Source organism: Haemaphysalis longicornis, unplaced genomic scaffold, assembly GCF_048455015.1.
Source record: "Haemaphysalis longicornis isolate Haplotype H1 unplaced genomic scaffold, Haemaphysalis longicornis Haplotype H1 scaffold_43, whole genome shotgun sequence".
In the NCBI taxonomy this organism is placed as follows: domain Eukaryota; kingdom Metazoa; phylum Arthropoda; class Arachnida; order Ixodida; family Ixodidae; genus Haemaphysalis; species Haemaphysalis longicornis.
The window spans coordinates 1,956,874-2,028,514 of NW_027526371.1; the positions used below are offsets into that span (position 1 = coordinate 1,956,874).

At 48.2% G+C, this 71,641-nt stretch overlaps 3 protein-coding genes and 1 pseudogene across 4 annotated transcripts in view; all 4 read right to left on the reverse strand.

Moving 5' to 3' along the window:
- The window catches only part of LOC144137657 (uncharacterized), a 21,449-nt gene extending 9,598 nt beyond the window's left edge, over window positions 1–11,851 (reverse strand). The window contains exon 1 of the mRNA XM_077669590.1: window positions 11,687–11,851. Coding sequence (XP_077525716.1) covers window positions 11,687–11,783 — 97 coding nt within the window. The 5' untranslated portion in view covers window positions 11,784–11,851. The remainder of the gene's footprint in view (window positions 1–11,686) is intronic.
- An 11,811-nt stretch (window positions 11,852–23,662) lies between these two features.
- Window positions 23,663–28,215, reverse strand: LOC144137658 (uncharacterized; annotated as a pseudogene). The gene is made up of 2 exons (XR_013315703.1): window positions 27,944–28,215; window positions 23,663–24,262 (listed from the first exon to the last, which is right to left on the reverse strand). The product of XR_013315703.1 is annotated as an uncharacterized LOC144137658 (transcript).
- Window positions 28,216–46,155: 17,940 nt separating this feature from the next.
- LOC144137659 (uncharacterized) lies at window positions 46,156–47,882 on the reverse strand. The gene is made up of 5 exons (XM_077669592.1): window positions 47,764–47,882; window positions 47,203–47,308; window positions 46,722–46,837; window positions 46,303–46,630; window positions 46,156–46,247 (listed from the first exon to the last, which is right to left on the reverse strand). Exons 2-4 carry the CDS (start codon window positions 47,306–47,308, stop codon window positions 46,406–46,408), a joined length of 447 nt encoding a protein of 148 aa, XP_077525718.1. The 5' UTR covers window positions 47,764–47,882; the 3' UTR covers window positions 46,156–46,247; window positions 46,303–46,405.
- Window positions 47,883–71,405: 23,523 nt separating this feature from the next.
- The window catches only part of LOC144137660 (S-phase kinase-associated protein 1-like), a 9,243-nt gene continuing 9,007 nt past the window's right edge, over window positions 71,406–71,641 (reverse strand). Inside the window, exon 3 of the mRNA XM_077669593.1 lies at window positions 71,406–71,641. This exon is cut by the window's right edge and continues 660 nt beyond it. The gene's annotated coding sequence lies outside the window, so the exon portion shown is untranslated.

Below are 71,641 nucleotides of genomic sequence, written 5' to 3' on the forward strand. Positions count from 1 at the left end.
CTGTCGTGTGCTGATCCCAGAGTATAATTATGCATCGTCTATCGTGCTTTTGTTGAATATTCCCGAAATTAACACAGACCGGCTTGTAAATGGTGGTGATCAATATCTGAGGTATATTGACAAACGCAACTGGCGTGCTGTCAGGTATGAGTGCTCAGCTGATTATGTAAGCGCACAAAAGCGATTTAAATCGTAGTGTATAGCCGTAGAATAAACATCTGAGGAACCTGTGGTTACGGAGAAACTGCGAGTAAATTCAGGTCAGTGTAACTACAATCGGCTCCATCATACGCCGGTTCCGCGACGCTGGCCTGTGACACACACCTGGAGCTTATACAGACCAAATATACCACACTAAGATCGCGTCAGAAACATTTACACTCTCGTAAACCCACCCCATTTGCGAACAGAGTGACTGCTTCACATAAACATGGGTTTCGAACGCCCGCAAACGGTAAATATCAGTCGTGAACGGGCCGCAAAAGCAGCGGCGGCACTTGGGAGCGGGACGCGGACTCCCGCGGCTGCTTTCGAAACGGGCCGCTAGGGGGATTTCAGTGGCGCCCCTACAGGCCGCGCTCGAGGCGTATATTAGCGACGCCAGTCGAGCCCGCTTCGTGGCCGAGCGGTCTGGGTTGCTAGGTGTGCCACCGCAAGTATTTTGCAAGTCGCGAGTTCGAATCCCCGCGGGTACGTGCTTTTTTTTTTTTTTTGTAAGTTAACTTTTTCGTTTTTAGCCGATGTTTTCTATATTGAGTTCACCTTTTTTTGGGCCGCAACGTTCATGGCTCCACGAACTAGTTCACAAAACGCGCGCAGGCTGGCACTGGCGCGCTAGCGAGTTCTCGTTGGCGTGCTGTTGCCATAAGCACCGACTGCTTGCAGGCAGTGGGCACAGGCCAGAATGAACAGACCCTTGGCCTGGTGCGAACACGCTTTTTACGACACAGGCATGAGGGAGGCAAGCTCCAAATATGGGGGAAAAGCGCATGACATTTGGGCCTCTGCGGGTACGCGGAGGGCGTTCATGCACTGCGTAGGTTTCGGCTGGTGAATGCTACGGTTCCAATCCGTCCTAGGAGGCTTATCTTTATGCATTTTTACAGCTGACAACATGGCAGAAGCGCGGTACGATGATTACTGAGTTATTGAGAATGCCCATCCAACAACTCCAACGGTTGTGTTTTACAGAACCGAAACCGAAACCGAAACTTGTTTGGTTGCTCACATTGGGCATCGTCCAATCACGGTGCGCGCTCCTCCTAACGTCACAGATTTAGTTGGTGCGGCCGCCGCAAACCGCGCATGGTAGTTTTTTTTTTTTTTTGACGCTTTGCTAAAATATTTACCGATTTGTCAACCGAATAAACGATGAAAAGTGTGCTAATTTGAGCCAGTCTACGCAGTGCAAGCAAAAACGGGAGCTTGACAAATTCACTTCAGTGTCCCTTTAAGCCTCAGCGCACATGTGATCATGCTGGAGGCGCAGTAGAAAGATGTCCAGGCGCATTACGTCTACTCTGGTATAAATTAACAATAAGAGAGAGAGAGAGCGATCTTTAATGAAGTCTGGCGATGTTAGCTGGGCATAACCCGTACCACATAATCCAACGGCATAGACAGAACAGTATGCCCCTTCTTTCCGGTGAAAGGTGTGGTTTAATGTACCACATAGTCCAACGGCATAGACAGAACATGCCCCTTCTTTCCGGTGAAATGTGTGGAAATATAAAAGAGGGGAAAAAGTATAAAAAGAAGGATGGAGCAAAACCGTTTTGTTCGCAGTTTGCTTTGTGCCTAATGCACAATGCACAATTATAATGCACAACAAAGATAATGCACAATTCTTCACATTGCCGTCATTGGGATGCGGTAAACAGAGAGAAATATCTAGAGAAAGGTTAACTGCGGATGATTGTGCAAGTTATCTTGTATGTTTTTCACTGATCCCTGTTATCGGCTAACTCCCCCGTTTTATGCGTACGTTGGACTAGAAACGCCGCTTCCCTCCTTCTCACTTCGGCACATTCTATCTCTTCGGCCCTTGTTCGCCTCCGGCGCTTCGTATTTGGATATAAAATGGGTTATTTTGCCCTAAAAAAATGTGGTTGATCCTTATTTCATAGGAATCGATGGGGTATGCGTGGTCTGCGGAAAAGAAACAGAAGCTATGTGGCACATAGTGTTAGAATGCGAGGGTATCCATCCAAATCTACATGAGGGAAATATTCGGCTTCCAGAAGCCCTAGGATTTAAGGATAGCACAGAGGAAAATAACTTCAAGGCTGTAGAGGGGACGAAAAGAAGATTAGAATGCTGGTGGACGAAAAGCAGAGAGGGGAATATTGCCAGGACAGTTACCACCTGTAACAGGAAAAAAAAAAGTATTTTGTGCCTAATAAGCCTTTTGTGCCTGCCGTAAGCAGCGCTAGAATTAAACCAAGAGTACAAAACTTTGGTATATTAGTCCTTTTTGGTAAGATGACATGTAATCACCCCGCTACAAAGGGGAAACCAAAAGCAATCATCATCATCACCCGGTCCCCATGGCGTGTACGCCAGACGCTTGCGTTGCGACGAGCGCAGCTTGTGTAACGCGACGGCGGCGTTCCACAAGCTGAGCGGCGTTCCTCATAGGCGGAGGACGGATAAACACAGCAGCTTCCGCTGCTATACGCTGCCCTATCTAGGCGCCAACTGTCGGCGCTCATTCGCGTCATGACGCCCTACTTCGCTTCACCTCTCCTAAACGGCAGCGCCATATGAATAGACAACTTACAGGGAAGGACATAAGGCGCGTTCGTACAGCTGCCCAGGCATGACTTCATGGCTCAGTTGGTAGAGCGTTTCCCACCTCCCGTTGCGGCCCGACTGATCGTGGGCTCGAATCCTAGCGCCGCCGTGCCAATAAAATTTTATATACTCACAACCAAATCTAAACGTCTAAATCCGGTTTTATGAAAATTTATACATAAATGATATTTACAGTGTTCCTTTACAAAGATATTCATGGATGCTTGATTTTTGCGAAATGAAATGCTACATTCACTGCAGACAAAAAGCTGGCTGGCACCGCATCTTTTCAAAGTGCTACGAGTTGTGCCGCGCCTCCGCCAGATGGCGCCACGGGTCCCGCGACCGAGAGAAGACGCAGTGAAACATCCCCCACGCGAGGGGCACGATCAAATGCAGAGCATTTCCGGGGGCGCACGACGTTAAGTAGTTTGCGTTACGTTAATCTTGTTGCACTTGTGGCAACTGCTGACGAGAGAGCGCTCGTCAGCAGTAATTTGAATGAGTCAACGATATAAGGCGCGTTCCTAGCGTCCCATTCTATGTCGGCTTTGTGGCGCAGTGGGTAGAGCACCATGTACATGGCGTTCCGCCCGCAGGGTCGAGGGATCGAAACCGGGCGCCGGATGGTATTTTCTTTTATATAGTGTAGGGGAGGGGTGCGGACAACGACGGTGCGGACTACGACGGGACAACGCGGGTGACATCGTGAGTTACTGAAATGCTCTGCATTTAAAAGTTTTTCTGGTGATGTCATTTCCGTGACGGATATGACGTCGGTGAGGTTTGTGTGCCACGACATAAAACACTTTCGTGTTAAAATGTCTTCCCATCAATGCACCAGTATGATGGAGTCGAATTTAAGGAGGTCGATGTAAGCTTGGTCTTTGCAACCTGGCTTTTCCACATTGGGGTTGCACAGTGGAGCCTACTCCCAGTATCTCTGAACGCTTCCCCGTTGCGACGGCGAAGTTTGAGCGGGAGTTTGCGGCTAACACATAACCTACGAGCAGCTTCGCCGGTCATCCATCTTCACAGAGTGGAACTGCGCTGAATTTATATTTATTTTCCGAGGGAGATAATCGAAGCTCCGGCGCATTGTTGAGAGGGTATATGGGCTGATGAGGGTCGATACGAGCGCAGGTCTGCGCATTCCGGTGATGGTAGATCTCACGCGTCAAGTACCTTCTGCGGTGCCTCTTCTTCCGCTGACTCCAACGTGTGTGCATACACCTATTGCGGCTGGACTGGACACCCTGGCTCAGTATACGGCACGTATCCGAATGCCTTACGCCTTGTCTATGGCACATACCCTGATGGCCTGATAGTTATGGTGATCATCAGCCTGGTGGCGTCCACTGCACGACGAAGGCTTCCCCCAAAGATTTCCACCGACGTCTGTCGAGTGCTAGTTGAGTCAACTCTTTCCCCTCTACCTTTCGCAGTTAATCCCCCAATCGAGTCCTTGGCCGACCCCTACTGCGTTTACCCCTCGAATAACAATATCTGCCATATCCCTGGAAACACGCAGTAAGGTATAAACAGGAGCGCCGACTTGGCTATTCCAGACGGGCCCTTAATGCCCCAGAATCGCGGAGCACAGTGTAGATGGCGCTGCCAATGGGCACTACTAGTTAAGGTGATCCATTTTCAAGAAGCCCTTGGCTTTAAGGTTAATGGAGAAATGAATTGGAAAGCAGTAGAGGTAATTAACAGAAGGTTAGAATGTTGGTGGGAAAAAAGCAGAGAAGAAACTGGGAAGACATCCGAACTAAGAAGTCAGACTAGCACAAAAATACCGTAAAGGGCTTTTTTCATGGCGAGGTGACTGTAGAGGGGCGTCACGACTAAGGTCGCTGTGCAATGCCGCCCAGCTAGAAAAAAGGAGTCACCAAGCATCATCATCATCATTACCCAGCGTTCCCAGCGCGCCAAAGCCTGCCCATATCGCCGGGCGCGACGGCGAGACGCATTCCAGCTGAATTCGTCGTCTTCTTCGGCGAAGGTTTGTTTCGGCCATGTTTTGGCGCAGCTTCGCGTCCGTTGCGGGCCTACTACGCACGGCTTGATGAGCTTGTTCGACAGCACCTCCGGTACCTGGCACAATGAAGTTGTCGTACGCCAAAGAGACCCCAAGGATTGGTTTTCAGGGAGGTAAAAGAAAAAAGTAGAGACCACACACAGACATCTGGGCGCTAGACTAGAGAAACGCTACCTTTTCCGCACTGTGTGCGGCGTAAGGGTCCACGTTCCGTAAATTGGTGAATGCAAATTCGGTTGCGTTCTACATGTATTACAAAAGCCGACAGATGCCAACTAGTTCTAACAAATAGCGATTTTAAAAGTGCCCTCTACTTTTTCATCAATTCGGACTAGTTGTGAGTGTTTCCGAAACAACCACGGCAGGCGCACGCGGGGGACGCTTCGAGAAATCTTTCCGTATCGTGGCTCCACATAGTACCAATATGTTCCACGCTTTTGGACACATCACTTGCCCCCCCCCCCCCCCCCCCCCTCTCTTTCTCTCTTTACCACCTGGACACTTGCGACCCCTCAACAGGTTGTCCAGGTGTTAATTACGGCACGCAAATACGACATGCAAGGGGCAGACTTCCGTCGAGGCCAGCATTACTAAGAGAGCTACAGGTGTGGGTCTCAGCAAATGTTAGATTAAATTTAAATTTAAATTGAATTTCAATTAAATTTTATTTTAAAATACGCAAGCGCTCCTTTTGACGAAATATGGACCATTATCCGGCTTGGCTGTTTATTCTAGAACAACTGTTTATTTTCACAAACCAGGTCATCAGAACATGTTGCTCAGCAACGCATCTGGCGTTATCCACTGGCAGCGTTGACAAAATTACACGACCCCACAGTGACAGTGAACACCGGGCCGTAAGTTACGATGCGGGTTAAAACAAAGATAGCGTAAAAAATTCTTCGGTCGCCTAATCACGCTGATAGCGCCTTTCCATATTCATTGCAAGGCGGTAGTCGTAAATTTCTTGTGTGGAAACGTATGCATCGTTGCCGCACGTCTATGGAGACTGCGGATGACCCTCGTAGACGTTGTTTTTGGGCAGATGGGGCATAAATCAGTGAGCACGCGTCAAGATAGCAGGCGAGCAAAAAAAAAGGCCAACCTTTGCGCTGCATCGCTTCATCGATAGAGTGCATGTTGTGGTGTGCGATATTAATCTGACTTATTTCTTGTTTGGTATTTCCGAAGTCGTCGTCGTACGACTGCATGTTAGATCTGCTGGGTTAGATCGATATTTTTCATCCCGTCTTGATCATTTCTGACTAAGCGCTTCCTGGTAGAGAATAAGCGATCGTCACATATGTGGCGGTGTGCGATTACCCCACCATTCATTGCGGCCGCGCAATGTGATTTAGATTCGGCGCGCGCCTCGTGATATCGCGCACAGTTTGACGTGTTAGAAGACAGATGTCGCCGCGAAAGAAAAAAAAAAAAAAAAAACCGCTGGGGAGAGCGAGCAAGGGGGAGCAACCTACAAAGGCACAACGACGAGAGGGGGGCGAAAGAGGAAGAGAGCAAAAGGAAAGCTGGGCGCCCGGCGGCGCGAGGACATTATCGGCACCCGCAAATGTTATTTTCTGTGCCGCAGTCGGCGAACCTATTCTTTATCCTATTCCGTGCCTGGAAAACACCTACAATTGTGGTGTGTGCTCAATGTTCTGGCTACAATTTATTTATTTATTTATTTATTTATTTATTTATTTATTTATTTATTTATTTATTTATTTATTTATACATGTACTTACAACGCCAGCTGTTTTTACAGTAGGGGAAAATGGAGAGAGAGAGAGAGAGAAAGCACTTTATTGAGCTTTCCGCGGTTAGAATGCTGTTGTGGCTGCCGGTTTGTTCCGGGAAGCGACGTCGGCGGCTCTGGTGACCAGGGAGATTTGGATCTCTTGGTCTGAGCTCTCCAGTGCCTCCTCCCACTGCTCATTGGAGGAAATGAGGGGGAAAGGGTCTTTGATGCATCCCCATATGATATGGGGAAGGGTCGCGAGGGCTCCGCATACTTTGCAATTTGGTGAGGGGTAAAGGGAAGGGTAGAGCAGAGTAGAACCGTGGGCCTGAAAATTAATATGCAGAAAACTAAAGTAATGATCAATAACCTCGGGACAGCACAGCAGTTTGAGATAGGTGGCGGGGCAGTGGAAGTGGTAAGCGAATATATCTACTTAGGCCAAGTTGTGACCCCAGATCCAAACCATGAGGCAGAGATAATTAGAAGGATCAAAATGGCGTGGGGTGCATCCGGCAAGCATTCTCAGATAATGAATGGCAGCTTACCATTGTCCCTGACGAAGAAAGTGTATGACAGCTGCATCTTGCCTCTACTCACCTACGGGGCAGAAACTTGGAGGCTCACTAAAAGGGTTCAACTTAAATTGAGGACGACTCAGCGAACAATGGAACGGAAGATGATAGCTGTAACGTTAAGGGACAAGAGAGCGGAGTGGGTCAGGGAGCAAACTGGTGTTAAAGACATATTAGTAGAAATTAAGAAGAAGAAATGGACGTGGGCAGGGCATGTAATGCGAAGGCAAGATAACCGCTGGTCATTAAGGGTAACAGAGTGGATCCCTAGAGAAGGCAAGCGTTGCAGGGGGCGGCAGAAAGTTAGATGGGCAGATGAGATCAAGAAGTTTGCGGGGATAAATTGGTCACAGTTGGCACAGGACCGAGGTAATTGGAGAATAATGGGAGAGGCCTTTGCCCTTCAGTGGGCGTAGATAGGCTGGTGGTGATGATGATGATGAAAGGGAAGGGTGGATGAGGTTGAGCTTAGCTGGGTTCGGAAAGGTGTTTGTTTGGAGGAGTCTCCACGTGTGCTCTCTTGCGGGTGTGAGCAGCACGTCGGCTGAGGGGTGTTTTCTGCGGGAGGGGCGGTAGTGCATGGTTATTTCTTGATATGAGACCATTCTGTCTCTGGCGGATCTGGCACCATGGTAGGGTAATGCGCTCGCCCCAGCTTGGGTAGTAAGCCCTCGAGCCATACTGTGGGCGGCCTTGTTACACTCCAGGCCAGCGAGCGCCGAAACCCATACGATTTCTTCTGGGGATGGCGGTGGGTGCTGTTGGATAATTTTGGTTGCCTGCGGCGATAATAGGCCTGCGCCAAAATTTTGAATGGTCGTCTTAGAATCGGAGATTATGGTTGTAGGGGTTGGCCTTTGTGCGAGAGCTAGGGCTACAGCCGCCTCTTCCGCAGTTGCAGGGTTGTACGTGAAAAGAGCTGAGCACAAGGACGCGGGTTCGATTCCCGGCCGTGGCGGCCGCTTTTCTGATGAAGGCGAAAAGCAAAAACGGGCGTGTGTACGAGATTTCGGCGCACGTTAGAGATCCCCAGATGGTCAAAATTAATCCGGAGCCCTCCACTACGGCGCGCCTCATCGTCTGCGTTGCGTCGGCGCGTTAAACCCTGTATCAATCGATCAATCAAATCAATCAATGGACGTGAAAAAAGTTAGGGAGTTAAGGGGGGGGGGGGGGGGGGGAGGTCGTTGATTACTGCTATTGCGAATGCAGCACGACGCCTATCTTTTGCCGCGTCCATATAGATTGTTTCCACTTTGGTGGGAAATCGTTGCTGTAGAGCCTTCGGCCGATGCTCTCTACGTCTGGCGTGGTATAAGCCAGAAAACGGGAAAAATGGAGGAGGCTCACACTAACGCGTAAGACTTGAAGGTAGCGAAGCTGTACGCCACCTTTACGACCATCACGAAGGTTTTAGCCCCCGATTGCAGCCGATTTGCTTCTTCCTCGCTGCCGCAATAACGTATACTCCACCATTGCTTCTATAAGTGTGAGCGTCCTTCATTTTTGTGGAACGGATAATCATCGGACATCACCTTGGAGGGGCGTACGCTATGGCGTGTCTTTCTCGTTCCAAGCAAGAGTTTCCACGATTACGGCAAATGCTGGAGTTTTGTAGCGTGAGGTACACTGGACGCAGTTGAGCAGTTTCGCGTGGCTCCTGGAGAGCCGTGCTGCGCATGCGCGAGGAGCAGTGACGTCTCACGGCGCACAGCTGGCGCGCCGGAGCCGCCGCCGCCGTCGCGACTGGACTGGACTGGACGCATGCGCTGCACTGCACTGCACTGGACTGGACTGGACTGGACTGGACTGGACTGGACTGGATTGGATTGGATTGGATTGGATTGGACTGGGTTGGATGGGATTGGATTGGACTAGACTACATTGGATTGGATTAAATTGAATTGGATTGGATTGGAAATCGTTTTAGTAGCAGTAAGCATGATAATCAGCTAATCCTAGGCAACCAGGAAACCTAAGAATAACGAGCTGAACCTTAGCTCACGCTACGCATATCCTGGCATAGCCGACCTAAGCCACGGCTAATTTTTTTTCTCCGAGCAAGTGCTGCCACGATTACGCAAAGCGCTGGAGTATTTTTTTTTCAATCTTGGCCAATCTACCTAATGGGTATGCTTGTCTTGACAAACGTGCGCCGGGGACGCTGGGCGGGAGTCGTGAGGCACGCACACACGAGTGCTCGGCATTTTCTTAGTTTTGTTAACTGCCGGGCAGTCACTGCGAGGCCCGCGCGCGCTCGGCAATTGCTTGGAATTTTTAACTGCGGACACAAAAATTACGATTTACCAACCATGGCTTCGCTTTAAAAACAGAAAAAAAAAGAATCAACGCCAATCCACTCTGCAAAGGTGGATGACCAGCGGAGTTGTTTGTGGGTTATTTCTTGGCCACAAACTCGTGTTCAAACCGCGTCGTCGCACCGGGGAATCGTTTAGCGAAATGATTAGTAAGCGTCGGTGTGCAACCTCCAGTGAGGAAAGCTACAAGGACCAAGCTTGCACCAATTTTCTTAAAGTCGGCTTCACTTCTAAACCTATATGCATTGCTGAGAAGACCTATCTCTAGAGGCAATATCATCATCATCACAATCATCAGCCTGTCTACGCCCACTGCAGGGCAAAGGCCTCTCCCATGGATCTCCAATTACCCCGAACCTGTGCTAGCTGCAACCAATTTATCTCCGCAAGTATCTTGATTTCATCCGCCCATACAACCTCCTGCCGCCCCCTGCCACGCTCGCCTTCTCTGGAGATCCATACACCCACGGTTATCTTGCTAAGGGCCTTGTAGCGGTTAAGGACACAAGGTAACCGATATTCAGCTCTAACCGAGGAAGCAGAGTTTACGACACAGGAAGCCAGCGACAATCTTACACGCATTATCACGGAGTGTGCAGTAACAGTCGGAGGTAAGATCGCTAGACAGGATACTGGTAAACTGTCCCAGGAGAGGAAAGATTTAACTAGAAAACGGCAAATCATGACAATGTCCACCTCAGCTGACAGAATAGAGCTAGCGGAGTTTTCGAAGTTAATCAATAAGCGTAAGATAGCTGACATACGGAAGTATAATACGGAGAGGATCGAATATGCTGTAAAAAACGGAGGCAGCCTGAAAGCAGTGAAAAGGTGTCTAGACATGGGGGAAAATCAGATGTATGCCCTTAAAGATAAGTAAGGCAATGACATCACAAATAGGGATAAAATAGTTGTAGTAGCTGAGGAGTTCTAATAGGGGCTGTTATATGTTTCTCAATAAAACTGAATTACATAAATACAATGAGGTCGACACGAGAGTAGGGGGTTAAATATAACGAAAAAAAAACTGTATTAATTTCACTCTTACAGAAACACCACGTCTTCTTTGGTCGAAGTCACATGCAGAGCCCCACCCAAAACTTCTCTTCACGGGTGAGGGCGAAGCTCTCCCTCTCGGTCTGGGTCCAACCCCGCCGGCGCTCCGTGGTTCGTCTCGGGTTTCGGCTTTTAGGGGAGCTTGGCCGTCTGTTCTTGTTCTTTTTCGTTGCCGTTGGTCTTGAGGTGATTTCTTACAGGGGCAATATACGCGATCCCATATCGAAATATGCAGCGACGGAGGCTAACAGGTAACCGAGGGAGAGGGTGTGCCGAGGTGAGAAGGAGTGAGTGTGCTTCACTGTGCAACACGCAATGTGGGAAAGCCGGCTTAGAAAAACTAATCTTACAGCAGTCTTCTTAAAGACGGCTTCACTTCTGAACACAGATGCATTGCTTGCATGGCATTTGCATGAAGAACATTTGCATGACGAACTCATTTTGCCTACATTGTACGTTTCTTCTCGCCTTGATCATGCTCACAAAGTCAGTATAGCATCAAGCCGAACGACCGCTTTTTTTCAGTCGTTTATTCCCCGTACGTCATTGGAATGGAATCGCCTTCCCTCTCCTACAGCAACCATTTTAAATCACACGCTTTTCAAAAATGCCATAGTCAACATTGTGTAATTCATTCTTTGTTGTGTGCAGTTATGCTTGCTTGCTGCGTTTTTTTTTTGTTGTTTTGCCTAATTTTGTATAAGATGTTTCTTTGATATGTATTTCCTTCGCTGCTTTTTTTTCGTTATACTTATGAATGTAACCACTCCCCTCTATAATGCCATTGGCACTGAAGGTATTACTAATAAATAAATAATAAATAAACAAATTTGTACAGCAGCGATGCACGCCATATACCGAAATATGAGGCGCTGTAGGGGAACAGGTGGCCGAAAGGAAAGGGACTGACTAAGTGAAGAGGAGGGGAGCGGCTTGTCTTGTCCTACAGACACAAAAACGGGGGAGTTAGCCTGCAAGAGCTCCGCTGTAACAAATGAAAATTCTGCAAAGTAAGGTAATGCGCAACCCGGTGCAAGTCATCGCCTTGATATTTGCAACTGGTTACCACGCGGTTTGTTTTTACCACATTTTCCTCGCAGAATCAAATGATTCACGGCGCACTTCATAAAGCCAACATCGTACGAGGTCACTTTTCCCTCACCTTCTGTCGGAGAACATGGCACGAGGGTAGGCATAAGCGTCCAAGCTGAGCTCAGAGTGGCCAGCGAGAAAATAACAACCACGTAGTACGTCGACATCGCTAGTGGCGCAATGCGTCGTACACCTTGCCTATCACGGTTTCCTATGTGGCATAAGCGCGACAGCCTGCATGCTCATAATAGTGTCACTGGGTCTGTCGTTCTATTTCGCTTCGCTTCCGGAGTGTGCAAAGGAAACACATGCTCTCGTTGTTTTTTTTCTGTTGTTTATGATTTCGGCCAGCGAAAGTGTACCCGAACACCACGGCCGAACGTTTGGGTAAAACCTGTGTACTAAATGCAGCAGTAATTTTGTAATTCTGTGTTTCTATTATTTATTTATTATTATTTATTTAGTAATACTGCTAACCCCAATGAAAGGGGTTGTAGCAGAGTGGTTAATACAAAGATACATTTGTACACATTTGGATGACAAAACATCAAAACAACATCACAGTACTTCCGTGCAAACAATACAGCGATTTCTCGAGCTCGGCCTCGAGATTGAACTAAAGTGCATAGCGTAATGTGACCAGATTGTCCAAGCCAACGCACCACCCTAAGAAGAAGACTCGCTTTAATAAACAGGAAAATGACGGAAATGTGAAAGCGGGTATCGGCATTGCAGTGGTTGTTTTGGGGCAGCAATATGTGGCGTCTAAAATTATGAAATCTAATCTACGGGACTTAATAAAAGGCCTATAGTAAATTAAGCTGGCATATGCCTGTGCAAGTATATGTTAAAACTACATGAAAGAGTACACAGCTTTTTCCCCCCTTCGAATCAAAACACCATTCGTCGCTGGAGAAACAAGCAAGAAAAAATATGGGTCCCAGCTTTGTGTAAAAAATCTCGGGCCATTAACGTGAAACCTGGGTAGGGGCGAAGCATGCAGTGTATCGGTATCAATGTATATAAAAATTGTAAGTCTCTCTTTTGCCACACGGCGCGCGGTGATTGGGCGCCGGAGAAGCGCTAGTGAGAGGAGAAATCGCGGGCTTGCTGAGGCGGTGGCGCCCTCTCTTGCGTTCAGGCAGATTTAAGCAACTTGCTTGCCCCATTTGCCACAGTTTGGGGTCGTGGCAGGGGTCAAAGCGAGCGCAGTGCAGAGCCCGCGCCACGCCCTGGGGGCTCGTCCTCTGTGATCAAGGAAGCCCTGGTATACCAGGTAAGTATCTTGCTTCGACCGACCACCCGACCCGATCAGGCCTAGTGTAGAGAGCCCGTGGGTATTTGAGTGTAACACAAATTATAACACGTCTACAAACAGCTTGTGCTTGACGATTGCTGAAACGGACAGGGAGCATTCAATAGATCCTTAAATCATGTTAGCTTATTTTGAACCGATTTTATCCATTATGCACTTTTCTTTTAGTACGCACTGCATGCGGTTAGCGCGAGGCGTTGCAAAACGAGTGTCCTGGTGTTTTATTAGTACCGTGATTATGATAGGCTGACGACGACGACAGGAGACGCCGGTAGTCACAGCCCCTAAAACAGAAAGCCTTTCGCGGTTCTCCCTCAAAATTTTAGGGGCATCTGGTAAAAGTTTCTAACAGCTACACGGCGCGACTAATTTGACAGCATGTAGACGGTAACTTTGCTGCTGAAATTTATATTCATTTTACCCACCAAGTACACTGTTTTCTTTTTAAAGGGACCCTGCAACACTCTTTGAGCAGTGCTAGTAAACCTGCGCGACGTTTAGATTACACTACCAGGAATGCCTGAGCCAAATATTACGCGGGCTTGTGGAGCGGTGAGCCCGCAAATCGCTGTAAAAGTCGTGAGAAAACCAAACCGCGCTCTCTTCAGTTTTCCTCATTATGCACCCCTGGCATGGCCTAAACGACGTCATTGAAGCCATTGCTGTCCTATTGGCTGCGCTGGTCAACTTCTCGGCTTATTTCTCGCATTTCCCGTGACGATCCGCCGTCGTCGGCGCTGTGCACCAACCTCTTCTATGCCTGAACCTGTACGCACAGTTTTGGCGTTTTTTTTTTCGCGTTTTGAGTGCGCGCAGAGTTTGAGTGATGAACTCAATACCCCCCTTTCAACGAGACCACTCGACAACAAACGTTTATTGCTTTAAAAACACCCTACCAGCCTGAGCGCGGGCTTCCGAGCAGGCAGCCATGCCTGCTGTTTTGTGGCACCAGACCGGAATTGGACCCCTCCACGTTGCGGAGAAAAGGGGAAAACTCCCGGGACTGTGATATATCGAAGGCCGCCGAAGAGAACGCCGAGAACGCCACGAGCCGCCCCCGGGAGGGCGCGCACAGCTTGCGTCGCGTTGTCCGCGGTTTAGTTGAAAGGGAGCGATTATGCGCGATTTCTCATTGCGCGTTTCGGTGATAGTAAACGAATTTTTATCATTCTTACGGGAGGAGATTGCTGGGACAATAGACTTTACTTCAAAATATATTCCTAGTAGTCGATGGTAAGTGCAGGGTCCCTTTAATTACAAGGACAGGAATATATTTGAAGTTCCCCGCACGGGGCGCCTTGAGTAATCTTGGTAACGGTATTGGCGACACTGCGGACCCCGAGCTTCCAAACATAAGTTGTAACCCACCGTGACGATGTGTTTAGAGGTGGAGGGTAAAAAACCACCAACGGTGACGGTCGGAGTCATGGTCAAGCTCCGGCCGATGGGCTCCCAGCCTGTTTACCAGGGAGCTCCAGGACATCTTCAGCAAGCAGGATAAGACTGCGGAAGAAAGTACCCGCATTCCCTGCTTGATACTATAGCATATGGTATTTTATCCCCCCCCCCCCCAACGTAATCACTCCCCCTGAAAAGGGGCCGCACCGAAGTATCTTTTCTCCTATGCCTACCTTAAGCTTTCCTAAACCGGAATCCGGATAATTACTCTCGATTTCTTGTCATGGAATCCCTCAATCCAGCCCACCCTCTTGCATCGCAGTCAGTCTTCTTGATCGCAAAATATCCTGAAGCAACAATTGGAGCATCGGATAACGCTTTTATAAAAATACAGGACTAGTGAAGTCCTTGTAGAGGTAAATGACAAGCAACAGGCCACAAAGCTTCTAGCACAAGCTCGAATGGTTGATTCGGAGGTTCACACCCCACCGGAGCCTCAACAGCCCGCAGTATGTGATCTCTGAGCCAGATCGGCTGAACGAAACGGATGCGGATCTCTTTGAGGGCTTGAAGGGTCAGGGCGTCACGGCCGTGAGGCGCATCACCATCCCCAGAGACGACAAGGAAATCTTAAGCACATCATCTTGACCTTTGACCGCTCAGCACTTCCACAACAAATAAATGCAGGCTTTATTCGGTGCTCCATCCGTCCCTACATCCCGAACCCACGCCGCTGTTTTAAGTGCCAGAGGTTCGCGCAAGGTATAAACTGTTGACGTGGCCGAACAATCTGTGCAAAATGCGCGGCACAAGATCACCCCACTGACAATTGTCCATCCGACACGCTCACTTGTGTGAACTGCCGGGGGCCACACGCGGCATACTCCCGCACTTGTGAAAATTTGGAAAAAAAGATAATTAACATCAAGGTCACTGAGAACGTCACCTTTCCAGAGGCGCTAAAGAGGTTCACCTCTTTTCCTCTGGGGAAGTGCGCCGACGCAGCTCACCGGGGGGCGGAGCGGCGGCGACCCAGGTCATCGCAGCTAATCTGATCCCGCCCCTGCCTCCCGCTGGGTTGCCTACGGCAGCCCAAGCCGTCGCCTCACCGCTTGCTAAGTCAGCAGTGGTTGTGGAGGCAACAATCTCTGCGGCACCTCTCCCTGCTTCTCCGGCCTCCAATACTCTGGAGGCTGCCGAGGAGATGGACATGGGGGGCCCCGCATCGGCTCCCACCCCCGCCGCGCCGCCAGTGCCACCTGTGGCGCCCTTGACGCCCTGAGCAACGGCGCGCCGCCGGCAGCTGATCGCGGAGGCCGTGGAGCAGGCTTACCGGTTCCAGAGTCCTTCAATGCTTTACTGGTCACGAAACTTCGGCGCTCGCTTCATATAGGGACCGCGCGCGCCACTACAGGCGCCACCGCCGCACGAAGGTCATCCAGCCGCCGCGCGTGCGGCGTATTGGCCAGCTCTTGGCGTGCAAACGCTCACTGCTTTTGGTGTCTGCGCGCTGATTAAGTGTTTTTTTTTTCGTAGTAGTTAGCGATGAATAGTCCAGTTATTGTGTTTATCACCTTCTTTCAATGGGGTTTTATTTTTCGAAGTAAGTTACCGTAGACTTCGGCCGCGAACGGCAACGGCTTCTGTGTGCTCTGGCACAAGCGCTGCGCCGTCGTGTTTACGGATTTTAAATCTATATTGCTTCTTTTCTTAAAGCAAAGTTGCAAATACCACATATACGGTAGCTGTGTAGTCACGGACTGCTGCGGTCCTATCGATAATACAATAAAAAACTGAAAGAAACCAAGTACGCGTCGTTCAGACTACGCTTAATGAATCCGTTGATTGCTATGAAATGCACAGAACGCTAAAAGAGATAGCCCAATAGTATTGTCATTTCGATGAGCGGGTACATACTTGAGAACACCTAAAAACGCTGCAGAAACGCGAAGGATCAAAACACGAAGAGATAAACAGGGTGTTTCAGCGAACACTTTCAAAAATTCTTAAAAATAGGCTCTTCGAGAAAAAAGAAACCCTCTTCAGAAGGAGACTGCTAGCTGCGGCGGACGCCAGGTAGTATGAAGGGCGTGCACATTAGTTAGGCGGGGAATTAAACTCTACTAATTAACTTCTTAATTAGCGGAGTTTGGTGGCTATTGTAAATGGTGATTTTGTAGCCCCGGAGAATACGTTTTCACATCATATTTTAAAACAACGAAAAAGTCGGTGTTTAAAGCCCTGTAGCACGAGGAAACCTGCCGTTGTTTTTCGCTCAAAAACGAAACTCGGCGTTCGAGGAGCGCTGGAAGTCTTGAGCGAACGCAACGTCCGCTGGTGACGTGTTTCAATGAATGTGGCGGCCAATTCGAAATGTAAGTGCAATTTTCCCTAGCAAGGAAGCCTCAGCATGCGGCCACAGCCGCGAAAGCCTTCCCCACACAACAAACAAACCTTTCCTTTGTCTGATGCGCTTTCTAACACGCAGCGATTCTGAACGAACAGCAGATAAACCTGAGGGAAAAAAAAATGAACGGATGGTGACGTTTCACCTTTTGCACGACTGGTAGCCACTTCAGATGTGGACAAGACAATAAAAAAAGAAAAACAAAACTGTCGCCAACGCCCACTAGGGCTCCTGAAACGGGCGACCGCGCAGTGGGCGATATGGCTAGCTTTTTTCTTACGCCTACCAACGAAAGAAAAGATAACGCTAGCCGTGGTATAAGGTGATCGTTGATCATTGAAAAAATACAGGAGGCGATGGCGTTGATATAAGCTGATTCCCTAGCGTGGGGAATCACCAGGGCCTTCTTGAATTTGGCGACACAGTCACTGCAACACGTCATCAGCGGATGTTGCGTTTTCACTACACTTCTGGCGCACCCTGTGCGCTGCGTTTCGGTTTCATGCGGGAAAAATACTTGATTTTTGCGGGCTGCAGGGCTCTACAGAGTGTCTTTTTCGTTGCTTTAAAAACTGTCGGTTATCGTCGTCTCCGTAGCTACAAACTCGCCATTGGCAATAACCGCCAAACTCCGCTAATTAAAAAGTTCATTAGACAATTTTAGTTAATTAACTATGTAATTCGCATGTTTCTCATAACTTCTGACGTCCGCCGAAACAGACAGCTTGTTTTTTAAGAGAATTCCTATTTTTCTTGAAAAGCCTACCTTCAGGAATTTTTGAAAGTGTTCACTGAAACACCCTGTATATGTATGTTGCACCATGTGTCCTTCCGCTTGCACGCTTTGCAATCCTTGCAAAAACAGAAAGCGAAAAAAGAACAATGAAACTGATTTTATCACACGCAACAAAAAATTTCAATGTTACGAAGGGAGACAAAAGAGCGTGGTCCAGCGTACAAAACTTTATTTTTTCGCGCTGCGATGTGCAGCACACGGAGGAAACAAATATTGCCACGTAGCCAAGAACGACGCAAAGTTTTTCTGAACGCTGCGAGCTAGCGATCTCCTGCACTACAAAAGACTAGAATGAAACACAAACGTAGAAGAAGTCCGCGGTGTGACGTGAACAGATGAACGTCGATAAAGTGAGTTGCGCGGCGTTTGCTATGCATGCATTACTCTTGGAACGTTATTAATTTCAGATCCATGGAAATGGGATCGAGTACATTGTCGAAGAAACAAAAAATCAAGTTAGCAACAAGGTGGCACTCTTTCCATATCAAACAATATTGCCCGACGGGACGTACGACAAAAAGAGCAAACGGGCGCTCCGGGTGAAACGCCAGATAAGAAACCGGAATAGGCCACGAGCGGTTACAAAACAAACAAAACGAACCCTAAGGGATAATTCGCGGAAATATGAAAAGTAAAAGCACAAGGACGTCCCAAAGCTTTTTTGACACGCGAGCCTGAGCGCAAGGCAATACAAGTTTGCAAACAGGTAATGAAGCACCGCTACAACCTGACTGATATGACAAAAATACGGCTTTAAGTAAGCCTTGTACAATTCTAGGTCCACGATGCTCTCAAAAGGGTACATTGCTTTTTCCATTCTCACACACAGTGCATTTCCACACACTGCCGCACACTTATAATCGAAGCTGAAATCTCCCGTTGCTTGCCTTGGAATGGCGCCCCTCCATTTCTCACACAGCTGCCCGTCGCTCGGTCAACAGAACAAGGAAACATTTTCTGTGGTATCGTTGTACAAGGAACGACATCCCGGGACGCAACACATGTTCGGCATCGTCGTTGCACTACTTAAGTCGCATCACAAGAGCGCGATATGCACGTTACATTTTTTCCCCGCACGAAACAAACACAACTCGCCGCTGCTCCGCCGTTCGAGCCAGCGCAACGCCGCCCGAGGAGTGACCTCAGTGAGAGGGTGGCGCCACCACGCGGCGCCCAAACGCAGCATATGAAGCTCTCCCATTGAGTTACGGAGCAGTTTCGTGACCAGTAAAACATTGAAGGACTCTGCCGGTTCTCAAACCCGCCCATAGAGGGTGCAGTGGTTCAGTAGGAGGGAGAGAAACCTCCTTTGCGGAACCTCTGTGTTCCGGGTTCTCTCTTTTCCAGTATCCCTTTGCACATTGTTAGTGCCTTTTTAACGTAAGAAACTATGCATTTACAGCGCACCCCTGATATCTTATATACGCAGTTTCTGATCGCTGGCATGCTATCACAAAAAAGATAGGCCTCAAGCCGACACGTCGTAACCAAGGTTATGGTTTCCTTGATAACTTCGATACAAAAAGGGAACCCTTCAGGTCGCGGAGTCAGCGCTCTTGATTTCGTTACCAGGGCTTTATCTGTACACTATTATCAACGCCAGCCATACATTACCGTCAGTGGTAGTCACAATGACACGCATCATCATCACTATACTTTTTTTTTTTATTTACGCAAGTACGCCCTTTGGCATAAACTAGATGTAGTCCAGCAGTCCCGTCTCCACAATGAAGTCGAGGAGGGGCCGGTATTGGGGACCGTGCGTCCAGCGGCGAAGGTCAGGTGGTCGTCCTGGGTGGTACCCAAGGGCCCTCATGTGACGAACTCGTGCTGCCTGGAGGCCCGAGCATGAACCAAGGAGGTGGTCCAGGGTCGCTTCAGTGGCAGGGGTTTTACAGAAAGGGCATGTTTCTGGGGGAACTTGCGTCCTCCATGAGGCCTTTATCGCCGGGGTCAAAGCTGCGCCCACGCGGATTCTCCGAAGCGCCACCTCCTCGCGGCGGGTTAAACCGCCAGGAAGGTCCGACCCACGCGGGGGAAGAAGGGCACGCGTGGAGCGCCGGAGAGACTCCTTGTGAATGATGAGGGTGTCACTCTGCGACAACTGGAGCAGGGGTAGCGGCCCAGTTACCCTCTGGGGATGGCAGGCCGCGTCAGCGTCAGTGTGGGCAGGTGTTGAACGTCTATTCCACAGAACTCGCACGGGACACGGAAAAGAGTTCACAATGCGATGCACATCGCAGGTCAAGTCGAGCGACTTGGCGACGCGTCGGAGTTCCCGGACTGCCTGTGTGGAGTCTGTGTACAGGTGAAGGCACGACGGCGGGTTTATGCGTAATCGAGGCTCTAATGAGGATAACCCATCCCGGATGGCCAGAAGTTCTGCCATGATTGAGGGAAGAGGTGCCTCGGTGAGGTATGAGCAGGTCTGCTGCAGTTCTGGATGAGTGGGGCACACAAGGCTGGTGTGTAGGAGATTTGGGGCCATGCCTGCGTCGACGTACACTTGCATTGCCTCGGCTGCGCCATCCGACTCCGAGGGAAAAGGGTTGGGCTGCAGGGACTGATTATGAAAACGGCGTATCCGGGTCAGTTGCCGGTTGTCTGTGGATTGGCTTCGGCTCCAAGGGGGAAGGTCAGGTGATTTTCGTAATATAACAGGTGACTTGGAATCGAAGTAGTGGGCCAATGCCGCAGCAACGGGAATTGTTTGAATTTTCAGGTGACGTGCCCTCCTCCGCTGTTCAACAAGCTCGTCGAGGGTGTTCAGCTGGGCCTCCGCTTGTAGCGTCGGAATTGGGGTCATACGAGGCAGGCCTGTGATAACTCGCATAGCCTCTCGGTTTACACTTTCCAGTAGGTCCCAGTCCCTTCGTGTGAGATGCTGAAACTGAGCTTGGTATATCAGCCGGGGTTGCAAGACAGATCGAACTAGGATACGTGCCATGCGACTACAGGCACCGCCGGTCTTTTGTGAGATCCGTCGGAAGAGATGAAGCGTCTTGGAGGCTTTGCCGCGCACGCAGCGGATCCATGGAGCAGCGGACCCAGAGGCGTCTATTTCTACGCCAAGCACTCGCATTGACGATGCGGGATTGAAGGCACGGCCGTTTAAGGCCAAGGAGAGGGGCGTCTGGGAAAGACGACGTCGGCCCCACCTATTTGTGATCGACATGAAGGTCGTCTTTGCAGCCGAAAGTGTCAATCCAATCTTGGCACACCAATGCGCCGTTTTGTCTAGGGCCGCCTGGAGGCCTGCTTGCTGTCTGTTCAAATCTGCATGTACTGACCAGACTGTAATGTCGTCGGCGTAGATTAGAAAGAAAATGTCCGGAATGGTAGCTAACTGCCACGCGAGGGGAAGGAGTGCCACATTAAACAACACTGGTGCCAACACAGAGCCCTGGGGTACTCCCCGCTCTGAGGTGAAATGCCCTACACTTTCCTTGCCGATTCGTATAGAAAAGGTACGACTGTCGAGGAAAGACCGCACCAAGTTGCAGACCATGACTGGAACTTTCAGCTGACGTAAGATGGTAAGGATCGCTGAGTGACTGACATGGTCATAAGCCTTTAGGACGTCCATGGTTAGGAGCGTTCGTATGCTGCGAGCTCTGCCACCCAAAAGTACCATGTTCGAAAGATGTTCCAGGCCATCTTCTGTACCGAGGTGTTGGCGGAAGCCTATCTGAGCTGGATGATACCACAGGTAGCGCTCAAGCCACCAGGACAGGCGAGTAGCGAGCATACGCTCCAGCAGCTTGCAGATAGTGCATGTCAATGCAATCGGCCTAAGGTTACTCATGCGGTCCACTGGCTTGCCTGGTTTTGGTATCGGAACCACTTCCGCATGTTTCCAGGAAGCTGGGAGCTCCCCTGAGGCCCAGATGGCGTTGAGTGAGTCAAGCATCCACTGAAGAGCTGGGCCATCAGCGTTCTTGAACACTTCATAGGTGATACCATCTGGTCCCGGAGCTGTGCGCAACTTGGCCTGGTCGATGGCGGCCACAAATTCCGCCATTGTAAAGGGCCCTTGTATGCCATCAATGTCCACCTGAGTTGGGCACGCACCTGCTTCAGGAGGGAGGTAAAGTTGGCCGATGAATTGTGGTGGAGCCTGGTCGAACGCCGGGAAGAATGCTTTGGCTAACTCTGGGGCAAATTGTTTTGGCGTTTTCCCAGAGGCAAGGCACGCACTAGTGGCAGGGTCCGGTGGTCGTGCACCAGCTTCCATGCTGCGGAATGTCCGCCAGATGGAAGATGTCGTTGAGGACGGTCCAATGGACGCACACCAATCTAACCACCTTTGTCTAGAAAGGCGCTTCTCGTGGCGGCGGGCAGCGGCTGTGGCACGATTTAAAGAAGCTCGCAATTCTGGAGATCCTGGATACCGGTTCACAGCCCGTTCAGCACGACGACGAGCTGCCCATAATCGAAGGAGATGCAGGTCAGGAACTGGCCTAGACTCGTCCACCCAAGCTGTCCGCGTTGCGTCCTTAAGGGCGGCGCATAAAATCACTATACCATCATCGCTTTTTAAGAAGATGGATGTGTTGCTGGGAATTAAAAATTGAACCAGAACCGAACCAGTATTTTCTTTCAGTTGGACACCATGTTTTAAACATGCTCAGTGTATTCGATCCGGCAACTTGTGTATCAACTGCGAAGCCGTTTAGCAAATGGCTATTTTTCTTGCCCGCAGTTTAAAATAGCAAGAAAATGCCGAGCGCACGTGATCGCGTGACACACGGCGGCCGCCCCGCAGTCTAAAAAAAAATAAAGAAAGAAAATGCCGCGCGCTCGTGTGTGCGTGCCTCGCAGCGACCGCCCAGCGTCCCTGCTGCACGTTCGTCAAGCCAAGAACACCCACTTAGAGAGATTGGTTAAAATTGGAAAAAAGCAAAAAAAAAAAAAAAAGCTCCAGCGTTTACCTTTATCGTATCAACACTTGCTGAGGACGAGAAAGTCAGGCCATAGCGTACGCCCCTCCAAGGTGATGTCCAATGATTATCATTCCCCCCCAAAATGAAGGAAGCTCACACTTGCAGCACAAATGATGGAGTAAAGGTAGTTGCAGCTTCGAAGAAGCGAATCGGCTGCAATGGTGGAATGAAACCGTCATGCTGGTCGTGAAGGTTGCCTACAGCTTCGCTACCCTCAATTCTTACGCGTAAGTGTCAGGTTCCGTCATTTCTTTAAAGCGGAGAAAAACTCAAAAACCCACATACACGGAACCTGGACTTTGGAGGCCCTAACTGCACAGTACAGCTAATGGAGCTCTATTTAGGTAAAAAGCTCATAAATGTGGAATTACCTCACTGATGTGATAGCGTGCATTACAAAAATACTAAGTTACCCCAAGTTAACGAAAGTAAGAAAGTAGGGGAACGCCTCTTTAATTCAAGCACCAAGCCCTGCCACAAAAACAAGTACAGTCGAATCTTGTTATAACGATGTAGTACCAGGACAGCCATTTAGTTCTTTAAATTCGATATTCGTTGTAACAATAGAGCTAAAAATCGGTTTAAACCAATCGGTATTCTCGCTCCCGAAGAAATTCTTGATACAAAAACTCATTATTTTAACATTCGAACCCACTATAACCAAGGCTACTCTTATCTTTCTCCCTGTGGCGTTTCAAGCTCACTGAACCAGAACATATGAAAGCGGAAATTGAAAGCGGAATAACAAGGGTCATTCAACGAAACAGACTTGCGTTCCTATTTTTTCCAGGAGGGATGTGATCTTTGTCCGGTGGCTATTCACGGCACTGAGCAGGATGAGGCTTTCCCTAGTGTCCACGAACAAAGGTAGGGCCTTTTCTGCTTCTTCACTTTCGGACGCCAGGGGTTTTTCCAAGTACCTTCTCAGCCTACTGGTAAATTATTTCTTCGTTATATCCGATAGTGACCGCGGCTCTAAGTTTCACTTTCGTTATAAAAGAATAAGTGTCATTGAAAAGAGGCGTGACCAACCAAAGTTCGTATTTAGTTCGCTATAGCCGACAATTCGCTATATCAGTGTTCCTTATAACGAGGTTCCACTGTAGCTGGGTGGCTGGATCTTTAGTTTCTCCGAAGACCTTTCAAAAGTAAGATCCATATTTCAAGCAGTCGCGGCTGTCCCGTGGTGGAGCGGGAAATTTAATTGCTGCAAAATCCACACTCGGCTGCGTGCAAGAATCGCAGACTGCAATTTTTGGCATAGAGCATTGCTTGGGGCGAAAGTCTTCATTCCGAGTCCCATTCTTCCTGGACGACTTTCCCCTGCGCGCGACCGCAGCAACACTCAATCTGGAACATCTCCCAGACCTCGGCAGGTGTCTTGTTGGGCATCATTTTGGCCACGGTCTTAACGGCGGCGTCCTTCAGGCTCTTGATGTTCAGGTAGTGAGACGCAGAAACGAGCTCGAACAGCATAGCCGGGTTTACCTCCAGAAACTCTTGATCCCACGGGTCGACATACGTGTCGTACGTTTTCGGCTTCTTCGGCGTCCAAATCCCTGCCGGTGGCTCTTCGACTATCGTCGGGTCATTCTTGTGGTAGGTGGACCAAATGATGACCTTTTCCAGCACTTCTGCGTTTACGTTTGGCAATGGCACGACGTCACCTTCGTTGATTCCCAGGACGTTCAGCATTCTCTTAAGGGTCAGTGATACCATCGCCACGTCGACATCGACCTCGAATACTTTTCCGTCGCAACTCTGGAGTTTTATCTTCGGGCCGTTTTCTGCGAGTAGACAAAAAGGGCACACAAGACGTTTGCTTTCAGGAGTCATTTAATATTCGCATGCTACTAGATTTTCCCGTACCAGGAGAAGTTTGCGTTGATAGCAAAAACAACCATTACTTTGTCATCTGAGATAAAGATTATGTAGTAATAGGAATAGAAGTTTTATTTTTCCTTTTTACTAGCCTAGCATTTTAACAATACGCTCCGCTAGACTAATCTTGCGGGAAAGAATTTATTTCTCATAGATAATTCAGTACAGTTGCGGAAGGAGGAATTGCTCTACCTAAAGCAAGCTACGACTTTGAGCCTTGGCGTCTATGAATAATCTGTTGCAAACAAAACACTGTGACGACGCGAACTCGACATAAACTCCTATTCAACGACAGAATTCTATAACTGAATCGCGAAATTAGTTTGTAATTTTCCATAGAATGATATTCTTACAGCCCGCTTAAATACTGTGGCATGCAAGATATAAGTGCGTAATTTTAAAGCGAAGCTTTTTACCTCGATCTACCCCACAAGGGTTCTTTCGTGACCGTTGGTTTCAACAGAAAACTCTTGCAAAAAAATAAAAGAAGTTACTGACACTACCAGTAATCGAACCTGGAATGATATAGAGAAACAGAGCGAGAGCCTGTTGTCTTACCAATTGAGCTACGAGCCCACGCGAAGAAGGCGTAGACAGACGGTGCACTCACCGAGCACATCTGCGGGTTTACCCCCTGCTTTCTCGCTGAATGCCATGTGACAGCGTCACGCGACCTCTCGTGCCGCTGTAGCGACATGATAGGTTGAGTCAGTGAAAATTAAAGGGCGGAAAAATAACGGAGTAAGAATTAAAGGAAGAATATATTAAACGAAAAATAAAGGTGGGAGGAAAAATTAAAGAAAATTTAATGGATTAGCCTACTGCCAGTCGTCTACAAGGTACTTTCGAAGGTAATATCTAACCGAATTTGTGCAACCTTAAATTTCGGTCAAGCTAATGAACAATCAGGGTTTCGTAAAGGCTATTCAACAATATACTATTATCACACGATCAATCAAGTCATAGAGAAATGCGCAGAGTATACTCCCCCCCCCCATATACAGCTTTCACAGATTATAAAAAAGCATTTGAGTCGATCAGGGCTTTAGCAGTCGTGCAGACATTGCGGATTCAGGGTGTAGACGAGAATTACGTAGGAATAATAAAGAGTATCTGCAATGGGTCCACAGTTACCATAGTCCTTCATTAAGAGAGCAGTAAAATACCTGTAAAGAAGGGCGTCAGACAAGGAGACACAATCTCTTCAATGTTATTCACAGCATGGTTACAAGAGGTATTCAGAGCATTGGATTGGGAACAGGTGGGCGTAACGGTTAATGAAGAATACCTCAGTAACCTCAAATTTGCTGATGATGTTGCCTTGCTAAGTAACTCGGGGGACGAATTGCAAAGTATGATTACCGCACTGGACAACCGGAGTAGGATCGTGGGTCTGAAAATTAAAATGCAGAAAAATAAAGTAATGCTCAATAGCTTTGGGACAGCACAGCAGTTAGGGATAGGGGGCGAGGTAGTGGAAGTGGTAAGCGAATATATCTACTCAAGTTGTGACCCCGGATCCCAATCATGAGGCAGAGATAATTAGAAGGATCAGAATGGGGTGGAGTGCATACGGCTGACATTCTCAGATAATGAATAGCAGCCTACCATTGTCCCTGAAGAAGAAAGTGTACGACAGCTGCATCTTACCGGTATTCACCTACGGGGCAGAAACTTGTAGGTTCACTAAGAGGTTTCAACTTAAACTGAGGACGACTCAGCGAGAAATGGAGCGGAAGATGATAGGTGTAACATAAGGGACAAGAAGAGAGCGGAGTGGGTCAGGGAACAAACGCGTGTTAAGTACATATTAGTGGAAATTAAGAATAAGAAATGGGGGCAGATGGGATCAAGAAGTCTTCGGGGATGAATTGTTCGCAGTTAGCACAAGGCCGGGATAACTGGATATCTCAGGGAGAGGCCATCGCCCTGCAGTCGACGTAGGCAGGCTGATAGGTATGGAAGCTTACTTCTCCTCCGTCTCTGCCGCCTATGTCATCGCCTCCATCGGTGGCGGCAGAGACGAAGGAGACGTGAGATCGTCTAACACCTGGTTTGAGATTCCTTTAATTCCATAAAAAAAGAGTTCCCACTCATGTGCTTCACCAGTACAACTCAGCCAACCACCATTCGTGGATCATGCATTGATTTAAGTTAGCAAAGCGTATCTCTGAATAATAAGGGGGGTGGTTAAGTGCATTTCACTTGTGTCTGGTTTCACTCTTTGTAGAGCCACATGTGTGAATTCAGGTGATGACGCATAGGTAATCGTTGTTGGTGCCTTTTACAGCTTCGCTTTCCAACCACTGTCACAGGGTAAATTGGCGAGCATTTTTTCACCCTGCTTTTTCCTTGCGATAAAAACTTCTGATTAATAAAATTTGCGCTAGACTTTGCAATCGCTAGTTCTGGGTTCACATTCATACCAACTAACAGAAAAAGAGGAGAAGAAAAAGATAAAGTGATGAAAATATTATGACGGCCACACCTTATGACGCCCACACTGGGCCTATTTTTGACGACCTTGGACGGTTGCCTGTACACAAACTGTACCAAACAGTATTCATGTCACGTTGTCACGCTGGTATAAAAAGAAATCATCGGTACCTACAGGCATTGGTGACCCTTACACCTATAAATAAAGAATACACCACACGAAATAAATATACCTGGCAAATACCTCGCACGCGTACCAACTACGGTTGCAAATGTTAATGCACATTCTTCCAAGCACGCTGTACTCGTTAAGAAAATAGTATTTTCAATGCAGCGTATGTCACCTTTTATGCACATCTGTTCGTCATCTTCGCTCATTTTTATGTACATCTTTTTTTGTGTGTGTATGTGTTGTCGTTTATTTTCTTTGTCACAGAACGCGTGGAGCCTAAACCATTCTCACTGTTTTAATATTGGTTTCTCTCGCTCAACATAGGGTGTAATAAGCTACCGCACACTGTTCTTCGCTCTGCGAATGTATCAGGGGTGTAGGCCTTGCTCAAGTCTGGAAAAAGACTCTTTGCCTGCACCCTGGCGTCACTGCTTCTTCTTTAAGTGTGTGGTGCTAAATAAACTTGAGAACCTTGAGAAGACAACTCGTGCAATGGGGCACTAGCACTTTCGCAATGCCATCAAAAAAGTGCCTAGGTGTACTCGCAATTTTCGCGCACGACGTTATGCCACAGGTGGCAATGCTGATCTTCGGGTAGTTGCTACTGCGGTTCTAGCTCTTAGCTCAATGAGTGCACCCCTGGAATTGAAGACAAGCCTCCAGTTGCCTAACGTCGGTGCAGCTTGGGACTCGACAGCGAACAAGCAGCAGACCGACACTGACTTCACACTTGGTACACGCGTACCCCAGTAGCGAGCAGAGACGCAGAGGACGTCTTAAGGTGGCGGAGAATACGGGGAGGTGGGTTCATCTTTCTTGCAGTCTTACCTAAAGCTACCTAAATACTTGTGTAGCTCTAAGACTACAGTTATTGTGTCGGCCTTCACTGATTACATGAAGACCATCACGTTATCCCAACGAATCTATTAGCACATCGTCGCATAAAGAAATGTATGGTTGAGAAAACAACCATAGCTACCTTCGGGAGGACTCTCCTCTATGCTGGTGGAAGCTTGAGCCAATGGAGGCAGCTCTTGAGATGGATGGTCTCCATTATGCTATCGTCCTCTGATTCGCAGTCATCCTCGCCAATGCCGGGGTGCCTCTCGTGGTCGCTGTGCTCCGACGACGCGGACCGAGGTCTCTTGATGCCTGCCATTAAGGAACCACGTCCTTCGAAGTTGCCTTGGTCGAGCACCGACTCCGGATCGCTAGCTGCGACCGCTTTCAGCCTGGCCCTTGTCGTCTTCAACGTTTGCTGCAAATATTTTGGCATCGGTCACTGGATTATGCACTGATCGGAAAGATTCTGAAAAAATTCGAAAATTTATGGGCAATACAGTGAACACTGGAAAACCTTCAGCTGGAACGTACGGAAACGAAGGACAGCCGAGAGAAACACGGATGCAATGCTGACTAAAAACTGAAGTTTACTGAAGAAAAACACACATGTATACAAAGAAACATTGAGCAACTTCGTGAAAATTTGGAACAATCAGTCCACTGGATACACCCGGAGCACGTCCTTTTCTTTGTCGGTTAATGTCACGGAAGCAGTGCGAACGCACGTGTCGCCCTTCTTGTCGATAGCAAGTGCTTCGTCCGATTATGTCGATTTCGTCGATACGTGCGGCGCATGTATACAACCACAGCAATGGAATGGAAGGTGGCAGGATGGCGTTGTCTTGAGTGATGCAGCGTGCTCTCGGGCTCTGTCCTTTAGGCCCCTTCCGGTTTGTCCAATATAAACTTTTCCACGTGATGAGGGGATGCTATAAATGAATTCGCTGTTGCAATCTGCGTTCCTGGTGCGATGGTTCTTATCACATTGATCCCCTTTGGGTTGGCCGTTTACTCGCCGGCACATTTTATAGGCCTCGTTGGGTGCACTGCACGCGACGAAAACACCTTGCCTGGCCGCAATCTTAAAGGGACCCTGCAACACTTGCCATCGACTACTAGTAATGTATTTTTGGATAAAGTCTATTGTCCCAGAAATCTCCTCCCGCAAGAATTACGAAAATCCGTTCACAATTAACGAAACTACGCGCGATGAGAAATCGCGCATAATCGTTCCCTCTCAACTCGACCGCGGACGACGCGACGAAAGCTGCGCGCTCTCTCCCGGAGAGGGGGGCGGCTCGCGACGTTCTCTTCGGCGGCCTTTGATATATCACATGCCGGGTAGTTTTCTCCTTTTCTCCGCAACGCGGAGGGGCCTATTTCCGGTCTGGTGCCACAAAAAAGCAGGCATGGGTGCCTGCTCGCAAGTGCGCGCTCGGGCTGGTAGGGTGTTTTTGAAGCAATAAACGTTTGTAGTCGAGTGGTTCCGTTGAAAAGGAAGTATTGAGCTCATCACTGAAACTCCGCGCGCACTCAAAACACAAAAGAAACGGCAAAACTGTGCCTACAGGTTCAGGCATAGAAGAGGTTTGTACACAGTGATGAGGACGACGGAAATGGGAAAATCTACCCGCGAAGTTGACCAGTGACAGCCGATCGGGCAGCCATGGCCTATGTGACGTCCCTTAGGCCATGCCAGGGGTTGCATAATGAGGACAACTGAAGAGAGAGCGGTTGGTTTTTCCGCGTCTTTCACATCTATTTGCGCCCTCACCGCTTCACGTGCACGTGTAATATTTGGCTCAGGTATTCCTGGCAGTGCAATCTAAACGTCGCGCAGGTTTACTTGCACTGCTCAAAGAGTGTTCCAGGGTCCCTTTAAGGTTGTGCGTGAGGCCATGCAAGAAAGGAATCACTGCATGTGTTTGTGGCCTTTTGTGCGTTCCACGCCTGGTGTCTGTAGCTTCTTTCCTTTCTACTAAAGCGCTAAGTTGGGCGAGTTGGTTACTGACTAAGGAATTCATCGTACTAGCGAACATTAAGACAGGGACAAAGCTGCAGAGAAGACGAAACACACGCTAGAACTTCAACTCAGTTTATGCCACATAAACAGGAAAACACCAATAAGTACATGAAATTTGAAGGGGTTATCGTAATGAAACACTATCGCTCATATCACAGGCCACGCGAAGGATGAAGGCTGTTTGCACGTGCGGTAAAACTTCCGCCGTGTGATATGGACCGGCGCTGTAACTTGCTGCTTTGCGTTGCCTTTGGCACATTTTTGAAATTCTCCCTCGACCACGAGTGGCCTAAGAGCCCCTCGAAACGCGCACACGTGTTCGTGAATGCGCGACAAAATGAATACAGCAAGCAGGGGAAAAGTTGCAAGGAAACACAAAAGAGGAAGGGTGGAACGTCCTGTAGTTTCACGAAGTTTTGGGGGAGCGATCAAAGGAACAAAAAGAGACGAACCCGGCCGGGGGACCCGTTCTGGGAACCGAGGGGTCTCGTGCGGGGAACTGGTTGCCCCCCTCGCATCCCCCCTTCCTTCTCCGTCCTTCCTTGGCTGGTTCTTGGTTCTGGGAACGGAAACTGATTGTGCCTTAGCGGCGACTCTCATACAGTTTGTCTTAGATGGACAAATCATTTTAAGTCCCTGGGCATGAAGCACTTAGTGTCGCTACAGCCACTTGCACCGAAGGTTACGTGTGTGGCTTTTAACACTTTTGGTAACTTCCAAACAGGCGGCACAAACTCTTTCATGGATTTAGTTGACACAATGGCGACATGCGACGGACAAAAATCGCGAAGGCTACCCGGCTTCTCGACGTATGGCCCGGGCATGCGCATTAATCGGATGCATGTATGCCACAAACTGGGTTCCTTCCCCGTACGGCGGCTGCTGTCAACATAAGCAGCTGTGAGCGGCTGCTGCGAGCAGAAAAAAAAGCTGCGTCCCTGAATACACCGATTTGATTGTTTGTAGGGTGCGATACTTATGTAGTGCAGGCGGGGAACCTCTTCCCCTTTCACACTCTGTTTGTAGGGTTTAACGCTCCGACGGAAGGCTCCGGATTAATTTCGACCACATGGGGGTCTTCAACGTGCGTCGAAATCTCGTACACACGGGCGTTTTTCCTTTTCGCCTCCATCAGAAAAGCGGCCGCCGCGGCCGGGAATCGAACCCGTGACCTCGTGCTCAGCATGAATACACTTCGCAAATTTCTCAAACGCGTAAACATGGACGGCGGACTTTCTGTGAACAGGCTGTTATGTGTTTACTGCAAGTGTTAGTCCTAAATAAGCTCACAATGGAATAACTCTATCTACAGAAAAACTCGTAGCAACCGTCCCCCGGCCACTCAGCAAGACCCGAGCTAAAAATTAGGCGCAAAAAGCGTAGCACTAAAATCCTTTTTTTACGTCTTCTTGCTGTCGTTGGTTTGTGAGTACATTCCCTTACGAGGAGTAGTTACGGTAGGAAATCTTGCTCGCAGGTAAAGGTAAGCTTAACAACCGCGTGCGGATTTGCGGATTTCAAAAAAGGCGTTAACACACTTTGATTGCAAGGCAAACATACATCGATTAATTGTTGTGCGACACCGTACGCGAAAATAGCTGGTAAATCGTGCTTACCTTGGCTAGACGGCAATCGTGATAAAAACGCCGCTGCAACGCGCCGTCCAAGCAGAGGCTTCGTCCGCAAGACGACCGCGCGTTGAGGAGTCCGAAAACTTGTAACACCACAAGACAGGCAAAAGAAACGCAGAGAGGGCAGACAAAACGTGAAAGAGGGGTGCGCCACTCCCCGCAAGTACCGGGCACAAAGGAGGAGGTAGTGAGCCGCAGTGAGAGGCGCCGAGTTGCTCGCCCTCGCAAGCATAGCCGGCGTTGTTTATCTAAGGCCGATATTTTTTAGAAATAGAAAATTTTCAAAGCCTCCACAGCGATACCGTCGTAACAACGCTGGCAAAGTGCAAGTGTTTTCATACATATATGCACTCGTTGAATTAGATGTTTTTGCTTTGCCGATTACGTTGGAACACCGCCGCTTACATATTTGTACGCCGAGTTTCTCTCTAATACAGAGAGCTTATATGTATGCCTTCCTTAGACAGCGCAGTAAGTGAAAGTATCTCCCTCAGTTTCTTTTATTATAAGTAAACATCGAGGAGAAATTCTCAGTATGTTTATTCATTTGAGATGTATTTTATCCGGCACTTAAGATATGCTTTACGTGAACCTTACGATTCAGCAACTGAAGCAGTGCCTCTAGTGTACTCGAAATGTATTTCGGCATAGCTTTTTAATACATTTAAAATGTATTTTCAATAAATATTTTTACTGCATTGAGAGTGTATCTCTACCATGTTCGTTCCACAAACCTACAATGCATTTCAAATACATTTCGAATATATTCGGAGTATATTTCTATGCTTCAGCACACTTTTAAAGTATACTCATAGTGCTGCTCTAAATGTAGTTAGGTAAGCGGATTTTTCAAATATTTACAGTGCATTTGGACCTAGATCGTTCGGCGGGAAGAAATACATTTTCAATATATTCTGAATGTTTTAAGCGCACATTTATGAGGTTCAGTGCATTCCTAATCAATTTGTAGGGTACTTAAAAGCACTGTATTTTTTCCGCTTTTTAATAATGTATTTTCAATATTTACTAAAAATTAAGAAAATGGAACTTTTAATGCACTTGAAATACATGTACGAATACAAAGCATATTTGAAATGCAGTTCAAGCATACTCGTAGGTATTTCAAACGTATTACTTTTCGCTAAGGGCCCTTATCCTCCCTCTCCTACCCCTCCTCTTTCCTCAGTTACACTCAGCCTGACGTTTGAGCCGACAGTAGACTTTCGATTTATCGATTGTAGGGTTTAACGCGCGATGAAACGCGCTGTAGTGGAGGGCTCCGGATTAAATTTGACCACCTGGGATCTTTAACGTGCGCCGAAATCTCGTACACACGGGAATTTTTGCTTTTCGCCCCAGCAGAAAAGCGGCCGCCATGGCCGGGAATCGAACCCATGACCTCGTGCTCTGCAGCGCAACGCCTTAGCCACTGAGCCATCGCGGCGGGTGACAGTAGACCTTCACTTCCTGCCTAAGTTTTTAAACAAGCATATAGTCCCGCACAGAACCTGCGCTTCTTTTTTCTATCTTTCGAGTAAGGGAAAATCCATAGAAGTAGCTAAAAATTCCCCCGCATTTCCCCGAGGGGGAGAATGTGAAAGTGCGAATGCACGGTTGTCGGCCCGCTTGCGGCGCTTGCGCTCGGCCCCCGCAGCCCACCGCCTCGCCGCCTTCTCTTCCATCTCTTCCATCGGGTTTGTAGTATCACGTGTACACCACGCAGTTATCAAGCCGCTATAACGCCGCTGAGTCGCCAACGCACGCCGCTGACGACGTAGTTTGAATGCGTTAAAGATATAAGGCGCGTCACTAACACTGATATCACCGTCGCGTCCGTGGCTTGGTCGGTAGAGCGTCGCGCTGCGGCCGCAAAGTCCTCGGATCGAAACCTGGCGCCGGATGCTGTTTCTTTTTTAAATATAGAGGAGTACTGCGAAAGCCGCCGCCGCCGCCGCCGGCGGTGGATGGTTTGGGGTCGCTTATAAAGTGCATTCGCACTTAAAAGCGTTTTAGTAACCACAAAGGTCCGCTAGGTCGGAAATGTTCGTGAAAAAATAGGAAGCGACCGGTGCAACAGTAGAGCGCATGTGGGAGAAACCTGATGGGGGGTGACGGAGGCGTAGGGGCAAACATTTTTGTGTTTAGGCAAGACGCGACCTCATGCCGGACCTTCCATCAGCGGTGTCGCTGGTAACCTCCACTGGTGTGTTGTTCACTTTATAGATGGCTTGTCGCTGACGATATTGAATATACTATTGAAGTGCATGGCCAACTGATAGCCTCCCAAGGGAATTGTACGGAAGTAATTCTTCGTAATGCTCTCGTAATTCGGAGACAGATTGATCACCTCGGCTGCGTAAAAGTGGCGGCACTCAAAATCATGAAGAAAGCGTTCAAATGCGCTAGATTCGCTACTTTGAAAAAAAAAGCTGTGATACATACGTTGCCTGTGTGAGAATATGTTTGTGGTAACGACATGGACAAGATTATTAAAGCGACAACTGAAAGCATGATATGACGTTGTAGGAAACAGCGCGTAACGTTCCTTTAAATATCCATGTTATAACACGCGTACGCGTTTCATCACACCCACGGAATACATTACTTCCAAATTCAGGACGCGCCCAGCACGTGATTTCGTACTATTAAGGTATTCACAATCGTCGTATGCATAGCTTGGATTCAACAACCTGCGTGCAACCTCGTAACGCTTGTATTATCCTCTGTGCATGTAAGGAGAGTTCTTATGGCCTGGGAGCCAGAAATATAGGGCTTCGCAACTTCCGTGGTTCCCACAACTTTTGATGAATAACTCACGTCGTTTCAGAGCATTCGCGTTTCATATAAATACACATTAGAGCGTAAAACCTCAGCAAAGCCTGTAGCTATCCTAAAATACATATTTCGAATCCTCGAAGGGTTCTTTTTTTGTCCAGGTACTCAACTCTATAGGAAATATGACTGAAATGAAGCGTCAAGGATGTTCCACTCACCAATGACGAAACATCGTGTTTTCGGCGAAGAGCTGGGTCACAAGACATTGTGGCACAGGGAAGTATGTAGTCATGCATAGCAGGGCTAAGGGGTATGTTGTTATTACGACGCAAATTTAGTAATATTTATTAACACAGCACATGTCTCAAATGAAAGGCTGATGTGAATCAGTAGCGCCACGTGTATCACGGGCATTTAGCTGTATGCTAGGAGCATATTCATGTGCTTGGTAGGCTGGGAAAAAGAAAATTAATGACTTCTTTACATGCTCATTGCCTTTTTTTGCTTTTATTCATGGGCATAACGCCTAAAGTAACCAGAGTGGCACGGTGCTTCTAAACACCACACGAATGCTAGTTAGATCAATTGCAACAGCTGCCTTTTTTTTTCGTTTATTTTAAAAGAATGCCCCGACGTCGCCTTTGCGGCGCTAACTTAATACCCTCGTGTGATGTAAATGTAGCATTTAGGTATACCTTTTTGTTTAAGCAAGCTTCGGTGCGAAAAAAATTTTTGAAGTTGAATTTAGCATCCCACACACTAACATTTCAGTTAAAGCAAGTCTCATGTCAGCAGCCCTACCTGCTTTATCGGAGCTTATAAACTAAAGGAGAGATTTTTCTGCCTATAATGGCCTTCATTAGCTGACTCACAGAAAGGGAGTTTCGCCGTACAGGTTACTGCCACCGCCAGGCCCTCGCGAAGCTACATACCATGCTACTCATGCCATAGAGTCCCCGCGCACAAGCGGCCCGTTCCCCCGCACCATTGTAATTCCCGCCCACCGCGACCCCTCCTTTCAGAGGTCGTCACGTACGCACGCGCACTTCTCTGTCCGGAGATCTTTTCTACATGGTTGGCCGCAGAGGAAACGAGTATTCCGCGGCCAGATGCTTGTCGTTCGTCTTCGGACCTTTGTTGGCCAAACAGGAAGGAAGTAATTCGTGCCCAGACTGTTGCCGTTCGTGTTCCGCCTTCCGGTGGCCAAATGGGAAACGATTAATACGTGGCCAGACGCTCTTTGTTCGTCATCAGACGTATGGTGGCCATGGAGAAAGCGTGTACTCCGTGGGCAGATGCTCGCCGTTCATCTGGGGACCTAAAGAAGCCAAACAGACAACGCGGCCCCCGTGGCCAGTCGCTTGCAGTTCGTCTTCCGACCTCAGCTGGCCAAAAAGGAAACACATAATCTTTGGCCGGACGCGTGCTGTTCGTCGTCGGACGTGTGGTGACCAATGAAAAAAACATGTTCTCTGTGGCCAGATGTTTGCCTTTGGTGTAAAGACCTCGGCTGGCCGAACAGACAACAAGTATTCCGTGACCAAATGCATGCCAAAGAACATAAGTTCTCTGGCAGTCCAAACTTTGCCAATGGCCAAACAGGCCAAGCACTGGCCAAAAATAAGCCAAAGGCTGGCCACGTTTTCTGTGCTGCCTGGGGGGCGTTGACTGCATTTTGATTAATCCTTTGATGCCCAAAATTTTAATTCTTTGCTTAGGACTGCGAAAACATTTTTATTATCTCTCCGAACATCAAAATATGATGCCAGAAAAAAGTTAGGTTTATTACGACGGACACAATGACGTGTAGCTTCCAAACTGCACAGCGCACTTGCTGCTTCATATGCAAGTCGAACAAGAATTCTGCCTTGATTAACATCTAATGCTCATTTTATGGTTCACGTTGAGACCATAAACATGAAGTATGCGTAGATTTATTCGCATCTTTCTAAGGTAAGAAACTGTGCGTTCAAAGAGCACTCCTCATATCTTATACACGCACTTTCTGATCGCTGGCATACCATCACAAAAATGATGGGCCTCAACCCGCAACCGTAACCAAGGTTATGATTTCCTGGATAATGTCAATACTGTCACGAAGCCAAAGACGACGCAGTTGTCTTGAAGGAAAAGCGAACTTGTGCTTCCCTAACAACTCAAAGAATAGAGACGCGGCGAAGCAGCGGGCAACAAAGTGACGTGCGCAGGCGAGTGTCGTAAATCGAATTCTGCGGTGACTGCTCTGCGGGCATTTATCTTTGGGCGCGAGTGTTTCTCGAACCGTCGAGTGCATCTAGAACACTGCGGATCAAAGAAGATTATTCTAGGCTGTTGACGATAGTTCGAAACGCTCTCCCTATCAAAAGAGATAACACGTGCGGCATAAAAATAAAAAAATGGCTTCACTTGGCGCACGGATAACACGGATAACACAGCCCAGCGCAGCCGGTCGGCAAAAACAAAGCATAAACAAACCCAATGCATGGTTCGCGGAAAAATAACATGGGAGCCCTTTGGGGCATAGAGTTTCATACTAATATATACTAGAGGCAAATCTGTCGCAGCGGTCGCGGGCGGCCGTTTGTGGCGCCATTGCCGCTAGCGACGTTCCTCGCCTACTTGGCTTAGCTGGTCATACGGCTTGTTTTTTGTCTCGAAGCCAAAATCAACATTTTTTTCTTGTTCATCGTACATAAAGCTTCTCAATAATTATTGGCATATCAATCCTTTTGGAGGTCCAATTTTGTAATAACAAAACAAATTTCATGTACCTTCTACAGTAATATTATTGCTTTTTTGCAGCCAGGGCGAACTTTTCAACCTGTTGATGAGCTATGACAAAGACAAGTGGAACGTGCTTGCCCGGTGCATGTCGGAACGCTCGCTGAAGCCCGGCTCCTCTAGACAGATATAAGAATGAAACTTTATGCTTTGGGGCTCCCATGTTATGTAGCCACCACTTTTGTTTTCGTTACCATGCAGTGCCTCATCTGCAGAGGTCGGTGGCAGCACGCACCGAGTCCACTCACTCAGACCCAACTGGACTCAAACTCATGCCTGAGTTTGAGTTATAGTGGGAGCTTGAGCCGAGTGAGCCCGAGTGAGTTTGAGCTCGACTGCGTTTAAATACGTCTAAGACCAAGTGAGTTCTGAGCCCATTCTGTTGTATCGCCTTGCATGGCCTGCTCGACTACGCCGGAGGCACCTAAACCACATCCGCCATGCCCGAACAACATTGATTTTTTTATTAGTACGTGATGAGTTTATACAATGCTTGTGTCAGCTGGCGCCATAAGGCGCTTGCCTAGCGCCATCTAGGTTACACAAAAACAACTGTTCAATACAACACATCCTGAGTTTTGAGTTCATTTTGAGTTCTGAGCACATTTCCAGTTTTGAGTCCATTTGGAGTTTTGAGTCCATGTTTAGTTCTTAGTACAATGAGTTCTGAGTCCATTTTGAGTACTGCGTACATATGAGTAGCCTAGGAGGCAGCTATGGTTGGCTGTTAAGTTTCATGCGTCACTTTGGGCTCGCAATTCAGGTTACCTGCGGATACGGCAGCATTCGCGATCTGCATGAGCGGTTGGGGTGGGGAGGAAGAGGGGGCGTGCGGAGTGTCTGATTTTCAAAAGTTTCTTGTTGAATTTTCATGACTCTAAGCACGTGCTCAACCACGTTTTAGCGGCTGGGTGTTTGATAAACGACTGGTGAGGTCATAAAAAAGGGTTATCTCACTTTTTCCTATAGGTGCATCTTCTAAGAAGGTGGGAGAGGGTGGTGGAGAAAGAGACGGTGCAGCTAGCTTGCTTGCTGGTTGCTCGCCTGCTTCTGTTAACGGTTTGATATGCTAGGGGTCAAAAAGGAAAAGCTGAGCGCCGGGGCGAAAAGGGGGCGGCAGCTGTCCCCTCCACTCTTTCAAATGAATTGCCAACTAAATTGACTTGGCGACGCCCGTTTAGATAGAACAGTGACCCCATTATGAGATAGATAGCGTGAAAATTCAAACTGATACCGCTAAGGCGTGTAAGGCATCAAATTAAAGACCCGGATTAACGGAATCATCCGGAGTAAATTTAAAAATACTTCCTGTGTATAGTCATCAGGCAGTCATCAAGCCATAGATTGGGTTGAAATTCAAAATGATGCCGTGAGGGCGTGTGGAAAATTAAATTAAAGGTCTAAATGAGTGGAATCACGTGGGACAAAAATGCGTTATGGTTACATCATGACCTAGTGATGGTTAGTCATAGACTGGGGTAAAAGTCAAATTCATGACTCTAGGCCCTGTGGCATATCAAATTAAAGGTATCGACGAGGGGAATCCCGTGGCAGAGATGGAAAAAAAGGCTTCCTGATTATTATCATGACATAGTCATGGTGGGTCATATATTGGGTTAAAATTCAAAATGACGCCACTCGCGTGTGCGGGGCATCAAACGGAAGGTTGCGGTGAGGGAGATCCCGTGGAACAAAAATGTGGTATGGCTATATCATGAGATTAGGCGTGGTTGGGCATTGTTTGGGTTAACATTCAAATTGATGCCACTAGGATTTGGTGGGTATCAAACTAATGGTCTCCATGAGGGGAATCACGTGGGACAAATACAAAAATGCTTCCTGGTTATAGTCACGAGATATTCATGGCGAGTCTTGGGTTAAAATTCGAACTGACCCCGCTGCGTCGTGTAGGGTATCAAATTTACGGTCTTGATGAGGGCAATCACGTGGGACAAATAAAAAGAGCTTCCTGTTTGTAATCATAAGAAGGTCATGGTGAGTCATAGATTTGGTTAAAATTCAAGGTGAGGCCGCTAAAGAATGCGGGGTATCAAATTGAAGGTGTCAATTAGGGAAAACACTTGGGACATATAAATAAAGCGTCCTGGTTGCAGTCATGAGAGTCCTGGTTAGTCAGAATTGATTAAAATTCCAAATGATCCTGTTAGGGTGTGTGGGGTATCAGACTACAGGTCTAGTTGAGGGGAATCATGTGGGACAAATAGTAGTAGTAGTAAAGTCCTTTATTGGGATGGGACGGCCGGTTGGCCAGAGGGGGAAGTGGGAATAGCAGGGAGGGAGGATTAACACTACTTGAATCTTCAACAGCCGTAGAGGATCTAATTGTCCATTGAGGATCTAATTGTCCAGTTTGAAGGACCAAATGGGTTGTAGGCCCCGGATCACACTACTCGAGCCAGACCACCCTCAAGGAAAAAAGTGCCTAGCGCGGCAAGGAATTGGGGGTCATGGTATGGGGGATTAGCTGGTGAAGAACCATTTGGAAGTGCATTTTCGATAATATATCGATGGTCTGAGAAGGCAGTGCAGTGCCAGATTAAATGGTTCAGGTCCGCGATAGAAGTCGCTGAACGGTGCGGACAACGTGGGGGTAGTAACGTCCCAGGCTGAATCCATTTGTATATTATGTGAGGATCGAGTGACAGCAGCGTTCGCAAGAGTCTTATTAATGAAAATTTCGGCTGGGCGTGGTAGGGAAGGGACGCCGTGTAGGTAGCCAAGCGGAGTGCTTGATGCTAGGCGGCATCGGCGCGCGTGGCGAGCGTGGTCCAGCTGCAGGCGAAAGGAGGTGGGCGAGATAGCAGCAGGGGATTGGTCATCCAGCGGAGGGGTTACGAGAAGGCTCTCCATAGCCGCAGAGTGCGCGGTCTGGTTGCCATGTCCCTGCATCATGTGTCCCGGTATCCATGCCAGGCGAGTTTTAGTGCCATTCTGAGCGAGTATGTTGACCATAGCTTGAATCTGCTGGACAGTAGGATGGTCAGAGAAAGCCTTGTTGAACTCGTCAATAGCATTTTGGAGTCGGTGAGAATACGAATGCGGGCAGGTAGTGGAGCAGAGACGTTGTAGGCAAGATGGTCCAGGGAATGGATAATACCACGCAGTTCGGCTTCAGTGGGAGACGGATAAAGTATATGTTTCGTAATGGAACCATCAAATTCGGGTCGTGCTGGACAATGCCACGCGAGGCCCATTACAGTATACTTACTAAGAAACTCTATGGGTCCAGGCTGGCATCAGTAAAGATGTCAGTTTCATCTGGGAGCTTCGACCCCAGGATGCGACAAAGGGCTTTTTGGCGAGGACACCTCCTTGCTTTGGGAATACCAGGTCGCTGATGTGGCGATGTCAGAACTGGCCTTTCCCAGGGGGCAGGCGGTGCCGGACTCAGTGGTGGTGGCAACATGGTTCGAGCATCCCACGCTGCGAGTGCCGCTTCCTGACCCGTAAGAGATCGACGTTGTTCGTGTTGGAGGGCAGCTTCAGAAAGCAGGGCTTCCACAGGAGGCAGAAGAGCGGCCTTTTCGAGGGCATCTATACGGGTATGTCGTGGCAAACCAGTTATTGTTCGGAGCGTGGCCCTGTGTAGTACTGCTAATTGCTTCTTGTGACTGTTTGAGAGGGTATATACAGGGCCGCCGTAGAGAAGGCGGCCTAGAGCCACTGCTCGTGCTAGGGTAATGCAAGCCGCTTGTTGGGCCCCTCCGTACTTATTTGACATTCTAGAGATTATATGAAGCATTGGCTTCCAGGTACATCGAAGTTGCTTTATCCAGCACTGTGCGCTGTTGTGACTGGCCAATGGGATACCCAACAGTCTAATTTTGCCGCACATAGACCTAATTGGTGTGTCAGTCAGATAGATGGTGTGGTGCATATCAGGAGGTATCTTATGCCGTCCGTGCACCACCAAAAACTCTGTTTTTTCAGGAGCCAAGTCTAGCCCTAACGTTGGAAGGTTCGACGTGAGGCTGTGAGTTGCGGCCTGCAACTCAGTAATCATGTCTTCAGTTGATGTGTAGTCTGCAGCTTCGGTCCATACAGTAAGATCATCAGCATAGATCGCGAAGCGTGCAGCAGAATCCTTTTCTAGTTGCCGTGCTACACGGGTAATTGCCAAATTGAAAAGCGCAGGTCCAAGGATAGAGACTTGAGGCACGCCCCTGTCCAGGTAATAGGTCTTGGGGCTCCATCCCGGGTGCGTGGCGCTCAGACGTATGGGGCGGTTGTCTAGAAAGGACCGGATCCAGTTTTGGGCTCGCTGGCTTGGGAATGCTTGTGCCAATTCTGTAAGGATTGCAGTTTGGCTCACGCGATCAAACGCTTTACGCATGTCAATGGCAAGGACATAGTCGGGGTTGCCTGCTGTGGAAGTGCGATTGATCACTCGTCGCAGCAACCATAAACAGTCGTGGGTACCCAGGTGTGGTCGGAAGCCAGTTTGTGATGGGTGGAGCCATGGCCGGACGTATTCCATGTAGTGTTTCATGCGATTATTTATGAGACGCTCTATGAGTTTGCAGATTGTTGGTGTCAAGGAAATGGGCCGAAGGTTAGTCATGTTGGAGGGGTCTTTGTTAGGCTTTGGAATGGGATGGACGAGCGTGAGCTCGAGGTTGTCCGGACCGGTCTCTGTAGCCCAAAGGTCATTGATAACGTCCAGAAGCACTAGGTGGGTAGCTTCATCCAGGTTGCAAAGGTGCTGCCAAGTGAGCCCATCATGGCCCGGCGCCGAACGTGGTTTGCCTTGGTGGAGGGCAGCCTGGAGCTCCGCAAAGGTGAAGGGGAGATCTAGCTCCTCCACAGGCTCCGATACTGGTATGTTTGGTAGAGGGGATAAGGAGTGAGGGAAGCGTGGGGAAAAAACGTAGTTATGAGCTGCTGTTCCACAGCTTCAGGGGTGTCCTTTAGAGTGAGTGTGGAGAACAGCGTAGACTTATGCTTGCGCTTGCCGGACATCCCACGGTACACCTGCCATAACTTGGAGAGGCCGCGTTCCTTGCCGAGTCTTGCGCAGAGGCTGTGCCATTGTTCGTTGGCGAGCGAGCGTTGGTATTCCCTAATTAGCTTGTATTGTTTTCTCATCTTGAGGAGATCATGGTGACGTTTCCCGCTAGCAAGGTACCGGGTGGTAAGAGTTTGAGCTCTCTTCCACAACTTCGCCATGTGGGCGTCCATAGCTGGGGTTTTGTCGTCACAGTCAATGTATTCACCAGACAGATCTTTGGCTTCCTGGAAAGTAGTAATGATCTATTCGAGTGATTGAGGCGTGGACAAAGAGGACATGTGCCGGTAGGTTGTCCAATTGATTCGGGATAGGCGCTGGAGTGTTCGGAAGCGTTTTCCGTTAAGAGTGATGAGAATAGGATAATGATCGCTGCCCCACGTTGTTGTAAAGGGGCTCCAGTCCCTGACAATGCCAGGCGAAGCTAAAGTAAGGTCCGGGGAGGAGTTCTGTTGCTTGGGATGTAGGCCAATCCGTGTGTGTTGCATAGGATCATTGATAATAATGAGGTTACAGTCTTCCGAGGTTTCCTCGAGGCGGGCACCACGGCCATCTGTTTGAGCGTAGCCCCAGGTCGTACTTTTGGCATTAAAATCCCCGCCGATAGTGATCGGTGTTCTCGGATATTTAGATACCAAGTGCCGAAGCCAGTTGTACGCAATAGATTTTTGAGAGCCAGTTGCTGGTTTGTAATAAACCGAGGCTGCAATCAGTGGCTTGCCGTCCGGGAGGCGAAGGTGGACGATGACAGCCTCATGATGTTCTGAATTTTGGCCAGGGACAGAAATTTTGTAACAAACCAGGTCTGATCTGACCAGGACCGCCGTTTGTTCAATAATTGAGGGCGTGCATTGTGGGGTACGTCCTGGGCTTTCACAACCCCACTGCGCATGCGCAATCCCCTAGCGGCCAAGTCCCTAAGCAGTCCAGTAGGGGCAGCAGACGACATTCCCCACAGCTCTCGCACAAGCGGGAAGGGGTCGTGGTTGTATTTACATCGTTTGATTTTTTGTGTGTGCTCGTTGTGCGCGGAACAATGCCCACAACTTGTGCTGCGTTCCGCTGTAACTCGGAGTGCCGAAAAGGGAACGGTGTCGGCTTCTATCGCTTCCCGTCGGCCGCACGCGATCGGCTACGGCGGCTTGCGTCGCTCGCGTCGGCTCGGGTGATGGGAACATTAGGCTTAGCATCCTGGCGGATATTTGATCGCTGCTATCTGTTCAACTGCGAATAACAATCCGCAACACAACTTTTCACTACACTATCATCCCCTTTCTCGCATGTGGAACTCTATTTAAGTTATAACTGCCGTTTGAGCGATCGGTAACCAAGACATCTGCGTAGCCTGTTTCGATGCTCCCGCGCAGGTATCGCCATCTCTCGGCCGCTCGGCACAACGCGCGCCGCGGCGACCGGTCAGCGTATACGCTTGCATCGCGGCAGATATATCTGATCGCCGCTTTTAAAATAAGCCCTGACAACAATCCCTAGCACAATTTTTCACCACACTAACACCTACTTTCTCGCATGTGGAACTTTTTAGCGATCAGATTGATTCAGAAGAGCAGCGACAAGCGCGGTTGCTACCGTGGTCTGCGCCGGTTCGAACCGCTGAGTGTGCCGAGCTGGCAGGCGCGGCCGGCGTGTGCGCGGACTGTTTCCGAAGGCAGAAAACGCTTCACGATTGCTTGCTTTATCCATTTCTTGCGAACAAAAGCGCAGAATCTACCAATTCAGCTCAACGATCATCGTACTTGACCGTGGAGCAAAAACAGTGGGCGGAGCGACGCCAACGACGCATCTCATGCGCGCATCGGGCCGTCTCAAATTCACGCGTACGACTAGTCGTGGCGACAGTCGTAACGATCAGTCGCATGCGAATCGCCTGTACCAATCGTACATGTGTCCAGCGCTTAAAGGCATTTTGCGAACTGCCGGCCTTTGTCGAGCTGGCGATCGCACTTCATGCCAGACGACTCCAAGTACTGCTTGCTCTGCTACTCGGACGGCACACGGATCTGTCCGAGATTTCTCTGCAAGCCCTCATTCAGTGATAAGAAGCCGCCTGGTATTATGTGATGACCAGGGGCGGTCATCTTAAGTCGTTATAACACCAACACAGAAGAAAAACTTCGGCTGCTCCTCGCCGTAATGTGGGATTGCCGTGCATACAACGAGAACGCAGCCGGAGGAAACGCCGGCAAACCCTACAGCTTCAACTTCCGCTAGGCACGCTAGGTGGCAGCACACCGCAATGAAAGAGGCGGATTAAGGTGGCGGTCCCACACCCGCCATGTTGGAATTAGTTCAGAGTTTGCCACCAGACTACGCCACCCACCCGTGGCGGACGAAAATACCGGCACAGGCTTTCCGGGCGCGATGTTCCCCGTACCGGCGTCCCCTCCCCTCCGCCTGCGATTTGCGAGGGGAGACGCTCCTTTTGTCCGAACCTGAACCATGACCAACCAATTCTGTTCGCCGCTGTGCACGGTTGCTGGATTGGCCCTGCCTTCTTTCTCGCCGCGAGTTGCTCGGCGCTCGGCTTCCGAAATCGCGCTGAAGAGCTTTTGCTCTGTACACGCGCGTAGCACAAATAAAACAAAATAATCAACTAAACGTTTCACTGTTGTTGGGGTGAAACGTTGGACGAATGAGCAATACGTATGTCGCCAAGATTGCCAGCGCACATTACTAAAAGAGCAGAAAGAAAGCTCGGTGTAAAGGAATGAAGAAAGAGATACTGTGAAAATTATCGGCGTCTCTTGATATATTTCAGGTGGTTTTTCTCAATGAACCGCCGCTAAATCGTCGGCATGGGCCGTGCATATTTCCTTCTATCCTCGTCTTTCCCGCTGTGCAATAATGTCCTCTGTGTTGATGTCATGGCAACTTTAGCCGGAATCAGAACACCTTTGGACCCTAGTATGGGTTGCAAGCTAAGTCTGGCACAAAAGTTTTTTTTATCGTATACATACATAATACTGCAAATATAATAGACTGCGCCATATGCGCAAGTATCAGATGGCCTGTCTTCTATTCTTGCCTTCCGGCACCAAACGTAATTCATCATGCATGTTCAAGATAGAGGTCAAAAGATGCCGAAAGCATTTTGTCCGGTCAAAGGATGCGACAGGTGCGCTGTTGAATTTATCCTGGTGCTACTGTTCGAAATTTTTTTTCCGACATCACATGTCTTTGTGGTATCCCACGTGATCGCCTCGAAAATATAACCAACATCTCACTGCGGCAGTCAACATTTCGTAGAACCTTTCAGCCCACATGCTTTGCACTGCAATCACGGCTTTACACCGGATGAAACTGAGCATAGCACGCCGAGTCAGAGGAAATATTTATTTAGCTTCCAACATAAATATTGCAGCTGGTAGTATGAGAGGGGGAGGGGGGGGGGGGGGCGAAGTGCGAAGACCATATCAGCTTCAGCATATACGTCGCTCAGCGGCTTCAGCTCCCACAGGCAAGCGCAGGAGATCGCAGGAAATTGCTTTTCAACCCACCCTTGCTTCCCGGTGGGAGTTGGCCGTGGCCGAACTCCGCTGTAAAAAAGGAAAAAAAGAATGGGTGAGATATGTGCACGCTATGAGCAAAAACAAATGATCTATAAGAAGAGCCAAGCTAACCTGCAATGGGGCAGTGATGCTAGTGCAATAGCAAAACGCGCGTTATAAAATATCACGGGAATGTTTCGTCAATACAATGGGGTGTTCTCGGGACTAATTTTGATTATTTATAACTACGCTTGAAATAATCATGCCGGATGCGGCCAGCAAAACGAAATGGTGAAATGGCGGTCACGACACTTAGTTCAGCTATAAAAATATGTTTTCTACGTACTAAGGAAGTTTATGCATACCTGAAGGGGAAAAAGGATATAGAAGTGAAATTGAAAAAAAATCACTAGGTAAAGGATAAAATAAACAAACAAATTTCGAGTCTACGTGCTTTTGCAACGGAAATTGAGTCCTAAATGTATGGTCGGTGTGAAATTACGTATGAACAGATTGCGAAATAATCGAGTTCTTTTGAAAGCAGTGCAGCTGATACTTATCCGTTTTTCTTTTTTTTGCTGAGAAAAGGAGGAGGGTGTGTTCAGACGCCGATCACGTCCCTCAGCACCATTGTCACACGACCCATCGCCTCTTCGTTCCAGTGCACCATGTCCAGCCGCCGGTCCGACCCCATCCGCCTGTAAATGTGTCAGTGTTGATTACACTACAACCAATGTAGCCGGTACAGCTTACCGCTCGTACAGGCAATAGCGGACACGACGTCTGCCCAGCACAAAGAGGCGATGGATTTCAACAGCAACAACTCCGTCTGCGTGAAAGTAGCGCAACGAACAGGTTATTCTCTGCCGCAAACTGTCGTAAAGAGAGACATAGTACCCATAGTCAGCCCGAGGATCCACGCGTTCACGGCATTCAGAATTCGCCAGTGGGAGCTGGACCGCGCAGCGCGGGCCACCGGCGGCAGCGTCATGACGACAGCACCACATCCGCGTCCGAGTAACAGCGCCAATACGACCTCCAAATCCGCAATCAATTGGTACGCGTCGTCCATGGTTCTGGCCTGTGAAAAAAAGAATGAAAATGGCAGTGTTGATGCAGAAATTCTGAGCATACCCTTAGCTCAGAGGCAGAATTGCATCTGTTGTGCATACCAGGCGCAGGTCGTTGGTGCCGATCATCAGGACGACCCTGGGCTCCATGTGGCGGAGGTTTCTCAGGCAACTAATCAGCCTCCGCGCACGGCAACCCGGTACAAGCGTTGGGCTCTCTGGGTGCGAAAGAAAATTCAGGCGGTCAGCAACACGCAAAGCTTACACACTTATTAGAGATTTTTAGCATAGCGGCTCCCGTACGCTACGCTAGGTTTAGCGGGTAGCGGGACCCTACTGCGCATGCGCGCGCGGAGAGGGCAAAGAGATCCCCCTTCACCCGAACAAATTCGTCGCAGTCTCAGCAAGGCATGGGCTCCCGCTCCGCGGAAGGAATGCGCACATTCGTTCCGCACCTCGCCCCGCGCGCGCATGCGCAGTCGGGACCCGCTAAACTTAGCGTAGCGTACGGGAGCCGCTATGCTAAACTCTCTATTAGCAGCTCAGCTTTGTAGCCGAGTGATAGAGCTGCCACCAGTCTCACCTATTGCGCGACGAGGCAAGCCTGAAGTTTGCACCGCCAGCCTCGTCAGCATGCTGTCGCCGACTAGCTGGTGCCCCCACAGCGCCGCAGGGGAGTTGGTGAACATCTGCGAGCAAACATCACAGACTGTGTAAGTTCGGCCGAACAACGAGAATGCGCTCCTGCCCCAACCCCATTCAGTAAAAGCGACCGATGCCATTAGATTTTGCACCGTGAACTCGGTTGTCTTTGTTTGAAAAGCCACGCGTACTTGCCATCAACAAAAAAGGAGTAAGACGAAACTGTCAGCGCTGTGCCGTCGTCCCCTTTTCTTTTGTCCTTGTGTTCCTTGTGCTGGTTTTCATGATGAATATGAAGAAACTGTGTTTCGCCGTAAGTCTGCACTGCATTACAGGAATGTGTTCAACTACAACCTACATAGGTACTGACTGCTCAGTTACACCCCAAGAGCCTCAAGATAACGCGTGGAAGGCCTCATTGGCAAATATGCTACAAAATCTGTCCGGCATTTGCACACATTTTAGCTAGAAATGAGAAAATATTGCTGATAAGCTTGCTTACCGTTGCCGCACGATCTCCGTCAGTCCGCTGAGAAGACAGCAATAACCCCTGGTATAGGTGACCAGCTATCGACAGCGTAAACCACGTGATTGTTCCCTCTCTCTGCCGCAGTTGAGGATGGTGCGCTGTCATGGTAGGGGAGAGGGGTTTAGTGACGATCCGGAGAGTGAAAACACATTCCATGGTGAGGACGGGTCGGGAATATACAAAACACGTGATTCGCCATCAAAGGCCACCGTTCCCTCCTGTCTCCTATCTTCCCCCTCCCCCTTCCGTTCTCCCATAAGCAGTACTTGGAAGAGATGACTAAAGCAAACGTTGGGCTAGCTGGGTACACATGACACCTTGGGAAACCGCGCGAAAACGTGGACGGAGAGAAGGCAAACAGACACGTCTGTCTTCGCCTTCTCTTCGTCCACGTTTTCGCGCGGTTTCCTAAGGTGTCATGGGAGAGATATTTTTTCACTTTCGCTTTTGCTGGATTCATTGGTGCGTGACCCATTTTTAGCAAACCGCACTCTACAGATGTACGGGTAAAACTAGCAAGCGCTATGGGACGAGCGATTACCGGCAGCTGACATTTTTTCCAAGAGCCAGAAGACACATAGACTGAGCGGATAAAGATAAATAGAAAGCGACGGCTGCCAGCGTTGACATTCCACCGAAGTTGCCTTTCTCACACTAAAAAAAATTAATAAAAATAGAAAAATCGCCGTGTTTTTTTTTTCTTCTTTCATGTGGTTTGTGTCCTACGAATGTGCAAACGGTAGAGAAATCGGCGTTCGCGTATTTTTACCTGCTCTGAGACTGAATTGAAGGATCGAACGGCTTGTGTAACCATGACAAAATACAGCTTGTTTTGATCAAGAAAAAGAACACAAAGAATAATAAATTTCAATTTGGCATAACGCTTTGCTTAGAACAATTGCACATTTGCATATTTTTGAGGAAGCAATGTTTTCTCCATCAGCATTACCCCATTTTCATGTTCTAGTCCACTTGTATGTCATCTCAAATAGGCGCATCTTGAGATGTGGCAGCTATTATAACCGCAACGGGGTCCGGACAGTTTTATCGAACCCCGTTTTATCGAACGCCTTTTTATCGATGGACGATTTATCGAAGCCGTTTTATCGAAAATGTTTTTCTCAACCACCTGCAACCAAATTTATTTGGTTGCGGATGGTTTGAAGTTTGCAGTAATCATGAATGGTGAACCAACCCGCCAATCCAGGCAAATCGATACCTTATCTCAAAATTCGCCCAGGCAAACCTTCTCATTTGTAACAAGGCTTTCTCTTTCTCGCTGTTTACACAGATGATGAACAAATAGAATAATATGAAAGAAAGCTAGCACTTTTTCCTCTGGCAAAAGCAAGCGGAGTGTGGAGATAGATGGCCGTGGACGCGGAGCGTGTACCTTTTACGCGGGACCCGGACACTTCCGTGTACGGACTATTCGGTGCCATTTATATTTTTGTGATGGGTATAAATTTGTCTCCACAAATCCTTTGATTCTGTTCTTCGCGTTTCCGTTGATTTCGTTCTCGTTCATGGCGTTTTTTGTTCTGTTCACAGTAAGTCACTATACGGCAGGTTGCTTCGTTTTTACCTCTGTTCATCACTTTGCACCTCAGCATGTCACGGGTTTTCGGTCCACACGCTTCCATGTTATAGATTTATTATGATTATTATTTTTGTGAGGCCACCTGTCTTTTCTTTTTTTACCAGTGAAATCTCTATTCACGGTGCTGTCGCTGCCCTACACCTGTGTCAGGCTGAACTTCCAAAGGCAGCTGGCTATCCCTCTTGTTCTTGTGTTCCTCTCCCTTGCTTCTGGTTCCACTTATCCTAACCTTTCAACAGGATGTTGGTGCTGGAGGAGTGAACTAACTTGCTTCCAGAAACTTGCTTCCGCCGGGTGAAACGAATCGGCCAAGATTGAGGGTCGGACTCTTGGCGACACGCGACGATGTTTTCTTGTTTTATTTTTATTTGGCGGGGGGAAAGTAAATATACGCTGCTGTTAGGTTGTATGGGGGTTGTTTTCCACGGCGGTTTTCCACTTGCTCATTCATCAGCAACACCCTCGACGTATGCACGGCGGCAATGTTGGCTTCTCTGTCGACGCCAGAACATGCTGCTCAGAATTATTATACATATAAAAAAAAAGATCGAAACACGCGACACCATCAACTAAAGCCTTTCTGCGTTTGTTTGGCCTGCTTGCACTATGTAGTTTCTCTCTTGGTCGGAAGGCAGAATACTAACCCATTAGCGGGAACACCGAACAGATTTTTTTTTTTTTTCATTTTCAAATGCGATTATAACTACTTATAAGCTCCCGTTTCGAGTCAGTGCTCACCCTTGTTGCGTTCTTCCTTAGCTCGTGCGTGGTAGCTCATACCAGAAGCTGCGTACAGCATTGTGGAGGCTACATCGTTGTGAACAGTCCGCCTAATGCACCGTGAAGGGGGCTTAGGGCCAGGTGGAACCGCCAGGCCCCTGCGGCTTTCCTTCACGGTGAGTTAGGCGCACGCAGCTTCTTGCATGAACTCTAGGCAGGACACCGCGAGTCAACACGGTAAACAGTGTTTTTTTTTACTTCAAGAAAAAAAGAATTCTCGCTGCACATAAATTGGAGAAAAGCTGAACCTGCCGAGCCTACAAGCACCCCCCACCCTCCCTTCCACAATACCGTAGCGAATTCACCTCCGCAACCCACGACACCCCCCTCCCTATCTGAGGAAGTCCCTCTGAATGGGAGCCTGGTCGCGGCTCTTTGTAGTTGTTTGCTGATGGCGTTTTGAAAGTGTTTGAGAGGAGAAGGATGACTTTATTTGAAAAAGGAGGCCAAGCGGCCCTGTTGTGGGATCTGGGAATATGGGCAGGGGAAGATGGTTCGAATAAAGCGTTGTTATGGCACTTCGATTGTTCACTTCAGCACAATATGTCTGTGGTACCATAGCTATGAGAATAGCTATGGCATATAGCGAATTGTTTGGGCCGCTCGGCGTTCTTCCTTCCACTTTCTACAGGGTTGCCTTTTATTCAAAAAGAAAAAAAAACACTGTATAGGAAGACTGCTACGTCGTAGCTTCACTCTCCAGGTAGAAATCAAAGCCTAAATTTAGGAAAGTATTGTTGTATTTTATGTTGATACCGTTGTTCAGAGTTTATTTTACCGAGCATATATACACTCGCGGAGAAGCTAATTTCCAATTTCCATTTTGTTTTGAATGAATCGTTTCATTGAACAAGACAACTGATAGTATCTCCTAAACAGCTTGTTGACATTGCCACATCGATGTGGGTGGGGGGGCTTTTCTATTTTAGATGCGAAGCATCTCTTGCTCGGGTCTATGCCCCGCGGCGTCGGCGTCCGCACTCTACTATAAAAAAAATACTTAGGCCATGCCCGGTTTCGAACCCACGACTCTCTGGCCGCAACAGGAGGTACGCGGTGCTCTACGGCGCTCTGCGGCCGTGGCGGCTCAGTGGACGGGGCCGGGCTTTCCCGTTTCACCTTGTAGTGAGTAAGATCTAATTAGTCGTGGTTGAAGGGACGCGTGTGGGACTGGACGGGCATACCCTAGCATAGGTTCAAATCGTGCACCTAACCTTAGTTTTCATAACATTTATTTTCTTTGCGCAAACGTTTTTACCACCACCAGTGGCGTAGCCAGGGGGGGGGGAGGTTTGGGGGGTTCAAACCCCCAGAAATTTTTATTGCTGGATGTTTTCTTGTCTTTCAAATGTGTTAAAATGTAATGTTGAATGTTGTCCTGTAAAAACTACCAATTATATATATATATATATATATATATATATATATATATATATATATATATATATATATATATATATATATATATATATATATATATATATATATACACGCATTAGGGTTGGGACGCAACTCCCCCCCCCCCCCCCGAAATAAATTTCTGGCTACGCCACTGACCACCACCATCGGCTATTTATGGTGCCATCACCCAGTCACCAAATTTTCCAGAGATTGCATTCGATCTGACAGGAATGAGCTAATCAGTAATTATATTGCATGTGCTCGGCTGAATGAAAATTTTCCGTCCAGCAACGGGGTCATTACAGCGCCAAGATCATTGCATAATTTTGCTCTGCCAACAAAGTTAGATGCCACCTTTCCCAGCAAACTGAGGTCACACGTTTTGAGGTCACACGTGAGGTCGAACTGCAACAGTACAGGCACTGACACAGCTGTTTATTGGAGACAAAACTTCCAACGCCGCTGCCTCCATACAAACTTTGCTGCGCTTGGAATGTGAATAAAAAAAAAGAAAGCTGGCATACTCGGATGCAGGAGGCAGAGATTCACCAAAGCTGCTGCGAAGGAACTTTTATTGACCCTTGAAATACTCTCGGCTATGTAATGTTACAATAAGTTCATCAGAAGAAAGATGTGCTTGCCAATCAACGCGCAATGGTACACAAATTTCTTCACTTGCTTGAAATGAACAAGGTTACTGAACATGCAAACTACATGAAGGTTTTGCACGAAATAGGAACCAGTTTCGTTGACAATGGCTTTCGACTGGTAAATGTTCCTCTCGCGGTTGCATGTTGTTTCCTGGCATACCGAACTCAGCTGCTTTTCCTGAAAACTTTGCAAAACAAAAATTAACAAGCAAGGGTAACAACAAAGGCCTTTATTTGCACTAAGCAAAAGTCATGAGCCCTACAGAGGCACACAAACTGGCAAAAGACCTTTGTATCTTACAGCAAGCTGAAAAGACAAAAATATAACATAATGGTTATCAAATACAGGGATGGGACAACAGGGTGAGAAAGACTGAAATGAAGTATATAATAGTTTCTAAAGCGTAATTGGCTCTCTGGCTGTGTTCATTGAAATGGCCTTCCGTGCATGGCAACACAAATTGTGGCTGCTGGATGGAGCGGCTGCTGCGTAGTTGAAGGGGTTCAGTACGCTTCGCCGGCCCTTTCTCTGGTTTAGGTTAAGCAGTCAGTGGATTCTCAATAAGTCAGTTTATCTGTTGTGTACTAACGTGTGCAAGATTACGGGAAGTGGCACGGCTCAAAGCAAGGAGTCTATCGAAAACAATGCGGTGCCAGACTTGGCAGTGGCTTGTGCTTGAGTGTGAAGTGCAGTGCGTGCATCTTAGTGAAGTAATCCTTTGAACTCTCTAATGTTATAAAACGTTCGGTTGGTGCTGTTGTCGACAGCAAGCTCGCGAGCCTCTGGAATCGAGCGATCGACATTTCAGAAGTAGGTTGCTGTGTACGCTGCGTCCCCGTGAAGTGTTCAGGCATCTGCGCCTGATAGTAGAACTGGTTGCACAAGTAGTAATAATTGATGTATGTGAAGTGATATTGACAAAAGTGAAGTGGCTAAACATAGCAACGTCACTCAAATTACGAATGGGGTGACCGTGTGCTTCGGGGATTGAAATGGTGCAACGGCCGCCACCTCACTTTGGGCAACTTTGCCCTGGCTCCACATTTGATCGTACAAGGTATTCAGAGATTGCAAAAATAATTTCAGCATTGAAATGGTGAAAAAAAACACCATTGTAGCGTTTCCCACTTTTAAAATTTTTACGCTATTTTACATTGTATTGCATACAGCCTCAATAATGTTTACAAAGTTTGCAAGATGGTAGTGCAGATCATTCCTTGTGATACTCTCAAACACTTTCTCTAGACGTTATCTCAGTGTTCTGAACACTCCAAACTAATTAAAAATGGGTCTACCCCCGCAACGTCGCTACAAATTTTATTTTCAGAGCCCTGTGACGACATAATAAATGTCGCCACTTCTCCGAAACAAAGGTTCTTCTGCTCCAAAATTGAAATATTGCTGTTCCAAAGAGCTCCCAAATCTGTTTGGGCTGTCTCAACCCTAAAATAGCAAAGTCGTGTTTTTGAGCACATAAAAATTATAAGCTGCTCTCGACAAAAGAAACAAGGAAAGTTTAAAAACAAAGGCAAACATATCCTGAAGGGCGACGTCATTGTATACAGAACACCTTATGCCAGTTACTCAAAAAGAAGTGTATACCACCGTTGGTCCGAGCTGCTACCTCTCACCGAGTCTGGTGAACAGCGGGCCATGCCTGCTGACAATGCTGAGGTTCCACATTTCCGGGTCCAGCTTCCACTGCAAAACGTAATCTAGAAATACACATAACGGCAAGGCTGCTCTGCAATAGACAACCAGGAAAGCGACATAATGGGTTGAAGGAAGTTGAAAGCGATAACGAATACTTGTTGCAGGTTAAACCGGTTACTTTGCTGTACGGGGCATTGCCTCGACGGGAACTGTTCAAGGTATGTATTTTCACTGCAGTAACTGTGTGGTTCCCACCTATTGAAGATACTACTTGGTGTCAGAGAAGGCAGGTAATGCTTGCAGGTGAGGGCACCGTCTTGAGTCTAGTTGGTCTGACTACTGGTCGTTTAGTGCGTTCTTGCTTCAGGAGCATACGCGTCAATAGTAGCGGTTACACAGTTCTGACTGGATGAACCAGCTACTGCCTGCCAGTGAGGGCACCGTCTTGGCTCTAGTTGGTCTGACTACTGGTCGTTTAGTGCGTTCTTAGTGTGACATAGTGTGAAAACACCTATAGGACATAGTGTGAAAACACCTATAACTGCTCTTGTATACTGATAGCGTCTGCCTCAGGATGGTAGAAGCATATGCAGCTATTGACTCTTCCAGCCAGCTACAGAATGACACCAAGGCAATTGAACAAATTACATAACGAGAACTAGCAGGAGTTCGTACTGCCCACAATTGGTTTGAGCGCATTTTTTAGTGGGTAAATATGCGGCAAGCTGTAATAATTCTACCACCTACATGTTGGTGTATCGGTTTTTTTTTTTGCTCATGTATCCCAACATAACCCACAAAGAAGGGCCTCAAATTGACATAAAACCCCAGACGCAACCCCATAATTGGGCAGAAAACCTGTATCGCCTAGTTCCCAGATAAAGAAAGGAGGAGCTTATGGATAAGGTGAACAAAAGAGCACTACAAAAAAGGCATTGTCTAGCGTTCCGTCCAGACGGAACGATAAGGAATGCTAATGTTGCGGAACGGCAGCTGTCACTAAAGTTCTGTTCAGGAGGAACGCAACTCTCCGTGAGAGCAATCTGTTGATTTTTATCCAACCGAACACACCGCTTCCTCACACCGCCAGGGTCGTTGTTAATTAGTAATCACTATTTAGTAATTATAAATGGTCGGACTACCTCTAGCTAAGTACGGAAGGAACTCCAAGCTGCTACCCCAAGCCTGCTTGGCAACATGAACAGAAAACAGTCTTTCTTGATATTTATGCAAAGGCAAAACCGCTTGTTTTAAAGTTGATTCATCAAAGGCAAAACCGCTTGAAAGTTAAAGTTGATTCATCAAAAGTAAACGGTTACAAAAAAATTTACAGACTAGCTTTGTGCAGCCATAGTCACTTATAATAATTACAGATTATCGGACGTAACCCTAGCGTTGGCTGCGTCGGCCTTGGCTTCAGTGAGCCGTAGCGGTTCAGCCGGTTGGGTAAAACCAAAATCGACTGCTCTAGCCAACTGAGTTGTAAGGCGGGCGTGAAGTATAGTTATTACAAAAGTTCTAAATGCGTCAAAAAAAAAAAAAAAAAACAGAGCTCGGCAAGATTTCAACACCCAACTACAACGTCCGTAAGCAGAGGCATAAGTACGACTATTTCACAACGCGTAGCTTTTACGGGTACGGCAGGAGCGAGTACGGCTATTTCACGACGCCTAGATGTTACGGCTACGGCAGCGACGACGGAGAGTTTTCAGGGCACGCCGGGGCGCGCGCCGGCGAGCGAGCCAGGTTAGTTCACGACGGGTAGGGGGGGGATTTCACGACGCCAGCGAGACGCCAACCATATATGGCTACCTTCTGCATTTTTACGGCCAGGCATTGGTGGCCGGGCCACATGCAATGGGAAGGGGCCGCGAATAAAAGTGCAAGCGGTGGCAGCAAGCGGTGGCTAGGCTCCGAATAACAAACCACCTAGAGCTTTTAGCATTGAAAGGTAAAACTAGCAGCCCCACGCCGGTCAAAATCGTGGTAAGAACTAAGCGCGCTGTTTCACATCCCCAACACATGCGAACCCTCATGCGGACCCTCATATTCCGCCAGAACACAACAAAGGCTGAACAGAAATAACACTCGCAGCGCGTTAGCGCGAGATTGCGTGCAATGAACACAAAAAGAAAATCCTTACTTGCATGAGGAAGCTGCGGCCGCTCTCGCTTGCGCTCGGCGACTTTGTGATGCATTTTTACGCCTTATCAAACGTTTGGGCGTTTTACGGGTGTTACCCATCGCAGATCACAAAATGTCGCACCGCTGTACTCCACCGGACAACGGCGGTGCAGAATGCCCAGAGATACCGAGCAAATTTGCTACCACGGAAGTTCGCACAGACCGCACGGCGTGGCGGCAAAAACTGAACGAGTATCGGCAGTATCGGGTATCGGGTATCGGCACCACGACAAAGAAGAGGCGAAAAGTCTGGGGAGCCTGAATGTACCGCCTTGAGGCTCCCTCGAATAGTGCGTTTGGCCGCGCCATCGGTAGCAGAAAGCTGAAACGTAACAAAGTAGCTTTACAGTTTCGACACTGATGGCGCCACATAAAACTGCAACGTTGTTATTGCTGTAAAATTGTCGCTACAGGAATTAAAAAGGGTTAATTGTACATTTACTTGGTAATGTTATAAAGATATGACATCGACGTATATTCCATGTAACGCACTTTTTGGAGTTCCGTGTGTGTACGTAAATAGGCGCGTTTGAGCGCTTCGGCCGGCGTGATGAAAATCAGCCAATTTCAGTAACAGTTTATACGTGTTCTATTTATCACAGTGCAAACATTGAACGTAACTAAGTAAAGGAGGTCTTCAAGTTTGATGTGTGAAAATATTGAAACTTCGTCTTCAGCAGCAACGCAGAAAAGTTACCCCAGAAAACCCATGTGTACGTGTAAACTGCCATATGTAGACCAAAATAACTTTAAAACCGCTGAACGAAATTCAGCGAAATTTCGGCAGTATACAAATACATATGCTGGCAACGCGCACACGAAAACACATTGCTCTGCATTAATCCATGTAAAAGTTTAGCGCGAGTGAAGTTGCGCTATTTTAGCTATTTTCAAACGGCCGTATAACAACATCTATTCGCTGAAACGGAACTTCCAAACGTAACTAACTGCATAGACATCTATTCTATGCACATACCAAACTACATGTAATTACGTCGCATAGTTTTCTCAAATTCTTACACCGCCCGAAGCAAAAAAAGCAAAAATACAATTTTTCTCTCTTGCAAATTGTCTTCTCCTTCTAAAGCCAAATTAGCTGGAATAGACCGGTAAGCGAGTTCGGAATCTAGAAGACTTCTGCTTTCTAATGATACATTGCCATGAATGTGGTGCCAACTGGGGCGCAACAGCGCCTACGCAAACATCGTCCAAAACCGGCAGCGCGGGCCGATCGAGTGGGACCGCCACCTTAAAGGTGCTGTAAAAGTCGTAAAGCCATAGACTTGAGGAGTGACCCGCGTTTCCTGAAGTAGAATTAAGAAGGGTGAAATGTGAGGGGTGCGGTTTGAAAGTATGGAGCTGGTTTGAGTAAAACTACGGCAGTTCCACTGTAGTATCTGAAAGGAGTGCTTCATTGAGTCAGCGCGTTTCTTGGTGCAACCTTTCTAGGGGGCGGTTCAACCTCGTTGGGCAGTCCCGGGAGTTTACTGGTAATTAATTGCAGCATGGCCTTTGTTTCCGAGGCGTAACTGTCGGAAAGAGTACGGAGCCTTTCTATATCCGTTTGGCGTTCAAGCCGTTCCTGTTGAAGATCCGCGCGAATTAACGTAAGGATTATAGGTATCAGATAGTTATGGGATAGTTTATAGTTATGAGATAGTCGTGGTGAGTCACGGGTTGAGTAAAAATTCGAAGTGATGCCGCTAGGGCTTGTTGAGTACCAAGTTAAAGGTCTCGGTCAGGGAAATTGCGTGGAATAAAAAAGAAATGCCTCTTCCTTATATCATCGTTTATAGGCATGGATAGTCATAGATTGGGTTAAAATTCAAAATGACGCCGATAGGGCGTGTAGGGTATCAAAATATTTGTCTCGGTGAGGGAAGGTAGATCGGACGCAACCATCGGGAATTATGGCACTGAATAATGGCCAGTTAAACAAAAAAGTCTTATTTAGTGCCCCATGGATATAATTATGCTCGTGAATTGTTGGCACGCCATATTGAAAGTGTGGTTGGTTCGACACATTGCAGCCCTCAACATCCGTCAACAAGCCTGTGTTGCAATGAAGCTGCTTAGGAACTATTGGGCTGATATATTTTGCAGTTCGTAAGGCGTCAGTCACGTCTATGAATGGCTGGCTTGATCATGCATTGCGTTCACATTCGACTCTGTGTGCCCGTGCAGGCACAGGGTGTACCACTAATGTTGCACGCTATATTCTCGACTGATCTGCCCCCCTCTGATGCTTTTCTGCTGCGTTACTTAAACGTAATTCAAAAAGACATCCTGCTCGGGAGAGGTCACCACGGCCGCATTCTCTAGAAACCATTATGGATAATTGGAGACTTGGCTGCGAGTGTGGCAATCTTTCCCGAGACGACTTGCAGATCCCGCAACCGCTGCCTAGAGTCGATGACGAAGAGCTGGTGGAAGTCTACACTGCTGAGGATGACTTTGCATCCACCACTCGCCGCGAAGTAGACGACGACCTCTTTGATGCATATGACGAAGATTACTATCACCACAACTTAAGAAATAACCAATAATGCTGAAACTTCACTGTGCCGGCAATGCTCACTTACAACAGCTTCGCCATGTCAAGTCTTGCGCGCGAAGGCAAGCTTCCCTGAATATTTTTACTTCGTTTTTTTTTCGTAGTCAAGGCAGTGTGCTTATGTGTTCACTAAAAATGGGAACCTATGCAAGCTATAGATGTTCCGCCCCGGAATCACCCACGTAAATCAAAGTTAAGACTGCTATGTATGTCAAATAAGTAGATAAAATTGAAATTTCAGGTTTTAATGGCCGAAGCTGTCCCTGACCGATGAGGCGCTCCGTAGTGGGAGGATGTGAATAAATTTGGCTACATGGGTATCGCTAACGTGCGCTGTTAACTCGGCGCACGGGCATTTTCTCTTTTTGTCTCCATCAGAAAAGCAGCCATGCACCCCGCCTATGATGAAACCCGCCTGCTTAAGCTCCGCACCACACCGCATTAACTTGTGCGGCACCACGCCTGAACACCAACTGTTAGCAATGCTCATGGTCACAGAGTATCTAAAGTAAGTTAAACTCTACATATCTGCTACACTGACGTCTTTTCAAATCCGCTGTTTGCCATTATGAATGGCTAAAACAAGAGCTTTGCTTGTGGAGGAGCAAGAGCTTTGCTCCACAAGCAAAGCGATAAATTGCCGATCCGGGAGGAGTAAGACAGGGAGAAACCATCTCGCCAAAACTATTCACAGCATGTCTGGAGGGGGTGTTTAGAAAGCCTGGCACATAGGACTAAGGATAAATGGAGAATACTTGATCCATTTGAGGTTTGCGGATGATATAGTATTGCTGAGTAAGACTGCAGAACACCTGCAAACAATGCTTGAGGAACTTCAATCAGAAAGCATGGCTGTGGGGATAAAAATATGAATAAATCTAAAGTAATAAGAAATAATTAAGCCTGCAAAAAACGAACTCTTCAGCTTAGGAACCGAAACGCTAGAAGAAGTAAGCGACTACAACTACCTCGGACAGATGGTTAGTGCTGAGACCAACCACGAAAGACAAATCCGACGCGGAATAGGTATGGGTTGGGGAGCACAAGGCAAGCCCTCCCAAATAATGAAAAGTAAGCTCCTCCTAATGATAAAAGTGGCGGAGGTGCTGGCAGAGACGAACGACCGTCACAAAATGTATGCTGACGACATGACACTGTGGGTTGCCGGTCGTAGCGACGCCTACATCACGGAGGCCTGCATCGGGAACCAGCTGCAGGCGGCGGTCACCGCCATCGAGCAGCACCTTACTGGCACGGGCTTGGTCTACTCGCCAACCAAGTCCGAGCTTCTGGTGATATCACCGAGCCGCAAGGGCAACATCCCCCAAAGAGACTGCGACCGCATCAAGATTGTCACCACGTCGGGACAGCGAGTTCCGGAGGTGGCAATAATCCGGGTTCTGGGTATGCTAATCAGCAGGAACAGCTGCAACGGCGAAACCCTGGCTAAGCTCAGCGGCAAGGCAGCGGAGGCAACCCGCCTCATATATACACCGAGTCTCCACACGTAGAGCAGGCATGAAAGAGGACAGCCTCGTGCGCCTCGTCCATTCCTTTGTCATAAGTCCCATAGCGTACGTGGCTGGCTACCACAACTGGCGGGTCACAGAAAGCAACAAGATCAACGCACTAATACGGAAGCCTTACAATACGGCGCTGGGCCTCACGGACACCACGAGCACGGCACGCTTACTTCAACTCGGCGTGCACAGAGCCCTCGAGGAGATCGAGGAGGCGCAGCTGATTGCACAGATAGAGCGCCTCTCAGCAACCAAGATGAGGCGCCAGGTACTCAAGATCCTGAGTTACAACCCCCAAGCACCGGGCCGGCAGTCGAGCAACATCAGCGAGGATGCACAGGCCCACATGCGAGTTGACCCGATCCCCAAGACCGTCCACCCGTAATACAAAAAAGAGCGGCGAGCGGTGCGGGGCAAGACCCTCGTCGAGCAGCACGCCAAGTACGAGCACGCGCGGTACGTCGACGCGGCAGTGTACCAGCGAAAAGGTTTCGCCGCGGTGGCCGTTCAGGCTACCACGGGTGTCACGACAGCGGCAGCGAGCGTGCGGTGCACAGGCGCAATGGACGCCGAAGAGGTCGCCATAGCTCAGGCGATCTCCGAGGCCGAGTGTCGGACCGTGCTCAGCGACTGTAGAACCGCAGTGCGGAACTTCGCCAAAGGTCGAGTGTGCACCCAAGCGGCCGCCATCATCGGCAAGACCAAGCTTCCAAATAGAGAAGTCCGCTTCCAGTGGTTCCCGGCGCACATGGGCGAGTGAGCAACTACATGCAACCACCACGAGACGGCTCACTCGGAGGCGCGTGCACTTACCTTCCGCTCCCCCGAGACCACCCATCCCTGGTGGTTCGAGGGCAAAGACTGGCTATCAAGCTACAGCGAGATCACCAAGGCCTACTGCCTGGCTCGACGAATAATGCCACCCCCCTTCCCTTACCACCAAGGACTGAGCCGGGAGGCGGCCGTGTTGCGACAGCAGCTCCAAACAGGATCCATCCTCGCGCCGGCCACGCTGCACGTGTTACACCCAGGACTTTATTTCAGTGGTCTGTGCAAAGTGTGTAAAGTGGGTCTGGGAGACCAGTGGCACATCTTTTGCGACTGTGTCCGGTTTCCAGACGAAGCGAAATCAAGGACTTATCCGCCGAAACTCCAAGAGGCAGTGCGCAGTAACGACAAGGACGTTCAACTTTGGGCCGTCCAGCAGGAGCAGGGTGCGCTCGAAAAACACAGACCAGGTGACCCGGCAACTGGATGCGTTGGCGATGTGCAGAGTAACAGCAAACCCTAGGTCGACGCCAGGTCCGCGTCGCTACGCGCAAAACCCGTCGTTTTGTAGGCATCATTAAAGAATTATCCATAACCTAACCTAACCTAAGCTACCTCTGTCACTCGAAAGAAAAATCTACAACCAGCGCATACTGCCTGTTATGACGTATTGAGCTGAAACTTGGTGTCTTACTAAACAACTGGTCTGGATATATCTTCACATGTAACCTTCCTCTTTTACAAGAGTCAATAAACTTCTTCTTCTTCTTCTTCTTCAAACTTAGGTCGGCTCAACTGGCCATGGAACGAATAATGTTAGGAGTAACACTCAGGGACAGGAAACGAGCTACCTGGATCAGAGAAAAAACTAGAGTAGAAGATATCATAGTTGAAATAAAGAAAAATAAATGGACATGGTCTGGCCATGTAGTGACGCGAAGCGACAACCGGTGGACCATTCGTCTAGAAGGAGGGGAAGGCCAGTTATCCGTTGGAGGGATGGGACAAGGAAATTCGGGGGTAAGCTGTGGATCTGAGCAGCGCAAGACAAGAGCAGTTAGAGGTAAACGGGAGAGGCTTTCGTCCTGTAGTGGACCTGAGTAGGCTGATGATGATGACGACGAGAATGATGGTGATGGAAACAAGCGCTTTTGCCAATGTATCTCAGGGGACGAAAACACTACACATTTGTAAGCTGTTGCCAAGCCAACATGTTGCTGTTTTCATGCGCCAAACTTTATAGGAGCGGAGGGCCTCAGCCGTTTGAAATGCTACAGGCTACGCAAGAGGTATTGGTCAGAGTTAGATCAAACAGGCATGCGAGATTAGAACTGTAGCAGCCACGTCTTTTTCACCGCAACCACCCTTCATAAGCATCATCAGCTGCAGCTTCAGCATCAGCGTCTCGCGCACCGTTTCCTCGGTGCGCGAGACAAGCCACGCGCCAGAAAACAGCGCTTTGCCTGGTCGCAACCTACGGGCGCTCCCTGGTCCACGGGCCCATTTTGCCATTGAGTTGCATATGCAGTTATAACTACGCGATGCCACCCTGCCTAATCGGCCGCCTATAAAAAAAAAAACGTACCCTGCTTATTGCAACATTTAAACAAGCCGAAGATTCTGTTTCTGCAGTGCTCAGAAATGGTAGAGAGAGAGAGAGAGAGAGAGAGAGAGAGAGAGAGAGAGAGAGAGAGAGAGAGAGAGAGAGAGAGAGAGAAACACGTTTTATTCCTGGCCAGGCTTAGTTCGGTCTGGAAACATTCCGATGGCACACAATATTATCCGGTGGCAGGTGGAACGTAAGGTATTGCACGGCTCTGGGCAGCACCAAGAACTCCTTAAAAGACATTCAGCGGGCATTATTTCCCTTCCCTTCTACACCTTAAAACCATTACAACCATAAATAGGCTGTAAATAATTGCAATCAAAGCTTACGTTCACTTAATTTTTTTCCTGCCTGCCTACATGTCCCGGTGCCAACTTTAGCATTCATGGGGGAGCAGAAAGTGCATATGATGTTTCACAATTGCCAACTAATATAAGTGCACTCATACGCCGCTAATCTTCTTCCTAAGTTCTTTCGTACAAGAGTTGGGATGAGCAGCAAATATGGATACTTTTGGGCTTATTTGGGTTACTTCATGGGGCTTTTTTTTTTGTCAAAATATTTTTTACTTACTTTGTCGCTTGTCACCAGTAATTCACATTTACGCTATTATAACGAATAAATTTGCTAGCTTTGCCAATACCGCGTTCTGGTGCAGACCCAAGACATTGCATGGTTGGTGCTGTTGTCATTTTCCTAATGATGTTCTTGCATTATCATGAATAATCACTTGGATATCCTTATCCGTACCAGGGTAGAATGCGGCAATGGGTTATCTCTAATTCGGGTGGCATTGCCTCATGAATACGAAGTACAATTGCGATACAAAAGTATAAAAAAGAGGGTGATGTTGTTTAAATACCTATTCCTTCCAAACATTCCACTTTCGACAGATACCCGGATCGAAAATGGAGAAGAAACACAACGCCGCATGTCGTGTGCAAAGCTGCACGCTTCCTTTTCGTTTAACGTTGTGATTTTATGACACAACATGTGAATATTGGATCCACTGGGTCATTGAAATATTTTGCGTAGTTCTGGCAGAAGGTAATAACAGATGCCAGATCAACCTTAAGTCCCAACGCAAAATCAACGACACAATCTGCGCCTGCATGGGGATGTTCCGTGAGTGATGCAGGCGTCCTCCATATTGCAGCCAGTTATTTATTGGCGCAACCGACACTGGGGACCCTGCAACACACATCAGCACGTGCATTCCAAAACTGTTTCGTTGCCCGTCGTGTGAAACAGTGGGGGAAGGGAACTGACACAGAATACAGACACAGAACGATGCGCAATTGTGAACTGGGGAATTTCTTTCAGAAAACGGCAATATACAGTACAGGTTACCCCGATAGCTGATTCATACAAGAAATAACAAAGCATACGAGTTGTACAAGCGCGGTAGAGTGAGCATCGGGTGGCTGCGCAATTTGACCCTTCCCGACATTCAAGAAAAGTTCCCCCGATCTCCGTCTCCATCTTGCCACTGTGACTGATCACCAGCGTTGTTTTGGTGGCTACGCAGACGTTTTTTTTCAGACATCGCGAGCCGGAGGGTGTCGACCAAGCCACGCTTTAAAGATGGCCTGGTCAAATGCCGCATGTGTGATTGATCCCTCTGAAGCACCAGATGAGGGTTTTTGAATATTGCCGTCCTTCAAAGCTGCATGTAGCATGTATTTGCATGTAGCATGTATTTGCTAAGTAGCATGTATTTGCTTTAGCTACACGCGAATCATGACACGGAAACAGATAACTGTACAGCTCCCATGAGCTTACGACACAACTCCGAATTTTCGCTTATGAAGTGACTGCACATAATGATCTTACGATGCGGTCATCGCCTGCTTTGAATTTGCTCCTTCAAACCCTTCCCTTTGACACCACAATTCCTTTTGTGATACCATTCTAGCCTCTGTGATGAATTTGAGCAGTTTATCAACTCATAACTAGTACTCATCAGCGGGATGCCCTTTATATCTGCCCCACATTTCTTTATTCATCGAAACCCTTAATTTGATACCCCACACACCCTGGTGGCATTTCTTTGAATTTCAACCTAATTTATGACTTACATGACTATCCCACGAGGATAACGAGGATGTATTAACTAAAGTTTGAGTTTTGGCTAGTTGGTTCATAATTAAACTGTGAAACAGCGCTTTAAACGAGGACAGCGAGAGAAGAAGACACAGACACGAGCGCTGATTTAAGCTCGTGTCTGATTTACGCTGATTTACGCTTGTGATCAGCGCTGGTATCTGTGTCTTCTTCTCTCGCTGTCCTCGTTTAAAGCGCTGTTTCACAGTTTAAGTATCTTTTATTTGTCCCAAGTGATTCCCCTCATCAAGACTATCAATTTGATTCCCCATACCCCGCGGTGGCATCACTTTGATTTTTAACCCATTCGATCACTCACCATGGCTATGTTAGGATTATGACCAGGAGGATTTTCTTGTCTCACGTGATTTTCCTCCTCGATACCTTCAATTTGATACCCCACATGCCATATCGGCACATCAATTTGAATTTTAACCCAATCTGTGTCTATCCATGGCTCCCACGTTATACGGTGCGCCATTTTCATAATTGGAAACAGCGTCTCCCGCGATACTTCACCCGACCTAACCCTAACTTACAACATCAAGAATGACGAATGGACGTGCCTAGACGAAACACTAGGAAGCGACCATCACATCATACAACTCCGAATCGCTCATCACAAAAACGCCAGGCAAAGAATTGGTACAGCCAGACTTACTGATTGGAAGGCCTTCAGAGAAGACTCGCCTACTAAGTCAATCCAAAATATTGAGGATTGGGCCGCTGAGATTATCACGACATTCGCCAAGCACACAAAAGAGCTTCCTCTTACCGAAGACAATCCGGCCATAGACAATCACCTCAAGCACTTATGGGACGCCAGAAACGGCCTTCTGAAGAGGTGGAAAAGGCGCAAGACCAACCGGAAACTACGCACTCGTATAGCCTTACTCACACAAGAAGCAGAAGAATATGCTCGACAACTAAGCCAGCAAAATTGGAACCAATTCTGCAATACGCTCCAAGGAACCCTCGGCACCCGGAGAACTTGGCACCTTCTCCGTTCCCTCATGGGCTCCAAAGAATCAAAAGCCACGACTGCGCACAAGCTTAAAATATTAATCCACAACCACCCCGGAACAGATGAAGACCTGCTGCAAGAGCTGCAGAAATCATTCGAAGCTCAGCCCACTACACAGGTACAGCCGCCACTGCAGTACACCGGTCAACCGAACCAAGAACTGGATACGCCTTTCACCATTCAGGAAATTGAAGCCGCGATACACGGCCTAACAAGGAACACCACTCCTGGACAGGATAAGATCCCCAACAAACTTCTGCGCAATCTGGACCCCATCGCCCTTGAAAATCTGCTCGCATATATGAATGAACACTGGATGAAAGGAACTCTCCCGCCACAGTGGAAACATGCTGATATCACGCTAATTCCCAAGCCCGGAAAACCCCTCACACTCAAAAACCTCCGTCCCATTTCTCTCACATCGTGCGTGGGCAAACTCCTTGAGCATATGGTTCACAATCGTCTCGCCCATTACATAGAGGACAATAACTACTTCCCAACCACCATGTATGGATTTCGGCCCCATCTCTCTACCCAAGACATCCTGCTGCAGCTTAAAGAAGACATACTATTGAAACTCTCGAACAATCACAAATATTCTATTGTCGCACTTGATATAAAAGGGGCATTTGACAATGTCACGCACCAAGCCATCCTACAAGGGCTAGCTACTACCAACTGCGGGCCCAGACTTTACAGCTACGTCGCGGCATTTCTTAGCAACCGAACCGCCACTGTACGCATCGGCCATCTGCGATCCGACACTTTTTCAGCAATTCCCCGAGGAACACCTCAAGGCTCGGTTATTTCACCCCTACTCTTTAACCTTGCCATGAAGGACCTCCCACCCCTGCTCCAAGATATTCCGCATCTCCGACACGCTTTCTATGCGGACGACCTCACGCTATGGACACCCACTGGATCAATTGGAGATCAGGAAGAGGCACTTCAAATGGCAATTGACACCGCCCAACGATATCTCCAATCCAGAGGACTGGAGTGCGCCCCCGAAAAGTCTGGTTTACTAACGCTCAGCAAGAGATCTACCCGCAAGACCGCACACAGTATACCAGAACCAGAATTATACATAAATAATCACCCTGTCCCTAATGTCCCTTACCTTAGGATATTGGGCCTCATTATACCTAGAGATGGATCTGGCTTACAAGCCCTACCACCATTACAGCGTACACTCAACCAGCTCATGCACATCATCCGCCGCGTCTCCAATCGTCGCTTCGGACTTCGTGAACACGACACCCTACGCATGGTCCAAGCCATTCTCATCAGCAGGATAGCGTATGGCACGCCATACCTGGCCCCGAGACCACAAGAAATACGGAAACTCGACGCCACCATACGCCAGGCCTACAAGACCGCTATTGGGCTCCCAATCAGCACGGCAACCAAAAAACTTTTGCAGCTAGGGGTCCACAATACCTGGCAGGAAATACAAGAGGCCCACCACGCATCTCAGATACGCCGACTACAGATAACGCCCACGGGAAGAGCAACACTTCTCCGTCTACACTACAACGTCCCACCACGAGAAGATGAGAAAATTCGAATCCCAGCAGACATTCGCCAACACATCCGCGTAGCCCCCATACCCCGAAATATGCACCCGGTTTTCAACAAACAGCGGCGCACTGCACGAGCTCGCTTGATTCATAAGAACAATCACCATTTACCATGCACTCGGTACACAGATGCATCGCCGTACCCTCATCAGAAAGCACATGCAGCCTGTGTCGTTAGCACGCAAGGCGCAGAACTGGCAGCAGCGACCGTTTTCACCACTTCCATCGAGACTGCTGAGGAGTGTGCCATCGCCCTTGCCGCTACAACAGGCGAGGAATTTCTTACAGTTATAACCGATTCACAGACCGCCTGCAGAAACTTCCTCATTGGCCGCATCTCTCAACCAGCACTGCACCTTCTACGCCAACTAAAAAGACTACCAGAAATTAACATCCTCTGGTCACCCGGCCACCAGTCCCTCGAAGGGAACGAGGCGGCACACGCCGCTGCCCGTGCTCATACACACCGGGCCGTTACCTCAGAGGGAGAAAACAATGACCGAAGCGCCTCAAAGCCAGCACCAATCCATACATACACCGAAATCTTATCCCACTACAAAAACGACCGCCGTCGCTTCCCGCCACCTCATGCACAACTAACACGCGACGAGGAAACCACTTTCCGGCGCCTCCAAACCAATTCGTATCCCCATAACACCCTACTGAACGCTATGTACCCCACCCAATACCCTGCCACCTGTAACTTTTGCCCTGTTGCTGGCACCCTATACCACGTGGTATGGGAGTGTCAACGGACCCCCACTCTAACCCCAAATCCCAACCCTACCTATGAGCAGTGGGTGGAGCAGCTGACCAGCTCCGAGCTCTCGGACCAGCGCCGACTGGTGGAACGGGCCCGGACGGCCAGCCAGCTCCAAGGCATCTTGGAATAAGGATGCCTCTCACTGGGTGGAGGCCCTAAGAACATCCTCCTGCTCATTACTAAAATAAATGTTTGTCTCTCTCTCTCTCTCTATCTTTTTTATTTTTTTTTTCGAAATTTTGTTTGACCTCCATTTACGCTCTTGTAACGATTATAGGTTGAGCTTCCGCGATATCCACATTTTCGTGGAAATGCAGGACGTTACACAGTCCTGGCCTGGGGGGGGGGGGGGGGGGGAGGGAGGATGCGGGTACTTGGTAAAGAATGCTACGAATTAAAAAGAAACAAAGGCCTATCCATGAACGCCTCGCGCTTGAGAGACTCGCGGGGACAGTTCGCTTTGACACAAGGCGTTTTTTCAGGATGCAGAACAAGAATGCACGGGACTGTAAACCTAAGAGCTTCGATGTAAATAAACGGAGCATTGAGCGCACGTCCCCTCGCCCAATGTTTGTTTTTCCCCAGGGCCCCAGCACACCATCGAGTCTGGACCGCCTCTGTCATGAACACGAACATGGAGCCTACATCAAGAGTTGGGTATCCAATATATAAGTACAATTGCTTGCAAGCAGCTCGAATCATTATGGCCAGCAGGTATAGCTGTATTAAAACTGAAGCGAAAATTGTTTCCGACCTCACAGGAGTTACGGTTTCATGTCGCACCGAATGCAAGAGTTTGAGCTCGCTAATTAGCACCCGTATGATTTTTACCACGCCCGAATTTTAAAACTCTGAATTCTAATGAATTCTTAGACCCTCTGAGCCCGAGTGAATTCTGAGCACGAGTGAGTTATGAGTCCATTTGAGTTCTTAATTCATTTTGAGTTTTCAGTACATTTTGAGTTCTGAGGTCATTTTGAGTTTTGAGTCCATTTTGGGTTCTCAGTACATTTTGAGTCTTGAGGCCATTTTGAGTACTGAGGGCATTTTGAGTTCGGAATTCATTTTGAGTTTTGAGTGCTGAGTACATTTTGAGTTTTCAGTCCATTTTGAGTGTGCGTCCATTTTGAGTACTCGGTACATTTTGAGTTCTGAGTACATTTTGAGTCAATTTTGAGTGTAAGTAAATTTATAGTTCTGAGTACATTTTGAGTCAATTTTGAGTGTAAGTAAATTTATAGTTCTGAGTACATTTTGAGTTTTGCGTTCATTTTGAGTTTGAGTACAGTTTGAGTTTTGAGTCCATTTTCACTACTGAGTGCGTTTTGAGATCGGAATAAATTTTGAGTTTTGAGTACTGAGTACATTTGGAGTTTTCGGTCCATTTTGAGTACTGAGTACATTTTGAGTCAATTTTGAGTTTAAGTACATTTTGAGCTTTGAGTTCATTTTGAGTTTGAGTACATTTTGAGTTTTGAGTTCTGAGGTCATTTTCAGTTTTGATCCCGAGTGAGTTCTGAGTTTTGCGCTGACGGTGAGTTTGAGTGTGAGTGAGCGGAGATGTGCTGCTCAGCAATGAGTCTGAGTTTGAGTGAGTGGGGATTCAAAAATAAATTTGTGAGTGAGTTTGAGTGAGCCGCGCCAACTTTTCCAAGGTATGCTCATCTGTACACTATCATCAACGCTAGCCACACACTAACATCAATGGTAGTTGCAATGATATTCATCAACAGCATCACTATCAGCATCACAACCATCATCGCTTTTGAAGAAGATGGATATATTGTTGATGATTAAAAATTTAACCAGAACCGAACCTGTTTTTTTTTTCACAATCAGGCCCCTGCTTTAAACACGCAAGTGCGTTCGATCCGGCAGCTTGGCTTGCGTATTAACAGGGAATTCGTTTTCGTTTAGCAAATCATTATTTTTTCTGTCCACAGTTTAAAATAGCAAGAAAATGCCGAGAACGCTTGACTCGGGTACCACCTACGACGACCACCTGGCCTTCGCCGCTGGATTCACGGTACCCCATACCGGCCCCTCCTTGACTCATTGTGAAGACGGCACTACTTGACTACGTTTAGTTTATGCCGGAGGGCGTACTTGCGCAATAACAAGAAAGTGAACGTCTGACTCGCGGCAACCGCCCGGCACTTAAAAAAACCAAGAAAATGCCGATCGGTGACCGCTGCGTGGGTCGCAGCGACATCCCAGCGTCCCTGCCGCACGTTTTTCAAGCCAAGCAAACCCACCTAATGAGCTTGGCCAAGATTGGCAAAAAAAAAACTACAGAGTTCGTCGTAATCGTGCCAACACTTGCTGGGAAGGAGAAAGACGCGTCATAGCGTACGCCCCTACAAGGTGATGTCCAATGTACGAAACTCCCCCTTAAAGGGGCCCTAAATAGGCTGCCAAATGTTACGATTTTGCGTGCGCAGGCACTGGAGTACTATCCAAGGAACGTCATCCCGCAAAAATTGTTTAAATTCGTTAAGTATTAGCCGAGTTATCGCTCATTAAAAGGGGCCACCCATAAGGCCTGGGGCTCTCCTCCTCTAGTAGCTCCTCCGAAGCACTGTGGAAGCCGCGACGTCATCGACCGGGCGCAAGACCACCGAGAGAAACAGGGCAATCCATCACCCTCCTTGATGTACGTGCAGTCATTGGCTGCGCCGAACCCTGAGCGCGCTTTTTTTTTTAGCACTCGACGCGCATGCTCCGCCCACCAGATTCCGGTTGCACGGTGAGCGCTGTCGCTGTCGTTCGCGTTCGCGGCGCCGCACTGGGCAGTGTCTCGTGCGTCATAGAGGCGCGTCAGAGCCGGAAAGAACTGCGTCAGAGCGCGCAAGTGTGGTGGCAAGGTATGGTTGGTGAGCCAGGAGAGAAAGTGAAATCTTTTTTTCGTGTTTGTGCGGCCCCTGCTTTACGCAGGGGTGTAATATTTGGTACACGTTGTCGTGAAGCGGTACTCTAGCGATTGCGCGATTGAAATGGAGACCTTCGGAAGCCTATTTAGGGCCCCTTTAAAACAACAATCATAGAGTACAAGTCGTTGCGGCTTCGAAGAAGAAGCAAATCGGCTGCAATCGGGGACTGAAACCATCATGATGGTCGTGAAGGTTGCGTACGGCTTCGCTACCTTCAAGTCCTACGCGTTAGTGTCAGCTTCACTTTTTAAAAGAGAAAAAAAAACTCAAACCCGCATAAACAGATCCCTACACTTTTAGTCCCTAATTTCACAGTACAGCTAATGGAGCTTTATTTAGGTAGAAAGCTCATAAATATTGAATTACGTCACTCATGTGATAGCGTTCATTATAAATGTACTGAGTTGGCCCAAGTTAACGAAAGTAAGAAAGTAAGGGGAACGTCTGTTAATGTAGGCACCAAGCAATGACACAAAAACAAGTAGCTAGGTGGCTGGATATTCAATTTCGCTAGAGACCGTTCAGAAGTAAGCTCTTTCTTTCGAGCTGTCACGGCTACCCGTGGCGCAGAGAGAGAGATAATAAACATTTAAAAAAGCAAGCGGTGGTGGTTGAGCCGTCACTCGGTGGGGTGGGTTCGCCTCAGTCCAAGTACCCTTGGGCCTTGGCTGAAGCCCTGGCGCGGATGACCAGAAAGATCTGGTCAGCGTGACGGGAGCTGGTCAGCAGGCCCT

What these genes read in the sequence shown, in the direction of transcription:
- LOC144137659 (XM_077669592.1), bottom strand. Translation starts at nt 47,308, where the DNA reads ATGTTCACCAACTCCCCTGCGGCGCTGTGGGGGCACCAGCTAGTCGGC. An exon ending in CTTGCCTCGTCGCGCAATAG is followed by an intron (nt 46,838 to 47,202) that starts GTGAGACTGGTG and finishes TTTCGCACCCAG; the next exon opens with AGAGCCCAACGCTTGTACCG. An exon ending in GCACCAACGACCTGCGCCTG is followed by an intron (nt 46,631 to 46,721) that starts GTATGCACAACA and finishes TTTTTTTCACAG; the next exon opens with GCCAGAACCATGGACGACGC.